Source organism: Hemicordylus capensis, chromosome 4, assembly GCF_027244095.1.
Source record: "Hemicordylus capensis ecotype Gifberg chromosome 4, rHemCap1.1.pri, whole genome shotgun sequence".
In the NCBI taxonomy this organism is placed as follows: Eukaryota; Metazoa; Chordata; class Lepidosauria; order Squamata; family Cordylidae; genus Hemicordylus; species Hemicordylus capensis.
Window position 1 is genome coordinate 109,699,770 of NC_069660.1, and position 72,089 is coordinate 109,771,858.

The following is a 72,089-nucleotide window of genomic DNA, read 5'->3' on the forward strand; positions in this document are numbered from 1 at the left end:
TACATATCTGTAACGGTCACCATAGAGACTATTTATTTATTCATTTATTGCTTTTAGTGACAGGTGGTATTTTAATACAAAAACTGAAGGGGCCAAATGGATATTTTCTGGCTTTCTGATGCCAATTTGGGACACTTCTGTGCATTTTAATGGTAAATAAATAAATAAACACTCGAAGGTCAAGCAAATGACTTTCTCTTTGCAATTAGGAAGTCAAAGAGCATCTAATGTGATAGAATATTCTACCCTCTCAAAGTGGCTCTTGATTGCAGAGCAATTTACACAGCTGGGCAGGCCCACAGGTGGCCAGAAGTGTGATAGGCAGGTGGTCGCCTATTAAGAAGAAAGTAACATGCAACTGATAGCAGATCTCACAGGGATGTGATTTCGCCAGCTATTAGCACTGGTGACCACGGATAGCAGGTGGCCATAAGTGCAGGTTTGGCTGCAATGCAGATCCCTCATTATTAAATATTAACTGCCTAATTATGGCAAACAACAGTTTGATAACTATCTTCTGGAAAAGGCAGAAACAGACAACTTTTAGATTTCATTACATACTGGGAGCTTCTTTTCCTTTCCCTTTTTCTTGATTGCAAAAACATGATCATAAGTGCACGAACATGACCAAGGATAGTAATAATAATGTGAATATAACTGGAAAAGCAAAGCAAAAGGAAAATCCCTTGAATATAATGAAAACATAACATACAACCACAGGAGACAAAGGGAAGTCAGGAGAACATCTTCTTCAAGGATATATGTCTTATGTTACAAAGTATAAACAATTCATTAAAGTTCAACCAAATTCCTCTTCTTTACCCCGCCGAAGCGGGGGCAGTTCAAATGCTTATAAGGAACACATATCAGTGATCCAAAGTTGCAGTTCAGGAGTAAATTTTTCCTTCTAGTTTTGTATTATAATCCTTTTGGTGACACCCCAAGTGTCCACAAATCTTGATATAATGCTAGATTCCATATACTGGGAATATACCCCAACAAAACATACAGACAATGATAACTGTAATGTCGTATTATCTTATGGATTTCAAACCAAAATGGTGCAATAACAGGACAGAACCAAACCATATGGGTAAGTGTACCTCATACAAATTACATCTCCAACATCTAGAAGTCTTCAGCCTTCAGTCTCTGAGGTGTCCAATAAACTGGGAATAACTGAAAGAGAGTTCTCCAGAAGAAATTCAACATTTTTTATGTATGCAACCACGACGGCCAGGATAGTATATGTGCAAAAATGGAAAGACACTAAACTGCACTCAAAAGAAGACTGGTTGATAAAAATTTTGGAATATGCCAAAATGGCAAAGCTAACAGCATTTATAAGAGACGAAAATTTGGAATGTTTTAAAGAAGATTGGGAACCATTTTTGCTTTACTTAAAGAATTCTTTTTCTAATATAGACTTTTCGGTAGGGTTTGAAATATAGTAATAACAGCAAGTAGGGCTGGATAAAATCGAGTAATGTTGTGGAGTATGTATGTTTTGAATAATTATAGCAATGGTTTATACGTATAGTTATTATGAACCACGCAGATAGGCAAGCAGGAAGTCAATATTCACTTATGTGTAGAAATTTGATAAATGAATGAAATTTGAATGTAAAAGCTATTGTAAAATCCAATAAAATTTAAAATGCAAAAGATTTAAAAACAGCTTCAGGATATATCAATTGATCTAGCGTAATGGTGTTGCAGGAGGCCCACTTAGCCCAATAAAAAGATTTTTAAGCAATCTTCAAACGGGGATTCTCTTACAATGTAAGCTTTCCATGCCGGATAGGATCAAAATCATGTCTAGAACCCAAGGTTCTCCATATATGTTTTGTGTCTTTAATCCCCGGTAATGACCCAGATCCGTGAATAAATGATGAATTGAGCACTTGCCAAGATTTGAATGGGGTCAAATAATAACTCTCAGCTGTGCCTAGGGTGTGACCGAAGCCCAGGAAGCATTGTTCCACCCTGAGGCTGAAGATAAAATAAAAGCCCAATGATAAGCCTGAAAATGTGGAAAACTAAATTCGCCTTCTTCAATAGGTAGTTTAAGTTTACGAAGGGCAAATCTGGGTGGGTGCAAATCTTGCCATAAGAAGTCATTGAGGCTATTCACATGATTGCAGAAAATCGGGCTAGCCTCCACTAGCCTGGTTTTCTGCAATCGTGTGAACCACCAGGCTCGGCTGTGAGCCTGGTGGTTCTAGAGCGGTTAACCCGCTCAAGTACCCCTCCCCTAAAACTGGGTTTGCGGAGCGAGTGCTCCGCAAACCCAGGTTTCTTTATGGTGAGTAGCCGCAGTGCAGCTCTGCACCATGTCTACTCACAAGGAGACCCCCGGAGGGGAGGCAAAAAGCTGCCTCCCAGCTCTGGGGGTCTCGCCAGCATGCCCTGCATGCTCATGCAGGGCATGCTGGAGCTTCCGGGGCCCAACTGGCCCCCGCTCCCCCCAGTCCCTACTGGCTCCATCATGAAGCCAGCAATCGTGTGGGCTGCCAATCCGGCTGCCCACAGCTCCCACTGTTATCATCTGCGGGGAGAACGGGCTTAGCCCGCTCTCCCCGCACAGCTCATCAAACCAGGTCTCACTGATCGTGAGACCTGGCTCATTGACTAATCCATATACTTGGCTAAAATATGATGAATACATAAGAACTGGAAGACCTCTTAAAGTATATGTGTGAGTCTCGGCATTAGATTCATCTTAACCACATTTCTGTTGCCTCAGATTCTCAGCGGAATAGTAGCCCACCAATCTAAGTCAAGTTTCATTTGGACCAAAAATGTGCAAAAAATTAAATTTACTAATTGAGTTTCCTAGAGATTAATATATCTAAATAGACAAAAGTCTCTGGATACCACCTACAATCCCAAGCCCTACACTCATCAGGAAAATCTGTAGAACCTAAAGGAATCAAATCCAATTTGCCCATATTTATGCAGTAACTGGATAAATTACCAAACATTTGAACCAAAGAAATAAGATCAGAAATTGAGGCCTCTGGTTTATCAATAAAACATAAAATGTCATCTACATAGAAAATCTACTGGTGCTTAATCCCACCTAGTGTAATACCTTTTATGTTATCCAAGTCGCTAATAGCACAAGCCATGGGTCCTAACAGCAAAATTTTAAAAAGAGGAGATAGAGGACAACCCTGATTTGTGCCCCATTCTAGCCTTATTGAGGGAGACAATAGCTCATTGGTAATAACTCATGAATAAGGAGCCCTGTACAGCATAGTAACTTGGGGGGGGGGGGGGCTTGGGGGAAATCCAATTTTAATCAAAACATGTTTCAAGAACCCCAGATGGACCATGTCAAATGGCTTCTACACATCTAAAGAAATTATAGCTGCCAGGTCTTGCTCCTCTGAGGATAGAGCAATACATCAAGCAACAATCTAATGTCCTCTGATCCTTGGAAGCCAGATATAAACCTTGTCTGAACTGAATAAATAACAGTAGGAAGCTGGCCTTACATGCCAGCATAGCTGTCAATATCTTAGCAAGGAGATAGGTAGTGCTTAATCTAAAATCTTTACTTGGCGTAAGAACAGTTATATAAGCTTCATTAGAAGAAGGAGGGAAGTACTTATTTTAAAAAGTGCCATTATAGAACTCCAGTAAAATTGGAGCCAGGAAACTAATATGTTTCTTGTAAAATTTCACAGAAACTCCATCCAGCCCCAGGGCTCTTCTGGATTTCATAGATTCAATTGTAGTCATTTATTTTCCTGTAGAGAAGGGGGTGCAGCTAAAAGATTGAGCTCATCTTGTGTTAAACATGAAGATGCACCTTCTGTAGGAAGCTTTGTATGTCTACATAAGTATTAGACACACTACTATATGTACAGCTTGGAATATAACTGGAGGGGAAACCCAGCTTATTTATAAATTCAGGTTCTGTGTAGAAATTGCCTTAAGTATCACAAATAGACGTTATCATGTTATGCTGTTTTATCTACTTCATTGCCTAGTGCAATTAAGCAAAAATTCAGTTTCTAAGGAGTATAACTTATTGTTCATATTTAGCTATAAATAAAGTTCTATATGTCAAGATAAGGGTGTAATGCATATAATGTTAATAAATCTTTAACTTGCCTCTCAAGAGATACCTGTATTGCCTTTTTTAATGTGCAGAGTAAGCAATGATCTGGCCCCACAAAAATGTGTTAAAAGTATTCAAGACCAGGGATGGTGATGTAATAGAGCCCTTGATGAAAGTCTAGATGACTTTGTGCTTCAACTGTAACAAAACGAAAGAGACTTGTGTCTCTTTCTTCTTACCTTTGGTAGAATAGTGGGTTTTAAAGTTCCTGCCTTCAGGGAATCTGTTGTACAACCACATGGATAAAACAGAAGTGCACCAGAATAAAACATTTTAAATGCAATGATCTGCAGAGGGAAGTATTTTAGCTAGCAAGGAATAATGGCTGACATGCTGAGCAATGCATGGCTCTGAACTGCAAGAGTGTTGCGCAAGAACACTCTTGCTTGAATACTTTAAATTGCACAGTTGCACTTGCACAATGATACTTCCTTTGGAATTCATGCAAGTATCATCGCACAAGTGCAATTGGACAATTTTAATCTCAAGAGTGTTCTGGTGCAACATCGCAGGCATTGCTTTAGATGTCCACATCAGCTCAGAACTGCCCACATTGAACTGTGCAGAATTTCAGTCAATAAAAATAGTATTGGCTCACGTTACAAAATAAGGAGGATCCTATATAGATTTAGCATGTTAATTCCAAAAGGGTTTCTCTTAATCCAGATTTGTTTGTTTGTTTCAGATTTATATACCACCCTTCCTAAAGTGGTTCAGGGCAATTTACATTAAAATCAAAAACACATAATAAACAGTTAAAAAAAACTAAAAAACCCCACATTTGAACCAGATTAAAATTAAAACTAGATATCATTAAAAGCCAGGCTAAAAATATGGGTCTTTAAGGCTCTCCTGCAGGTCTCCAAGGAAGATAATCCTCTCATATCCACAGGGAGCAACTGAGAAGGCCCAATCCCAGTTCACTACCAGATTAACCGGAGGCACCTGAAGACAGAATCCTCCTGATGATCTTAATGATCTCAGTTGCTGAACTACAACTCCCATTATCCCCAGCCAAAATACATTGTAGCTGGGGATTCTGAGAGTTGTAGTCCAACCACTTCCGGAGTAACACAGGTTGGGAACCCTGTTTTAATCAATCAAGACTGCCATTGCTTGAGTATCGAGTTTATTCCAAGTTGCACACCACACCTCAGGAAGCTGGAGTTGCAAAGGTGATCGCACGCAATACATAAGTGATTATCACTTCAAATCCCCTTTGAACACCCAATGGATCAAGTATATTGAATGGAAGCCTGCTGAGTCATAGAAGAAATTGGTAGCCATATCCATCAATTCTACAGCTGATCCTTTTGGTCACTTTGCCACTGTATAGCATGTGACTGGGACTTATACATTATTCAACTATTCATTTTATGGCAGCAATCAATGAATCACGTCTTACTCATAGGAACATAGGAAGCTGCCATACACTGAGTCAGACCATAGGTCCATCTAGCTCAGTACTGTCTACACAGACTGGCAGCGGCTTCTCCAAGCAGGAACCTCTGTCAGCCCTATCTTGGAGATGCCAGGGAGGGAACTTGGAACCTAGATACTCTTCCCAGAGCGGCTCCATCCCCTGAGGGGAATATCTTACAGTGCTCAGACATCAAGTCTCCCATTCATATGCAACCAGGGTGGACCCCACTTAGCTACGGGGAGAAGTCATTCTTGCTACCACAAAACCAGCTCTCCTCTCTACTCAAGATTATGGCGGGCGGGGGGCGGCGGGGGAAGTATCTCAGTCACGTCCTGGCACAGGTCCTGGGACCTCAGTCAGGTCCATGGCACATGGCACATGTTATAGACATAAGCTGCATGTAGACTAGATATGACAAGGAATTCTCTATATATGAAATAAATTACACGGACTACCCTCCTAAATCCACTAGAATGGAATACCCTTGGCTTGAGTAAAGTCCCACAGAGCTTTAGGTTCACCCAGATAACATAGCCCATCTATACTGTAACTATACCCCTCACAACATTATTTTCTACCTTATACTTTTTTTATCCTTACATGTTAATGGCATTTTAAATATTGTACTGACAAGACAAATCTAGTATCATATAGCACATTTGCATAATTCAAGAATGTAAGACAAAGACAGAACAAGCGTGTGTGGACAAGAGTACTAAATAAAGGCTAACAAGCCATCTGCTTCATGACACACACTTTCATAAATGTCATGAAACTTTATGCTTCCATAAAACAATGCAATAGGGAGAGGAACCTCTTCCATTATTTCACTGCAAAGGGCAAATGCGCTTTTTGCTTCTTGTCAGGGCTTGAATCCAGAGATGCCAAGAAAAATAAACACAGAAAGAAAAATACTGCAAAGCAGTCTGAGGCTGTGAAATGCCTGTGCAATGTGTGTTTATTGGGCCTCACAACACACAACAGTGTAGCATTCTTGCCTTCCATCTCTGAACTCTAAGATCCTCTGGGTGGATACCATGATAATTCCCCCCAAAGGTTGCTTTATATGTCCACAGGCATTTTTATCTTACCCTTTCAGATGGTTTCCAGTGTTAATTAATTAAGCCCACGGGATAATATTATATATTATTTTAATGTGCCTTTTGCAAATCAGAAAGTGGGTTTTCAATAAGCGGAAGTGCTGGGCATGAAAGCTACTTGTGCAATTCCTTCCTAGAAGGGTATGATATGAATAATCCCATGGCTTCAGCGTTATCAAAATTCAATTGACTACAGTAGGGGCTGATGAAATCCTGAAGCGTTTGACTTTGATCACTCCCAGTTCTGTGCTCTCAAGCACTGTTGGGAGGCAACAGTATTATAAAACAACTTTTGAAGAGATCCCAGGATTAGTTCACAGAATTGTGTAATGGCACTATCAGGCTGTAGCTCCCTACCCTTTTAAAAGCAGATCTTTTATGTAGCACTTTCCAATTTCACAGTAAATGATCAGATAAATAACACTGGGAAATATTTAAAATGGGATCGGAAAGAAAGAGAGAGAACGCATACAGACGCTCTAGCAGGGGGTGGGGCCATAGCTATGTGACAGAGCACATTTTGCATGTAATAAGTCCCAGATTCAATCCTTTGCATCTCAAGGTGATAGGGAAGAACCTTCTCTGTTTGTAGAAATGCTGCCAGTCCGTGCAGATGCTACTGAGCAAGACACACTGTGGTCTGACTCATATGACACATGCAAGGAGGCTTCACATGTTTTTTCCTAGAGCACTATAAAGCCCTTTCACATGACAAGATCAAAGGACAGCCTTAGCTGAACTCATGGTGACTGTAACTAAGCCCTAGATCTGTTTGCTGTTTAAGTGAAGCATAGCAATAGCAATAGCACTTAAATTTATATACCGCTCTATAGCCGGAGCTCTCTAAGCGGGGTTAACAATGATTTAGCATATTGCCCCCAACATTCTGGGTACTCATTTTACCGACCTCAGAAGGATGGAAGACTGAGTCAACCTTGAGCCCCTGGTCAGGATGGAACTTGCAACCTTCTGGTTACAGGGCGGCAGTTTTACCACTGTGCCACCAGGGGCTCATTGAAGCATGAAGCAATAACAGTGCTTCTGAGAAAGTGCATTCGGTTCTACTGAGGGTGTGTGTGTGTGTACGCAAAATTGAAATTAGGGGGATGGATTCAAGGACAGAATATGATTCCCAAGTGGCCTTCTGATCTGTGCCTCCCCCCACCCCGCCCCCATTTACAAGGTCAGAAGTTCAGATCACACGCCTGCTTATCTGGATAGTGCAGTCAATCAAAGCAATATGGCCCATACAACGTTAATACTACACAACACATCCTGATAAAGCAGAGCATACCCCTCTGCTTTAAAGGGCAATGAGTGCAATGCACAAGGCCTGACTTCTGTTTTGGGAACGCAGCACATCTGCATTAGGCACAACAAATAGCAACTTCCCGAGAATATCCACTTTTAAAAAAAAGTAATTCAGCTTCATAGTTATAGGGTTTGAAAGTGAGATTTGGAAATGTTCAGAGCTCTGACGAAGAAAAGAAAAGAGAGACTGCATGTGTGGCTATATCAGTGGTTGAGATGAAAAGTGCATTCTTTGTCTGATCTCTGGAATCCTAGTTCCTGCCCCAAATACTTGCTTGCACTTTTCCTACCCTATTTCCAGGTGGTGGGACATGAACTGTAGGGCTGATGTGGTGTAACGACTACATGCCCTGCAAGTCACAAAGTACATAGGAACATAGGAAGCTGCCCATATACTGAGTCAGACCATAGGTCCATCTCGCTCAGTATTGTCTACACAGACTGGCAGCGGCTTCTCCAAGGTTGCAGGCAGGCATCTCTCTCAGCCCTATCTTGGAGATGCCAGGGAAGGAACTTGGAGCCTAGATGCTCTTCCCAGAGCGGCATATCTTACAGTGCTCACATTTCGAGTCTCCCTTTCATATGCAACCAGGGCGGATCCTGCTTAGCTTAAGGGGACAAGTCATGCTTGCTACCACAAGACCAGCTCTCTTCCCAGTACCTGGTTTGAATCTCACCTCTGCCATGAACTTACTAGCAGGCCTTAAGCATGTTGTTCCCTTTCAGCACTCGCACCCATCCCGCAAAATATAAGGATAATAAGACAGTGTGTGGCTTCACATATCATGGCAAATGTTTGTATGAGCAGCTGCTGCCCTTGAAGCACATGTGAGTCCTATTTCTGGTGGCTTAAATAAGATGGTTTCCTTTTCCCTAAGGACTCGCAATCATAAAAGAAACATAAGGTAGAAACCACCAGCAGCCACTGGAGGGATCCTGTGCTGGGGTTGGGTAGAGCCAGTTGCTCTCCCCCTGCTAAATGTAAGAGAATCACCACTTTAAAAGGTGTCTCTTTGCTCAGTTAGCAGGTGTAAGGCAGTGAAAGGCACTGAACCCTTACAAAACTGATTTGATAATTATTATTAGCATGTGTATGAGATATATTATAATGAATCTGTCTAAGTGTTTTCAGGAAACTTCAACCATTCTTTTCACATTGTTCATCTTGTTGTTTGCTTACTGTAACACAGCAGCATACCACAGACAGCAACCACTTATTTACTTACTTAGATACTATAGAGTTTTTTAAAAAAATTATTTTACACAATATGTTTATAATACTTTGAGGCCACATGGCCAGTGTGGAGAGCCTAACCAGGCTCTCTGGGGAGCCATCCCTGGGCAGCCGGATCGGCTGCCCACACAATTACCAGCTCCATCACAAAAGCTCCAACATGGAGCCGGTGAGGAGGTGGGGATCGGAGGCCACCTGGCCCCCGGAAGTCCCAGGATGTCCTGTGCGAGTGTGCAGGGGCATCCTAGGGAGACCCCCAAAGCCAGGAGGCTTGTTGGAGCCCCCCACCCTGCCGTTCGAGGGTCATTTAAGGGGAGGGAGGAGGTATTAAATGAGGGGTGTTTTTGAAGGTTTACTGCTGGGAACCGCGCAGCTCCCATTGCAGCACACAACTGCACATAACTGGGCGGGCTTCCCTTAGCCCGGTTCCGCGGTGTCATGGGAATAGCCTCAGCGTTGTTTTGTATGTGCTCACAGAAGGAAAGGAGGAGCTACTTAGCAACTGTCATATGGGGAAGTATCTTTTGGGTGCTTTTAGTTTTTTCACCTTCATATCCTAGCTCCTAGGATTCAGTGCACTGAATCAGCAATAATGAGTCAAACTATTGGAACTCATTAACGAACTTCCTAATCAGCCTGTTAATTGAGGCTATCAGCTTCCCATTATACCAAGACAAATTAAGCAGGTTATAATGGTCCTCAAAAAACATCTGCTGAAGCCAGTCAAAATTAATGATAAATAAAATTGAGTTCACTTTGTGGTTGATTTCCCCCCCTTCCATCTGCACCTCTAAAAATGCTATCAAGAGAAGCCATTCATTATTTGTCAATGCCAAACAGCTTTCTTGTTGAGACCTCCTAAATATATCTTCAACATCCTTTTAATCAAAGGCAAACTGAAGTGCACTGTTCAACCACCACCACCAAGCACTGCCTCTGTGTGCTGCAATATGACAGCCTGTGTGGTTGACTGGATCGCATATTACACTTGGCCTGGGAAGAGATGGATTTGAATTTTTGCTCAGTGCTGATGCATGAGGCATGCTCTTTGGCCAGTCACTCTAGCCCTATTCACATGTTATGTTCACCACTTGTACAATCTGTGTGCAGTTCACTATAGGTACATTCGTGCACAGAGATTCAAGATATTCACATGTTGTGTTGAACACAGGTAAAGCAGTACACTTCTTGTCAGTGCCATGCATTCAAGGGAACTATCCTTAAATTCACTTTTAAAATGAATGCAGGCACAGTCTTTCACACAGAAACATGTACGTTTCCCTTGCTAACTGATATTTTGCAGACAGATCAACGGTTCGGAATAACCTGTGTCTTTCTTGCCTTGGAGACAGTAGAGAACACAGAGAGGTTGAGTTTTCCACCAGCTCATAGTTAACAGGCAGCCTTCTTTTCAGAGATCAACCATTTTAAGAGCAAAATCTCTCCATCTGACACACTGCGGAAATGTGAGCTCTCCTCTTCATTGTCTTGTCCCATGCAAGCCATAGCACTGATGTGAAAACTACAAGAACAAAATGTACTCTATCATCTGGGAAGATTTCCAGATTCATTCTGAAGCGAGAGATATGCTCAGCCCAGTTAGCACTGTCTGTCACTTTGCTACCAGCCTCACCAGATACAAACAGAGGACACATTGCTTGCTGGATCATGTGCAGGTAGCTAATAATGATCCCACCCATCCACCCCCCACAATCCATAGTCAACTCTCATCTGTCTTCCCAGTAAATGAGAGAGTTGCAGTGACACTGATAGACACATCATTGTGGAATGATGCCCCTCTTTAAAATAGTTGTTGAGTGGTTTTTGCCTGCATTATCTAATGGCAAATGGCCTTGAGAATTCAGCCACTCTGTTGAATGCATTTTTCCACTTTAGGGCTCTGTTTTAAGCATTTTGCTGCACTGCAGTTTCTACTGTATGCCTCTGGTAGCCACGGGTTCAGCAGCAGCCCCAGGAGTCAATGGCAGGAAAGCTTAGTGGATGAGCCATGCTGCCACTGCTATCCTAGGAGCTAAGGGAGAAAGCAGACAGTCACAGCTGTTTAAGCAGAGTTCCTGCATTGGGACTTCCCCCTGGGATTTTTTTGCTGCTCATGGTTAATGGAGTCCCTGGCACAATGAGGATTGCTGGCAATGTAATGTGCAGCTTACATTGGAATCCCAGGTTTTCAGTGTGTCGATGGATGTCACGAAAGAAAATCTACTCCATTGCTTTTCATCAAGATTCTCATTTGGACTGTGTTCATTCATTGCAAATTATGTTCATGTTGTAAAAAAATTCACTAAATTAACTCACAGTCATACATTTCCTTAAACCTAGCATTATCCGATGGACTTAAAGAGGATGTGAAGTGGCCCTATGAAGCTACAGAATGGCTGCTGAGCGAATGGGTTGGCGGCTCATCTTATTCTCAATCCTGGATTGACGGTCTCATTCATCTGTAGGCTGACGGGCTGATTCTCAGTCCTGGGTTGGCGGCTTCATCTTATTCTTATTCCAGTCGTCTCATTCTTCTCATCCAATCCTGCTGAGAGAATGGCTGCTGAGAGAACCTGATTCAGCATTGGAGTGTGCTACACTTTCCCTCTCCACCATTTTTGCATTGAAAATCCCTCCCAACAGTTTTTGCTCTGAAGCAGTTTTTTAAATCTGTTGTAGGCTGAGCCTCCAAGGAGGCAGGAGCACAGTCCTCAGACAGCCCTGAGGCAGGGGCATAGCAAGGTTGGAGTGGGCCCAGAGACAAGATTTTAAAATGCCCCCCCTCACTGAAGCTCAGCTTATGAAGTAAAGAAATCCTAAATGAGGCTGAATTGTGGTAAAGTGGTAACAAAAAGCATAGTTCTCTATCTGTCTATCTATCTATCTCCTATGTGCCACAACAGAACATCATCCTAAATTATTTTTTAAAAGATTTTGTAAATTGTGGATGATGCAAGTCATTTAATGTTACTAGAGAAAGACATGCTGTTCTGGTAGCTCCAGGTCTTAACACACTCCCATCAATTTCAGAGGATGAATACAACTGAAGGAAGCCCGGGCGGGTGCACGGCTGGGGGAGTCAGTCATGTGACTTGCCTCTGCCCCCCCCAAGGCAGTGGGCCCCCAGACAACTGTCTCCCCTTGCCCTATTATAGTTACACTCCTGCCCTGAGGGCAAAGGAGTCAGAACCTCAAGTATGTCTAGGCAGGAACTCAAGAGCTGGATATGAATGGGATATTGGCTTGTTGGAGCAGATTGCTGGTTTTTAGGGCTGCTTCTCATTGGTTCCTTCCTAAGAAAAGTTCTGTTTCTTAAACGGGCCTTGCCTGACTTCTTAAGTGTTGGCTGGGAGGCTCTACAAGGACAAGCAAGTCCTCAGGAATCTCAAGTTCAGAGGACCAAGGCAGGGCTGTGTCCTTGGGTCCTGGTGGAGGTGCTAGTTGAGTTTCTCTGGTGCTTCAGGGGGGTGTGTGTGTAGGGGGTTGCAGCAGCACGGATTTCATCCCTTGAACTGTCTGCCTTGTCCCCCAATCAGGGAGTCCTGGCTCACGATAAATTTGCAGAAATAGCCACTTACATGAAGGGCAGTTTTCAGTTCAAAAATGGTGGAGAGGGAGTGTCAAGGTTCTACCCACACAGTACTCTCCTGCACCAAGGGAACTCTGTGTGGCTAATTTGGAGGTTAAATGGACTAGCTCCAGTTCAGTTCCTGCTTTAAGCCCATCTGTCAATGACTGGTCTAACATGGCCCTGATTCATCCATTTGTTCCCCTATACATTTCAATGAGAAAGAAGTTCCACTTCTCTTACCCTTAACTTCATTTTTCAAGTGAACTGAAAAAAATTGAAAGCATTTGAGCACTATCAAAGGAACCGCACCTTTGTTGTTGTTGTTGTTGTTGTTTACACAGACAGGTGTTACTGACTGGTTTGTTTTATCCAGACATTGAAACCTTCCCACGGACCTGGGATGGCTGAATTTTATTATCAGTATTGTTGCTGTTATTATTTTAGAGATCGTCACCGAATATAGGCTGTTCCCAATAAAGTTGCTTTTTGTTATTGGCTGGTGGTGATTTCTGTGGCCCCTATGGTGTTGAGGTGCTCTTCAAGTTGTTTTGGAATTGCACCTAGGGTGCCAATTACCACTGGGATTATTTGGGTCTTTTTCTGCCACAGCCTTTCCATTTCAATTTGTAGATCTTTGTATTTGGTGATTTTTTCTATTTCTTTTTCTTCTATTCTGCTATCCCCTGGTATTGCTATGTCGATTATTTTAACTTGTTTTTCTTTCTTCTCGACTACAGTTATATCTGCTGTATTGTATGGCAGATGTTTGTCTATTTGTAGTCGGAAGTCCCATAATATTTTTGCATCTTCATTTTCTACAATGTTTTCAATTTTATGGCCCCACCAATCTTTGCCTACAGGTAGCTTGTATTTTTTGCAGATGTTCCAGTGTATCATCCCTGTTACCCTGTTATGCCTTTGTTTGTAGTCAGTCTGTGCGATCTTTTTACAACAGCTGATTAGGTGGTCCACGGTTTCATCTGCTTCTTTACAAAGGTGGCACTTGCTGTTTGCTGTTGATTTTTTGACTTTTGCTCTTCTTGCATTTGTTCTTAGTGCCTTTTCTTGTGCAGCCAGTATTAAACCCTCAGTTTCTTTCTTCAAGTTGCCATTCTTAAGCCACTGCTAGGTCTTGGTGATGTTTGATTTCCCGGTTATATTGTGCAAATATTGACCATGCAGTGGCTTATTTTTCTATTTTTCTGCTCGGTTCTTGACTTGTTCTTTCTTGTACTGTAGGCCTGCTTTCTTTCATTGGTGTTGAATAGTTTCTCGTTACTGACCATTTTAAGTGCATCTTCTTCACTGTCCTTGATATATTCTTCAAGGCCTCTTTTCTCTTCCTCTACTGTTTGATGGACTTGCAGCATTCCTCTTCCACCTGAGCTGTGAGGGAGGTATAGCCTATCTACATCACTGCAGGGGTGCAGAGCATGATTGTTGGTCATTATTTCCCTGGTCTTACAATCTAGCGTCTCTAGCTCTGCCTGGGTCCAGTCTATTATTCCTGCACTGTGTCTGATAATAGGTATAGCCCAGATGTTTATGGCTTGTATGGTATTCTCAGCATTGAGTTTGGACTTTAGGGTTTTTCTAACTCTCCTGATATATTGACTTCCAATTTTTCTTTTGACTTCAGTGTGTGTGATGTTATCTGCCTGGAGAATGCCCAAGTATTTGTAATGTTCTTTCTTTTCCATGTTTTAGATAATACAGCGTGGTGTAGTGGTTAGAGTGCTGGACTAGGACCAGGGAGACCCGAGTTCAAATCCTCATTCAGCCATGAAACTAGCTGGGTGACTCTGGGCCAGTCACTTCTCTCTCAGCCTAACCTACTTCACAGGATTGTTGTGAAAGAGAAACTCAAGTATGTAGTACACCGCTCTGGGCTCCTTGGAGGAAGAGCGGGATATAAATGTAATAATAATAATAATAATTGTTATTATTTATTTATTTATTTATTTATTTATTGTTTACACAGTAGACAGGTGTTATTGACTGGTTTGTTTTATACAGACATCAAACCCTTCCCAAGGACCTGAAAATTTTATTATCAATGTTGTTGCTGTTATTATAGATATCGTCGCAGAATATAGGCTGTTCCCAGTAAAGTTGCTTTTTGTAATTGGCTGATAGTGATTTCTGTGGCCCCTATGGTGTTGAGGTGCTCTTCATGTTGTTTTGGAATTGCACCTAGGGCACCAATTACCATTGGAATTATTTTGGTCTTTTTCTGCCACAGGCTTTCAATTTCAATTTGTAGATCTTTGTATTTTGTGATTTTTTCTATTTCTTTTTCTTCTATTCTGCTATCTCCTGGTATTGCTATGTCGATTATTTTGACTTCTTTTTCTTTCCTCTCAACTACAGTTATATCTGGTGTATTGTGTGACAGATGTTTGTCTGTTTGTAGTCGGAAGTCCCATAATATTTTTTCATCTTCATTTTCTACAATGTTTTCAATTTTATGGTCCCACCAGTTTTTGGCTATGTTGACTTAAGAAGGACTGTGGGTCCACAGGAAGCCTTCAGGTTCCCGTTGGTGACAGTCTATTGCACAGGCAAATGTGTGGAGAAGGGGAGGGGGAGTGAGTTTTGTTCCTCTCCCCTCCCTCCAAAAATCCTTTCCACATGTATACATATGTTCCTGAAGGCTCTCTATCCCTTCTTAAGCAGCCCAATGTACTGCTGCACGGTAGGGATATACAGAACATTCTGAGTCGAAACGTTCTGAGCTTGGAACGGACTGTTTCGAGTGTTCCAAGCCTGGAACAGGACACCCCTAAAAAGGGGTCATGTTCTGAGCTTGGAGTACCCTTTCAGCCACCACAGCAGCATCTCTTCCCCACCAGCCTCCCGGAGAACACCCCGTAACAATTTTCATGATCTCCACACATGCACGGAGACCATTTGTATCACCATGATTGCATTCTGTTCCAATTGTGTCACCACAGTCACTTCAGCCAGCTTGGGCTGCTCTTCGGGAGGCTGGTGAGGGAGTTGGAGGAGTCCCAGCCACCAACGTCTTCACTGCCGCTGCCTCCACTTTCCCAGCTATCCCTTCCTTGTCAAAATTAAAGGTCAAATTTATCCTTTATTTAACCCTTCCCCCCGCATTACTATAGGGAATACCCTTAACTTGTAAAAGGGATTTTTCGCCAGATTCTCCTTTACAAGTATACCCCTGAACCGGCCCACTGATTGATTCTTAGAACTGGGGCTGGTCTAGTTCAAATTCAGACTAGTACCCCACACTTTGAGGGGCCAGTTCAGTTTGAACTTGGACTGCCCAAACTGGGCCGCTTCGATTCAAACCATGCCAGCTCTCACTTGCCCAGTGTCCAGCTCACTGCTTGGTCCTTACAGGTCATTTTAGGGATGGAGGTGAAGGGGAAGCAAAGCTTTGCTTTGCACAGCCAAGGTTTTTGGCTCAATGAAGTGAACCCCCACCAAAGTAGGGTGGAGGGGAGCCAAATCTAATATGGAACCTTTTGGATGCTCTGAAGAGATCCCAAAGTGAAGCAAAGTTGTTTCCCACAGACCTGCTGGAAAGGCTTCAGCAAAAGCCAAGAAAAGGTCTTGGGTCAGGTAGAGTTAAAACAACATGCTCTGCCTACATGCAACACCAAAACTTATCAGGAAAGCAGTGCTAGAATTAAAATCCTTGTGCAACTCAAACTAGTTTTCTTTTGCACAAGGCATAAAGCCGCAGAGCCCAGAGTTAGAGAAAAATGCTGGTGAAGTCACACCACATTGTATCCCCATTTAGGAGTGCTGGGAAAATGCAGTATTCACCAAAAAAAGAATACCATTGATAACAAATATATGTGTATTTGTCGATCATCTGGAAAGACCTTCAAAATACCAGAAGTGTCAGATCAGTCTCCAAATTCTGCTGCCCAGTGATAGACAGAGGAGTACTAGGACATCTGCATGCTTGCATTCAGAAGGTTCCAAGTTCCCTCTCTGGCATCTCCAGGATACGGCTGAGAAAGATTCCTGCCTGCAACCTTGGAGAAGACACTACCAGTCTATGTAGTCAGTACTGAGCTAGATAGACCAATGGTCTGATTCAGTATAAGGCAGCTTCCTATGTTTGTAACCGAAAGGGAATCCATGATATGTCTATCTATGCTACTTTGGACCTAATTAGAAGTTCAGAAACAATGAAATATCCAATTTTTCAACTCTGATTCATCCAGTGCCTGGGCTAGTCTCTAGAGGGTCATTTTCACAGTAAATTAATCTTTCTAATGTCAGCCTTAAATTATCAGTGGTGACATGCATGGCCATGGAGTTAGCAGCGGCAGCGGCAGCAGTTCCACAGCAGCAAGGTGTGGTGGTGACACTGATGATATTGAGTTTGACACCGTATAAAATTGGTTTAAAATTAAAATAACTCCGATGACAAGCAAAATGGGGGCGGGGGATAACTCATCAGAACATAAGACTGTCATTAAGTTTCAAGTTTGGTGGCTTATTTCTAGACAGCAGAGAAGAAGAGAGTCTAATGAATATTGCCAATATATATTTGTGGGGGACATTAAAACTGGGTGTTAGTTGATTCCCATGTAATTCAGTTCATTTTATGTTGAATTTTTAAAAATGGGAACACCTAAGGCAATGATTTTGCTTCCATACTCCACACACTTACTCCCAAAGAGAGCTACTTATCAAGCCAGCTGCTCTTCCCCCTGAGATCAATTCATTGGTGTGTGTTTTGTTCACACTGTGGGTGTCTGTGTGGCACATCACACTGTCTCTCTTAAAAAGAGACACACATTGCTGTTTTACTCTCTTCCACCCAAAACAAAAGTAGTGGTGCCTTTATGAGGAAAAAGCAGCAATGTGTTTTGTGTTCAGTGCTGAGGTGTGATCAAAATCACACCCCCAGACTCTGGCAGTGGGCAGTCTGATCCATGACTGCCCAAGCACACAGTGCATCACTGTGCAGTCTTGTGCAGGCATTCAGATTCCATGAATATTGGATATGTGTAGGGTGAAGAAGTTCTGCTCTCTGATTGGTGCACAGTCACCTTAAAGGAGGCTTACTTGCTTAGCTGTATGCTTGTGGATAAGGTCATTCAGGCTCATATAAACTCCCAAAGAGCAGCGGGTGGAGTTTCCTGTTCCGATCTATGTGCATTTAGTGTCCACACAATCAGAACACCAGAATAAAGGTGCACACAAAGCCATTAGATGCCCCACACATTATTGCTTACTTCACCTCAGATGGAAAGCACGGGAGTATGCTTTCTTCACAGCTATGTTTATCCACAGCTATTGTCACTATCATACACAGATTCATATCAATAGCACTATCCTGCTATGATAACAGCACTATCCTCCCTTTCAAATGCCACTGGGGAAAATAAAAGCAGAGAATACTTCCCACTTGGCACGAATAGCGTAAGCAATCACTTCTGCTCTGTGGACTAATCCAGCAAACATGTAAACTGATGACAAAAATTCCTGCTGGTTGTGAAAGGTTCAGTGATTTCTGCCATGTGGAAGAACTCACCTTGCCAGAGTGCTTGTCCTAGGCAGTCAGTCACAGAAACGCCCGCTAACCTGCTTATGGCAGTTGCCTCTTCAGATGACTGTGGTATGTGGAGGGGGGGCAGTGTGGAGGGGGCGTAAGGGGGGATCCTTGATGCATCAGGGACAGAATTTCTGCACCCACTTTGGCAGCTGTATGCAAGTACAGCTTTAAAAAAATATAATGTCTGTATAGAGCTACTGTGAAAGTGCAAAGATGATGCTGTTTCGTAACTGCTTGGACACTGTACAGCTTTGTCCCAAGTATTCAGAGAGGCATTATAACAGCATTATAGCATCTATTTGCAAGCAGGATTTAATAGACTGACAGGTCTTTTTGAAGATGGAGAGAGGGAGCATGTAACCAGGCACATTGATTCACCTGTGCAGCCATCTATTCAGAACTTAGTGCTGGTTATTCATGGCACATTAGCAAGCTTATCACCATAACAAGAGTTTTGCAAAAGTGCACCATAAAGACCGATCTTAATGGCCATATTCACAGCTATTGTGCCTTTAAAAGGGGCTGCTCTTCAAAGCTGTGACTAATAGATCAAATCCATATATACTGTCATTTTGACAGGCCCTTTCAGTGCACTCTTAAAACAGCAATTCCAGAGTTAAAGGATGGAATATACAAGATCATGTAGTTAGTCAGTGGATCCCTTGCTCAACAGGGATAGCTATATACAAGGCGAGAGACAATTAATACTTCATTCTTTAACAATTATCTTCCCCATAAGACTGCTAAATTCAGGGACTGCAAGGGCTGTATGCTCACAACTGCAGGAGAGATATGCTTAAGCTGCTTAAGTGACTAATATTGGTGAATACTAATCTGGAGCTACATTGTGACATTGGCCATTAAGGTCAGTGCTTCATTTCTTTCCAAAAGCATAGGAACTGAAGGAGAAAAGGACTGTATACTACTCTTATAATTGTTTTGCCTAAAACCATAAGGTGCTATACAAAATTTAAAAATGAAAAGAGGCCTTTCTAAAGGCTTGCAAATACCTTCTCTCTCTCAAGAAAAGTCTTGATGAATTTTATTGGTGAGATCTTTATTTAAAGTATAGTACAGAGACTGTCACCTTAAATGGTGTAGTGGGAAAATGCTTGACTAACAAGCAGAAGGTTGCCGGTTTGAATCCCTACTCCTACTATATCGAGCAGCAGTGATATAGGAAGATGCTGAAAGGCATCATCTCATACTGCGTGGGAGATGGCAATGGTAAACCCCTCCTGTATTCTACCAAAGACAACCACAGGGCTCTGTGGGCGCCAGGAGTCGAAATCGACTTCGCACACTTTACCATTACTAGAGAGACTTATTATTGGTGATACTGTTAAGAACTACAGTATCTATAGGAGTAAGAATATTTTTCTCAGCTTCAGTCATTTTATAATAGTATTTTATTTGATGGAATAGTGATTAGTGTTGGTATTTATTCACAAGATGTGTTGTTAATATCATTGTATAGATATGTGAATCATATTAGCCATTAAGGGACATTCAATATCGTTTGAAGAGTATTATTATAAGCATTATTCAATAAAGGAGTATGAAGAAATTTACCTGTTAAAATTTACCTCATAAAATGAGTAGATCATGATGATAGTACTAATTTAATATGTAGGTGGATGCATGTATATTTTATAGAATTATTGTATCATAGGAGAAGACCTGTGATCTCCTATGAAAAAGATTTATTCCACAACACTGAAGTTCTGAAGAAGATCTTATCGACATTTTTGGAATAATATATGAACTTTTATGAATACTGGAAAAAGATATCCGGAACAACGTTATTACCGGGTTGCTGTTTACACATTTGGTTCTTTCATTTCATGGACTATACTGTTCTCTTGTTCAATTCTTTGTTGTTGGATGTATTTTGTGTTTTGCCAGCCAAATTGGCTTACATGATTTAATTATATATATTACCATGTTTAGATGATTAATTTTCAATATATTTATATATCTGTATGTTATTTTTCTATCTGTCATATTATTGGCTCTGTCAGTTTGCTTTGGAGCTCCTCACAATCCGTATTGGATTTCACTACCTGAAAGAGTTTGGTATCATCTCCAAATCTGATCACCTCCGTGGCGACCCCTACTTCTAGATCATTTATGAATAAATTAAAAAGCACTGGTCCCAGTACAGATCCCTGGGGACCCCACTTCTTACTTCACTCCATTGTGAAAATTCTCCATTTATACCTACCCTCTGTTTCCTGTTCTTCAACCAGTTAGCAATCCACACATGTTCTTGTCCTGTTACCCCATGACTGCTAAGTTTCCTCAGGTGTCTTTGATGAGGAACTTTGTCAAAAGCTTTTTGTAAGTCCAGATATAGTATGTCAACTGGATCACCTTGATCCACACACTTGTTGGCACTCTCAAAGAACTCCAAAAGGTTTGTGAGACTCATTGTCTAATGGTCCAACTGCCTCCCTGGCAGGTTTCCTGCTTCTGATGTATTTAAAAAAGTTTCTGTTATTCTCCTTGATACTTTTAACTAAATGTTCCTCAAACTCTCTTTTTGCCTCCCTTATTGTCACCTTGCATTTCTTTTGCCAGAGTTTATGTTCCTTTCTGTTCTCTTTATTTGGACAGGCCTTCCAACTTAGTACTGTCTACACTGACTGGCACAGACAATCTTCAGGATTTCTAAAGGGTAATTTTCAGTCCTATCTGGAAATGTCATGGGTTGAACTTGGGATCTTCTGACAGCAAAGCAGATACTCTTTCAGTGAGCTATGGTCCTTCCCTTACAGCTCAAGTTCTACATAAGACACATTGGGGGGAAAGGAAGGGGAAAAAAGGGAAAGAAAATTTATTGGGAAATCCAGGATGAGCAGATGTGTCATAGGAAGGCTTGAATACAAAAACAGGGAAACAGATATTGATGTCAGGTAGAAAAGCACTGGTAGGGAGCTGCCATGAATGCAGGCAGGGAATATAACCGGGCTGCTAACTGGGCAAAGAGGTATATTTTTAACGTGGTAATTATCTTTGTTTAGCAAGGGGAGAATAACTGGCCCTATCCACCCTCAGCACAGTACCTCTAGTGACTGTTGCTGATGTCTATCTTACAGTTCTTTTTAGATTGTGAGTCCATTGGGGACGGGGATCCATCTTATTTATTTATTTATTTATTTATTTATTTATTTATTTATTTCTCTATGTAAAGTGCTTTGGAAGCTTTTGTTGAAAAGCGGCATATAAATTGTTGTTGTTATTCTTGGTTTTACAAGGAAGTTGGGACTTGTGAAGCAAAATGCCAAAAGAGAAGCAATAGAGAAAGAAGAGAAGACAGTTATTGAGAAGAACAGACAGCAATATTAGTAAGAACAAATAAAAGTCACCTTCAGATGTAATTCGCAACTGCGGGTCCAATGCGCCCCCTCTCCCTGCTCTCCTATCTGCCTTCGGACATAGTGGAGAATGTCCTTTCTGCAGTCAGCAAGACTGCAGTAATGCAGGGAGCTGGCTGTGAGGGCTTCCTTCTTTCACACATTGGCACAGCCAATAGCAACAGTGAGAAGACTGATTGGTTTGGACATAATGCTGGCACTGCCAAACCAGAGGTGGAGGCCATGAAACTTAGAGATAAACAAAGGTGACAAATAGTTTGGGGAGGGAAACCGCGGGTCCATTTTTGCTGTAGCTGTGGTTGTCTGCAATCAGACATATGGTTAGTGAAACCGTAGGTGAAAGGACCTCTGGTTTCATGTTATGTGTGAATGTGGCCATAGTATTGTTGAAAAGGACTGAATAGGAGTAGGAAAAACTAGAAGATTCCTTTCAGCAGAGTTAAGTTTTGGAAAATGGACATTTAGTGACAGACAGAAGAAAATGCAGAGATATTGAGGTGACAGAAGAAAGATCAGATAAAAAATAACAATGATAAATAATACTGATACCTGAGGAACCCCTACAGAAAGGGGGAAAGATGAAACAGAACTGTGAAAGAAATCTGTGAGAAAAATATGATTTAAAACATGAGACAAAACAGTTTATAGAAAGCCAAGAGAACTAAGAAAATAAAAGAGACGTTAGTGACCAAAAGCATCAAAGGCTAATGAAATAGCTGAATAAAGAAGTAAGGAAAAAGTTTAGATTTTATTACAAGGAGATGACTGAAAATAAAAGTTGTTCTTGGTTGAATGAAGAAAACAAAAAGTAGATGAAAAGGGACCAAAAAGAGAATTTGTATAAAGGACAGCAAGACACCAAGAGAGAACAATAGCTTATATACTGCGCAAGGAGGCAGAAGCAGCTTGAGCACTACCCATTCCCTGCGTGCATGATTTCCCATGGGCAGAACGATGCACAACTCCATGAAGAGAACCCTTACCACCAAGAGCTGCTGCCCAGTGGCACAGTTTTATTGCAGTTGTTTTCACACACATGGCGGTGTGGGCAGTGCTCAAGCCGCCTGTGTTCAATAATTTTGTTATTTGAAGGCTATTTAGGCTGTGCATGGCTTCAATGACTGGAATTGGATCCGATCTGATTATGATCAAGTAAAATATTGATTTATCAGAGGCTTTACCTGCCAGCAGTGCAATGGGCCCTTTTTCCTGCTGCTTTGATAGGGGGATCAACTCTGTGGGCAGTCATTTTTTCCCCCCTGTAAAGCACCAGGAAAGGGATTAAGTTCATGATTTTGCTTCCTTCCTTGGAACATTATGGTCTGGCTGCCAGGGAGAAATGTGAAGTTTAAACTCTGCTGCAGCTGTCTATTGAGGAAGTAGGTTTTTCAACTAAAAAGAAGGGTCAGCTGCGCTGCTGGAAATTAAGGCCTCCATCCCCACCAGTCCAATCCAATCCAATCCAATTCAATAAAGTATGAGGACCTTTGTAGCAGATCCGATTGGACCAGGCCCTATTGGACAATTCCACACACACACCCATCACATTTGATCCAGTGAAAAAATGCATGTTATGGCCCATATCAAATTGGGTCCAATTACTGGCCTGATTCAGTGCACAGACCTATTAGTTAGTGATGGTTTCTATTATGTAACTGTAATAGGGAACAAAAAGAGAAATTATTTAATGCCAGATAAAAAGGATTAATGGTGGCTGTTTACTACTTGTACATTATCCGACACTTCAGTATCTCAAAATGTAGCTATAGTGCAGAAGTTGCAATATGCAAGTGTACTAAAACATAATTGACTAGTTAACGGATTACTGTATTTTCGCACCAAGAACCCACAGATAGTACTGCTTCTTACAAATTGAAGGGAGGGGGGCAGGAACTTTAAAGGGTGTGGGCTGTCTTCCTAAGCATAAGTATTTATCTCCCCACCACCTACATTACTTCCCATTCTCCCTCTCCCCCCCCCAACATTTCTCCCACCACCTCCACCTCCACTGCTCCCTCTCCCCCAACCAAGGAAACAAACATTTATCTCCCTGCCACCTCCGTTGCTCTGGGCTTGTTTGCTTGTTTACAAGGAGGCAACGTAGCTTCTGCACACACACACACACACACACACACACACACACACACACACACAGCCCGCCCAACTCTGCCCTGCACTCCCCTGCCCTGGAAACTGCTGGGGCTGCTGCTGCTTGCACCTGCTTTGCAAAGATCCCTGTGGATAGCAGCTGGGTGCAGGCTTTCAAATTGTCTTTTTATAAGGATCCTTCTGAAGTGTGGGCTCTAGTCAGGTGCAAGCGACTATGCGCGAAAATATGGTAATTGCTTAAAAGGAATGGAGAATCAACAAGGATTCTCTAAATAGCTGTTTGACTAGTATTTAATACTGTTCTGTCAGGGCATGAATGGCTGAAATTTAGATTGTGAAGCACAAGATTTGGCTATCAATGCTCAGAAACACTAGAGAAACTTAGAGAAACATATAAAGAAAATTCCAAAAGCTAGGCTTAACACTCAGTAGCGACCATCATCCTATAATTACAAAACAAACGATGCAACAAAATAAATGAGGTTGGTAATTTGTTACAGTTTTTATTGCTTTGTAAGTAGGAGAGCGATTGTAAATTGGGCACTGTATTAAAGATGACAGCAACACATTGGATCCTCAAACTAAGAAATCACTTTTACTTACTTGTTTTTGCTACTCAGCATATAAAGATGACAAAAGCATAAAGGCAAACCATTAAAAGCTCAGATGTTATACAAAATTACACAGTGCCTGAGAATATACTGAGAAGCCCCATATGTGTGCGGACACATTGTGTCTCACTAGCATTGCTTGGCAGCCTCGTGTACAGCTTTTGTCTCTTCACTGTGGAGAAGGGGCATGGCTCCAGGCCTACAGTCAGAGATGCTGTAAAGCATCCCAACTTTGGCCACATTCACATGTAACAAGCATCCACTGGTCCAATGGACCCATGGTTCTGTCCCCCGCACCCACTCCTGCTGTCCCATTCGAATTTGTATATTCAGAAGAGCAGTCTCTCTGCAGTCAGTGAGACGGAACAGAGACAGGGGATCTGGCTGTGTAGACTTCCTTCTTTAGTTAAGGACAGCCCACAGAGCCAATCACACCAAAGTTGAGGAAGGAGCTCTTCCCCTCAACTCTGGTTCCAGGGAAATCAGGCTGTGGTTCTGAATTCAGACATACTGCAGGCTGCCTAGAACCTTGGGTTGTGGTGACGAAACTCACTACAACCCAAGGGTTCAGACTGGAGTTCCATTTCTGGACCCTCAGATGTAACATCCATGGAACCGCAGGCTTATTCAACTGTGGTTTGTGTTACATGTGAATGCGGCCACTGTATAAACATTGGAGCAGAACTAATGAGTCTGGAGAATCTAGAACTGTGTACTCAAGTGCTATGAAAATGCTGCAGACAGGAAAAGCCAGCTTTGAGATGGAAATGTAACAAGAATACTTTTGGAAATGTGGGAACCATTTACTTACCTTGGGTGTCTGCAAAATGTGTAGTTATTTTTTAATTAGACTATGGAGTTTGCATTTGGTCAGAAACTGAGGTGGAAAAGCAAACAATACAGAGGGAACAGATGTGGGGTGGGGAGAAGCAAAACAGTCCTGAAAAGGTATATAAATAAATATCACCGTTAATATAGCATATTTGAGGTACTCAATGTGCTTCACATAGATTGTTTTGGTAAACTATAGAACAATTGTTTATGGTAGACCAATGTTCTTTGAAGGGAAGAGGCTGAGAGATAGGGCATGCCTAAAACCACCTACCTAAATCATAGCCAGAGTGACTCACCTATGATGTCCGGTGAGGCAATGAACTCAGTTAGTGGGTACACCCAGGGGCAGCAAGTGCACATTCCCCACACCACTCCCTGCCTCAGTTCTACTGCCCTCTGTGTTTTCTCCCCTCATCACTGACCCCAACCCATGCTCTCTCCACCCATCTCATGATCACATCAGACCAGGCACTGCCTTCATCCCCTGACCATTTTACAGCACCCAATGCAGTGCAGAGCATGCCTCCAGCAGCAGTGGCTGGCTTCTCCATTGCTGCTACATTGCTAAGCCAGCACTGTCTCCCTCCTTCCCTCTCCAGATGTGCCTTTTCTCCAGCAACGAACTTGTTCACTTCATCTCTGGACATGTCTGTGTGCCCCATCAGTTGAGGTGTCAAGAGAGAAGAAGGTAGTGCCTGTGCCAGTGAGGCAGGGGTAGGAGAGAAAGTGTGTGGGGTGTCAGGCATGGAGCGGGTATGATCACGAGTGGGTCTGGGGTGCCTTCTCTATGCTTACAGTTCTAACAACTGCACAAAACCATAATTATGGTGGCATCCACATTCAGACATAATGCTATTGCCAAAAAAAACCTCAGGTTGTGGCAGCAAAACTCACTACAAACCGAAGGTTCAAATTGGAGTTGGTGGGGCAAACCACAGGTCACAGCAAAAGTAACCTGCCCAGGATCATACCCGTTTCATGCCTGCAGCACATCTTGCTGGCCACCTCTCCAAGCACTTGCCCAGCCCCTGTCTCTGATCCAATAAAGCAGTTGCCCGGCAACAAGGATGATGGAACATCCCATCCTAAGTTTCAAAGTCTGTCAGATGGGAAAGTCACATGGGGGCATGCCCTCTTCCCTCTCTGTCCCTTGCCCCCCCCCCCAAATGTCAGGAGACAAAAGAGATGGGATTGCAAGATGGGCACTATGTGCTTAGCTCTCCAAAAATGAAACATTTGAGATGTATGTTCACAAGCATATGCAGTCACAGCAGCAGCATGAACAGGGCAATCCCATTAGATCACTGGGATGGGAACATATGGCAGCACAGCTACACCAGGGGTCAGGTTTAAAGGGCAGCCCCAACCAGGAATTCTTGAATGGCTGTGCTCTATTTTTGCACAATGATGTGGGGGTACACGTGCAATCCGTAGGCTTGCTCATGAGAAGAGCTGGGCAGCAGGATCAGCATTGTCTCTAGTGAAAGGAGTGATTCAGCATGTTCGATGATGGTGGAAGCTGTTTCTGAGTGGACTGCTCACTCACGAGAATGTAAAGTCATGGGGATACCACTTCCCAACTCATGAGAAGAACCATCTGTGGGAATGGGGGTGTCAGGCAGAATCACTAATAATGTGTGATGACATCCCTTCTCCCATGGACCGCTCTCTCACAAGAGTGTCAGGCCATGGAGACATATATCCAGGCTCAACAGCAGATGCCACCCACCCTGATTGCTCTACATAAGCAAGCCACAGGGATGGGTACCCTGGCAACAGCTCTGCCTGTCTTAATGACTGCCACAAAGAAGCAGTCAAAGCATGCCCTCTGCCAGCCCATCGGCATTTGAACAAGTCCATCTTTATTTTTGCCCCAAATGGTGACCCCAGTCTCCTGGGGTTGAAAAAAACTGGAGCTCCCCTCTCCCATGATTCCCATAGTGGAATGTCTGCATATGCCGCAACACTGGTCTGTACCTGGGAAACTGGGATGAGAGTAAAGATCTGTCCCCGGTCCCAGTGTTTACCCACTCTGCCCACCTGGCTATGCCCAGACACACAGAGCATCAAAATCTCCTTTGGATGCATGAAAGGCTTCCCTGGAGAGGAGGGGGGGTCACTGAGCAAAAGTTCTATCATTAACTGGAGAAAATGGTGCCCAATGCAAGCCCCCCCCTTTTTTTGATAGCTCAACTCATGAGCACACAGTCCAATGGAAGACTCCCACATATCTTATTTTGACTTTGGTGGTGGCAATATACAAATATGTTAAATATAAATAAATAAATATACATATCTCCTCTTAGGAAGTCATCATGTTAGGGGTGTGCAATTCGGGTTTTCGGGTGATTCGGCTCGGACCCGAACTGAATCACCCCTGTTCTGTTTTGTGCCCGAATATGGGTCACCAGAATCACCCTTGATTCTGTTCGGATTCGGATTTAATCCGAATTTGAATCCGAATCTGAATTGATTTGGGGGGTAAAAAGGGGCCCAGGGGCATAATTTTGGGGTGGGGAGGTAGTGCCCAATGGGTAGAGTCTACCACCCCAATTTCAGGGGGATTGGGCAAAGTCCTGATTTTTGGTGAATTTTTGAAGTTTTAGTGACTTTGGGGCAGTTCAGTGGCATAGCATGGGATCTGGGCAAAAGGAGTGGGGTGGGTGGTAGTGGCTAATGGGTGCAGGCTACCACCCCAATTTCAGGGGGATTGGGCAAAGGGCTGATTTTTGGTAAATTTCTGAAATTTTCATGTCTTTGGGGCAGATTGGGGCAGAAAGTGGGGCCTGGGGCAGAATAGTGGGGTGGGTTGGTAGTGCCTAATGGGTGGAGGCTACCACCCCAATTTCAGGGGGTTTGGACAAAGGGGTGATTTTTTGAGAATTTTTGAAGTTTTAATGACTTTGGGGCAGTTTGGGGGCAGAAAGTGGATCTGCCCCCAAAGAGTGGGGTGGGGTGGTAGTGCCTAATGGGTGGAGGCTAGCACCCCAATTTCAGGGGGATTGGGCAGAGGGCTGATTCTTTGGGAATATTTGAAGTTTGGGTGTCTTTGGGGCAGATTGGGGGCAGAAAGTGGATCTGCCCCAAAGGAGTGGGGTGGGCTGGTAGATAGTGCCTAAAGTGAAAGTGGGGTCATGAGAGTTGATGAGATTTTTTTCCAATTAGACAACTCTCATGACCCCACTTTCACTTTTTCACACTCTCTATTACTATGAATAATATGAGGAAGTAATCAATTTAGCACACTTCACCTTATGAAGACAAACCTCATAAAAATAAATTCACCATAATTCACCCCTCTGCCCAATCACTCTTAAATTGGGGATGGGTGGTAGCCTCCACCCATTAGGCACTATCTACCAGCCCAGCCCACTCCTTTGGGGCAGATCCACTTTCTGCCCCCAATCTGCCCCAAAGACACCCAAACTTCAAATATTCCCCAAAAATCAGCCCTCTGCCCAATCCCCCTGAAATTGGGGTGCTAGCCTCCACCCATTAGGCACTACCACCCCACCCCACTCTTTTGGGGCAGATCCACTTTCTGCCCCCAAACTGCCCCAAAGTCACTAAAACTTCAAAAATTCTCAAAAAATCACCCCTTTGTCCAAACCCCCTGAAATTGGGGTGGTAGCCTCCACCCATTAGGCACTACCACCCCACCCCACTATTCTGCCCCAGGCCCCACTTTCTGCCCCAATCTGCCCCAAAGACATGAAAATTTCAGAAATTTACCAAAAATCATCCCTTTGCCCAATCACCCTGAAACTGGGGTGGTAGCCTGCACCCATTAGCCACTACCACCCCACCCCACTCCTTTTGCCCAGATCCCATGTTATGCCCCCAAACTGCCCCAAAGTCACTAAAACTTCAAAAAATCGCCAAAAATCAACCATGAACCGAATCACCCGAATTTTTCATGTCTGATATTCGGGTGATTCGGCTCGTGCCCGAAAAATATCGGGGGACATCGGGGGTGATTCGGTTCGGCCCCAAATCACCCGAAATTGTTCGTTTCAGGCACAGATCGTTCTGTGCCCGAAATTTTTTGCACATCCCTACATCATGTTCCCTTCCCTTTCCTGAGTAACATAAAAATAGTTCCCCTCAGCACCCACACAAACACATACACCCCGCCATAAATTGTGCTTGTACGAGACTGTTTTGTTTCAGGGCTCTTAGGAGGGCAGCAGTGCGATTGCTGTCAGAAGACGGGCTTGCATGGCATGGCATTTAAAGGGATTTAAATGTGCTTTCCTTGCCTAGGGCAGGTGAGCCATTCTGAAATGGCACCGTCACTTGAAGACTGTGGCCAATGGCTGTTGCCCTGGATGCATCCTGATACCTTGTCCAAAGTCTGGCAAAACGAGTGCTATGGAGCTTGCTGTGATGCGGATGCGGCAGACTGGGAAGAGGGTGGGGCTTCCCTGCTTTGAATACGGAGATTACTGGGCTGTGGTTGGATTAACATCTGCAATGTGATTCGCAGTTCAAAAAATGAACCACAGGTTTGGCATGTTTCCAGTTTCATGTTACATGCGGATGCAGCCAGTTTGTTTCAGACTGAAACTTTAATGAAATGAAAATTAGTTTGTGTGACTCTATGAAACCTCTGCATGTAATTGCTTTGCAATGCAAGATTGTCCAAACTTATCTGAGTCTACGCCAATAGCTCCCCACAACACTCTCTTCCTCCCTCCCTCTCTCTCTCTCTCTCTCTCTCTCTCACACACACGCACAAAGTTAGAAAACTCAGGAGAGGAGATTGCGTTATCTGCCCCAGCTACAGTGGAAATGCACAGACAAGGGAACACTGCTAATTAATAACGTCTGGAAACATGGAGTTTGAGTTTTAAATAAAGTAGTTCATTTAGGAAATCCATCAGGGAGATAGATAAGACCTATCATGCCTCATTGCTAGCTACATACAGTAAGAGGGAATGGAGAAGAAGGAAGTCTCTCTCTCTCTCTCTCTCTCTCTCAGATGAGAAAATGAAACCTGAGACTATCAGTCTAACAAAGATTCCCTTGCTCACTATCTCTACCCCTAATGCCTGTTAATGAAACTGTTCAAGGGTGCTGGCTAAACACTCCAATCGGGCTTTGGCGCTGACATGGGGAATCAGCATGACTATAGGAAACAGTTCATTACAGTATCAATTTGTGCAAAGTTTTGGTCTGGAAATGAGCAGAAGACAGAAATACAACACAATCAGATGTATTTCAGGATTACTGGGGTATGGGAAAAGAAAAAGATTGATTAGGGAAGGTGAGGAGGCAATAAAATCTTAATTAACAGTATTAACTACTACTAGAGTATCATATACAGGCATTTTAGCTTGAGGTCTGAATTGGCAATTAAATCAGCTTAAAACTTTACTTAAGAAAGGGCCAAGATGTAGACTTAAAGAGGAGAGGGAAGAAAGCAAGGAGATTTAAAAGGGGTAGGAAGTTAGTATTACCAGTCCTGACCTGTTGGTGTATTGGCTGTACTTGCAGGATGGAGTATGCAAGTAGACTTCCTCACAGGGGCAAAGCAGAAAAGGTCAAAGAGAAAAGGGCACGTGGTATAGAGTTACCACCAGTATGCTAGGAAACCAGGATAGTGTTTGGTGCCAGGATAGGTCCAAGGTCCTTCTCCAAGTTCTCTATGTTGTTTCCCATTTTCTGTATTTTCTCCTCCTTTTCTGTTTTTCCTCCTCCTGATCATGTGCTTAGGTCAAGAGTACAAATAGGTAAAATCATGCCCTGGGGCAATACAAAGGTCAGGCACCCTGACTGCAGGGGCTGAAACTCACTTGTGACAAAGAAGTTCATCTTTGTATGAACCAATCAAGAGGGTGTGCTCTTTAAGAAACAAAAGATGGAATGGCTGGTTGAGAGGTGTATGTAGAGTACTGGATGTGAGAACTCCAAAGCTTTCTCTAAGAATGGGACATCTCTTCCTGGGAGAGATCTAGGTTTTCTTTTATGTTAACAATCCTACCTCTGGGTTATTGCAAGCTCATTAATGTTGTGATAGGAAACTGGGGGTGTGCTGTGTTTATCTGGGTAGTTGTAGGAGTAATTAGTGAGGCTAATTCCTTTGTGAAGGAAGTTAGCTATTTTGCTTGTGAAGGTCTCTTTGACCCACATCTTCTTGCTAGCTTCCTGCCTTTTCTGCAAGAAAGGCCATGGGGGTCTCCCTTGAGTCATTTGTTATTCTGACCTTGGGCAGCGCTGCCCCATGTTTGCTTGTGCCAAGTGACCAAATTGAATAGTTTGCCAAAGATGGGCATGTGCAGAGTTCACGATACCATGAGCTCAGGTAGCCAAGATGGAGGTTGCAAGCCTGCAACTCCAAATCACATAGAGGGGTGCTGTTTGCAGCCCCAAGACAAGCTGTTTCTGTAACATGCCCCTAGTGGTCAATAGGGTTGCTGGTGCTAAAAGTCAATGTCATGCAGGAGCTACATCTCCAACACACACTCCCCACTGGCCAGGTCCACTGGCCAGGTCTATGCATCAACACTGATGCATAGATCTGCATATGTTAATGTTTCCATCCACAATCCAGTAACAAAAACGTCTCCATTAGCCCTTTCGAATGCAATGGAAGTTTCACTTTGCAGTATATATACCTTTCAATACAAGATGAGTTAAAAATTTGCTTCAAAAAGATAAGTTACACATGGACATGCATTTACCTGTAGTAATGCTTCATGCATCATACCAGAACTGCTTACTTCAAAACCTTATTTATTTATTATTTCTCTGTGTTATCATTTCTGTATTATTATTTCTCTGAGCCATTTTTGGAAGGGCGGTATAGAAATCAAATAAATAAATAAATACAATGCATCACTGCTGAAAAATGCTTTCTCCCCCCCCCCCACTTCTCAGTGCAGCCTTGCTGTAACTTCCAAAAATATATCCCTGAGGATTGGGGGGACCCTCAGGGACATATGCTTTGGTGGAGCACAAGGGGCTACAGAACAAAGAGGGAACAGCAAAAATTGTTCCTCCCCACTTGCTCAAGCCAAAGAGTTCTGTTCATACTTCCTGGACCAGGGCAGATATACAGTGGATTTTGTCCACTGGGTACAGTTGGGGAAGTTGTTGTTTTTTGAATTTTTAATTGGCAAGCAATATTTTCTTTATCTGCATGCAGTCTTTTCAACCAAGTACAATGTGGTTGATGAATAACAAGTACCACTTCTCCACTTTCTATAGTTAGCATGCTTGAGATTTTTAAAGGAAGATGTAGAAGAACCTACTGCCAAAAATCTTGTTGGATCCCCAAGTCTTGTGCTACTGACAGTGGGAAGTCTATTAACTGGCAATTCTGTGATAGTAGAGGGTCGTTTAGAGGAAAGGATTACATGAGCTCCATTACTCCTCTTATGGAGAGCTCTTCTGTGTCATGCGGAAGCTGATTTTATGCACTCATGTGGAACAACAAATTATTTCCCCAAATGCATAGTGACATCTTGGCCTAAGAGGGGGTGCGGGTGGGGGAGAAGCAGTAAATAAGTAAATAGATTTTGTTACAGAAACAGAATCTAAGCAGAGAACAATTTAGGGTTAAGGGAATGGATATCACAGCTCAGATAACAAAGAGTACATAGAACAAGAATAAGGCCACAAATAAGGGCATGAGAAACTGGGCATGAAACAGATGCTAGAAACGTTGACAATTAAATGAGCCTGAACAGAAATAACAGCAGAGCTACAGCTATCTCCCAGAAATAGAGGCTTTGGTCAGGGACCTCTTAGACATTCCTGTTTATTGAGCTTTTGTTCTTCCTAAAGGAATTTCCTTCAGGCAGAGAAGGAGCTCACTCAGTACGACATGGCAAAATTACTCTCACTCTTTCTGAATCCTTCCTCCCAAGGAAAAAGAGAGAGATACTGTTTATGAATTATTGAACTTTCCATTTTCCATTCACATGATAGCAGCAAGGCAGTGAGTGGAGAGGAAGCACCATAATGTATTGAATTTTTCTATGCTTTATTAAAATGATATATCAAGAGTGGGCAAATCTAAAACCCACAGAAATGAAACATTTGCTTCTTGGAGAGGCCAGGCAGAGAATATATTGTACTTGGTTAAAGTGCTTTGTGTAGTTTTCATATGGTTAACCCATCATTTTTTTTGAAAAATACCTTCTTGTCGTTTTTGTAAGGACATGGAAACATTGTTATGGAGACTGACATCCTAAGACTTCAGTTTTAAAATGTCTTAAGCACACTGCAGTAGTTACTTAGCTAACTGTTCCATGTCTGTTTTTGGAAACCTCTCCAACACATTGGTATAAGATTAAAAAGGGACCTTAACTACCCACTGTTTCTCAGTTAATTAAATATGGAAGTAATAGATGGATTTTATTCTATGCCAAAATACAGCAGAGTCACAGCTTCTGGTGTTCAGCAGAACCAATCAAATCAATGACAAATATTTTTAGAAGAAATATCATGCAGTGGGGAAATAATGACTTTGTATTGTTAGTTGTCACTGGTCCAGCATTCTGGTCCATTCCAAAATAACATGACAATGTCACTCAAAATATGTTTTGGTTCACAAAAGAAAAATGCAATTTCTGGACTAAGGTGCATGGGAAGGAAGGTACATTGTGTGGATTAGTACCAAAGATGGGCCAAAACTTCTAAAAAGTATTTTAGGTACGAAATACCTGAGCAAATGTATTTTAGAGAGAAAATACAAAATACTTGGTAAGTGACCAATAAAAATAAAAAATAAAAAATAAAAAAAATTGTATTTTAAAATACATCTTAAAATACAAAATATAATGCCTGAAAATAGGAAACAATTTTGAGATGTTTGTTATTTATCCGAACTTGTTTCCATTTCTTTTAAGCAATACAAGTGTTTCAAAGAATAAATCAATCAAGTTGTGCCTTCTGGGGCTGTGGATCCTACCAGAAAATGAAAATAACTGTTCAACGGGACCACTTGATGTTAAGACTTGTATTATATCTTATAAAATAGCCATTGGACAATGGGATACCCATCTAACATACTAATGTGCTTGGATTTGACTTGTAAAAACTGGAGTATTTCCAGATTTTCTTAACACACAATCAGATCAATAATTCCAAAACAACATAATACCCTGTTCCTTTTTGCTATGTTTGTCCATTCTCACCACCCTCCATGGGTGTCTGCAGCCTTTTGGGGGGGGGCACAAAATATACACAAAGTATGTCAATAGAAATCAGAACACAACAGGATGTATCCAATGTTAATCCTGCTTAGGTAGACCAATTGAAATAGTTGGAAGTTAGTCATGACAAAGGCTGCAATCCTATAGCTGTAGCATAGTCAAATGAGCAGCAAGTTGTATTTATGGTGAAGCAATCATATGGTCAAATCATACAGGGAGGAGAACAATTCCTTTTACCACAATTAATTCGCTCACCCCCATTCCCGTCTCTCTCTATGCTATTCTTCAAGCACTGAGTTAAATGGGGGGTGGCAGGTTTTAGAGGAGTGACTCAGGATTCCCCTTACCCCAAGCTGTAACTCAGTAAGAAAGCTAAAGAAAGCATCTAGTTTAAATACAAATAAAAATATTTATTTTTGTATCCTCCTACAAATCAGAAAACAAAGAAGATTCTAACTGCCGCATAAGCCAATGTGATGTAGTGATTAGGTTGTTCAATGGATGAGGACTGGGAGATCCAGGCTAAAGCCCTCACTCAGTCAGATCACACTGGGTGATCTGGGCAACTCAGTATTTCTCAGCCTAGCCTACCTCAAACGATTGATGTGAGGGTAAAATGCAGGGGCGGGGAATAAGTTTGGGATACTGTTGATGGGGTCATCTGCTCCTGTGAGGCTGGTGGTCTCTCTCTCTCGCTCTCTCTCTCTCTCTCCCTCCTCCTCCCTTCCAATGTGACAAACGTTACAGACTCTTGTGAGGAAGAAGATGGCTTTTAAAACTTTAGAAGCTTTTAATCCAGTCTAAGCAAGCATGGCCACTTGATTTCAGGTATTCCTTGTGTCCCACTGTAATACTGAGGCTGTTCTCACAACCAGCCTAACTAAGGCTAGGGCAGCCCAGCCTGAGTTAGACTGTGAAGTGTTGGGATCCTTGCAGATTCCGACACTCCCGTGCAGTCTGACCCTCCTATTAAGCCTGGCTGCTGGGTATTGTGTGTCTCCTTGGACTGCATGCAGCCTGAGGAGACATATAGATGGGGGAATCCCCCAAGGCACCACACATAATCCATTGTGGGATATGTGGCAGCCAGAACAATGAGTTCTGGTCTCATATCACTCATGGAGTGCTGCTAATCTGGGTGTGAGGGAGGGATGATGAAGACCTAGGGCTTGGTCATCTGGGGGGAAGCTGAGTTAAAAGCAGTCTTCCCCCCCCACCCCACCCCCACACACTCACTTCCTGATCTCAGCGATTGTGAGAATCGCTTCAATATGTCCCACCCCCACTCCAGCCAGGTAACCTGGAAAGCCAGCTAAGCACTCTGAATGCCCTCCAGCAATCTGAACACAAAGCTCTCAAAAGGTAAACTTCAGACAGAGAGTATACTGATGCTTTGCATCACAGAGAGGAAAGAAATGTAAATACTGTACACCTCCTAGAGATGTACATATCAGATGGTATAAAAATATGATAGATACATAAGTAAATAAACATTTGCTACCATTAGTCAGCCACAGTAAACAATAGGGGACACAGACAGGGAGATATTTGTAAATTACTCTGCAAAACAACCTGCCTAAGCCTTAGGCGAGTTGCAAATTTATAAAGAGACTGGACCAGGATAACTACCACCTCTTCAGGTCAGGTCAGGTTTCTAGTTGCAGCATTGCCACTAAAGACTTTAAAGTAAGTGAGCTGTAAGGTAAGGAGTTCTCTTGCATCCAAAATCTTGGGGGGAGCTGCTCCCTCTCGCCCCCCCCCCACCCGGACTCCCATGCCATCCTCACCCGTTATTCCCCATTTTACAGACAGAGGATTCTCTCTCTCTCTCTCTCTCTCTCTCTTTTCCCTTTGATTTTCAACTTGGCTGACTGACCATTCCGCAGCAGAGTAAAACTATTCAAACTTCAGGAGGAAGAGAGGGAAGAACAGAGCACACACATGAGTATGCTTGGAAGCAAATGGGCTGCCTGCTTAAAATAAAAAAGCAGTTCCTGAAGCAAGAAAGCAAAGCAATGATTGGCTGAGATGTATTTTGGTTTTGGAAATGTATTTTAAAAATACAAAATACTTGAGCAAATGTATTTTAGATACAAAATATGTATTTTAAATACTTGTATTTTTGATACTGCCCATCTCTGATTACTACTATTTCATTGGTGCAATTCAAATTATCAATGAGGAATAAGCAAGGCATAGATAGTACTTATATAACTGAGGTCATCCACTCAAGTACTAACTTCATAGGGAAATTCTCTGTTGGCCTCAAAAATAGGAACATGTCTAATACCAAAAAAAGGCATTACTGTAAAATCTCAATTTGTAATACTGCATGTTGAGTATACCTACCAGGGAGTAAGCTCCACTAACCTCATTGGGAATTACTTCCAAGTAAACATGCTTAGGATTATGTTGCTTGGAGTTAGGTTGCAAGGGAACAACATGGTTGGGAATAGATTCAATCATGACTACTTAGCTGCCTATTTTCCAGTAAATATTTTAAATTTCTGGGATGGGACAAGAAATCTCCCAATAGACACCCCCCCCACACAAAAAAGCTTGTTCTTTTAGACCATCTCATTGCTGTTCACAGAGCTAATCAGCTGCTGTGTCATAACTCTTTCAGATCCTAGTAAAAGTAATGCCATCACATACTACATGATTTGACTATGTGATAACATCACTGAAGGGAAACAAAGCTAACTCAGAATGAAAGACACCCCCCTCCCCCACACACAAACTAACTCAGAGGGCAGTGGTTCCTGGCTCACTTTGAATTATTTTTGTTCATCCCAAGTAACATGGTAAAGGTAAAGTGTACTGTCGAGTCGGTGTCAACTCCTGGTGACCACAGAGCCCTGTGGTTGTCTTTGGTAGAATACAGGAGGGGTTTACCATTGCTGCCTCCTGCACAGTATGAGATGATGCCTTTTCGCATCTTCCTATATTGCTGCTGCTCAATATACAGGTGAAACTTGGAAAATTAGAATATCGTGCAAAAGTCCATTAATTTCAGTAATGCAAATTAAAAGGTGAAACTGATATATGAGACAGACGCATTACATGCAAAGCGAGATAAGTCAAGCCTTAATTTGTTATAATTGTGATGATCATGGCGTACAGCTCATGAAAACCCCAAATCCACAATCTCAGAAAATTAGAATATTACATGGAACCAAGAAGACAAGGATTGAAGAATAGAACAATATCGGACCTCTGAAAAGTATAAGAATGCATTCATTACTTGGTTTGGGCCCCTCAATTAATGCCTCAATGCAGCATGGCATGGATGCTATCAGCCTGTGGCACTGATGAGGTATTATGGAAGACCAGGATGCTTCATTAGCGGCCTTCAGCAATTCTGCATTGTTTGGTCTCATGTCTCTCATCCTTCTCTTGGCAATGCCCCATAGATTCTCTATGGGGTCAGGCAGGGGCGTAGCAAGGTTGGAGTGGGCCCAGAGACAAGATTTTAAAATGGCCCCCCCCCAAAGTCCAGGGCCTCCGCACACCCCAGGCCCCCAAGGATTTAAGTCTGATATTCCAAAATAAGTATGCTGCCTGCAAATACATTTCACTGAACACACACACACACGTCACAATATATAGTGATATACATTGAGTACTATACATTTGTATTACTTTTAATGCCTAGAACACACTAGAAAGATGAATGATTAAAATGGGCCCCTCGCTGCAGATTAGCAAAGGAGACTTTCAACCATGCAGGGTGAACCTATGTTTGTTTTCTCAGAATTCTGAACAAATTCAGTCAAGTTTGATTGCAGGAGGTTTTTCACAGGAGGCTTTTAAAGCCCTTTAACACACCTCTCCTCTGGAATGGAGGTGCTGCATTCACATGTTGGCCAGATTGACCCTGAAGTCCCTGCAAGTTATTGGGGAGCAGTTCACACACAAGAAAAATAAAATAAAAGCACCACACATGCTTCACAGTTCTCACTCAGACCTTCTGGGTTGCAAAACAACTTGAACATAAGTGCATTTATAAATGAATGAATGAATAAATAAAATTAATAAAATACTGTTCCAGAAGTTTTTGCAATTTTCTGCCATGAAACAAGCCACTTATAGGACTTTTTAGATAGTTTTTTTTAAGCCAGCAAATTTTCCAAGCTGTTTCAAAATAAATATTCAGAGACTTCTCTGTCCCTCTCCCCCCCCCCCATATCCAAGCCCTATGGCAAGCAGATCCCTATATATGGGGGCGGGGGGGCGGGAAAGGTAACCACAAAAAGGAGTTCACACTCTACCTGGCAAATGCTGGTCTGGGTTGAGCAGGGCAGCAAGGGGTCTTCTGCTGCAGAGAACACTCTGGCTGCCTCCTCCTTCCTGGCTTGCTTGGGCCCTACTCGAGTTCAGGCTTCACTGCGACCTACACGGAGGCCTCCGTGGAAGCCCCGCCCACCCGCCGATCAGCTGAGAGGCGGGAGAAAAGGAGCTCTTTGCAGCTTGCCTGCGGCTTCGATTGCAGGCCAGCAGAACAAGCAGGAGAGATGGCGAAGAGGGCAAGTGGCTGAGAGGCTATGGGGCTGGGCAGGGGGAAATGGGGAGTCACATGAGGTGCCTCTGGGGTGCCCCTCCAGGCAGTGGGGCACCCAGACAACTGTCTCCCCTTGCCCGATCATTGTTACGCGCCTGGGGTCAGGTCAGGCGAGTTTGCTGGCCAATCAAGCACAGTACACTGTATACTTTTCAGAGGTCCGATATTGTTCTATTCTTCAATCCTTGTCTTCTTGGTTCCATGTAATATTCTAATTTTCTGAGATTGTGGATTTGGGGTTTTCATGAGCTGTACGCCATGATCATCACAATGATAACAAATTAAGGCTTGACTTCTCTCGCTTTGCATGTAATGCGTCTGTCTCATATATCAGTTTCACCTTTTAATTTGCATTACTGAAATTAATGGACTTTTGCACGATATTCTAATTTTTCGAGTTTCACCTGTAAGTGTTTCCTATAGTCTGGGAAACATACCATCCAGAATTCAAACTGGCAACCTCTGACTTGCTAGTCAAGTCATTTCCCCGCTGTGCCAATTGGTGGCCTAAGCAACATGGACATAATGCCAAATTATTTTGGTTGTGTGGTATTGGGGACCAGGGATATTTTAAAAACAACAAATTGTGCTAAATGCACTCTGAACAGCGGCAACAACCCAACTGCAAAGACACTCACAATGGAGGGCTGCTACCATTAATGACAGGGACAGAGGAGGGGTCAGCTGAATGTGTGTCACGTGCTGTTTCCCTGAAAACATTCAGCCACAATTAAGCCTGCCTCCCCCAAAAGAAAATACAAAAGGGGGCACATTTTCCTGGGAAGAAAATGTTTCACCTCACCCATACACACTTTTATAGGTTCATATAGGATTCTTTCCTCGTGAAGTCAGAGATTACTGTGACACTCTCTCCAATATTTTTTCAGGGTTGGTGTCCAGATTTGGCATTTTATGGCAGCTGCAGAAGACCCAGGTCCTCAAAAGGGCCCTCTGTTAATACCTGATACGACGTCTGTGCCCATAGCCATCTCATCCCATCTATCCCATCAATATAGGTAAGCCTACCATGAACCCAGATCAAAGGCGATTAGCATAATTTGAACTGAATAAAAGGAGAAGGGCAGGGAACATTTCAAGTTTAATAACAGGAAAGCAAGCAAGAAGAAGAAGAAGAAGAGAGAGGGGGGGAAATCATTTAAATTGTCAATCTCTGTCATACTTATTATTCAGCGTTTTGAGTTATGACAAACAAATTTTGCATGTTTTTTTCTCATGATGCTCTGAAAAACTAAAACCAAGGCTCAGGTTCTTTGACTCTGAACTAAGCTTTTTTGTACTTGCAAAATGCTGCTGGTGCGAGGTCCCAATTCTCAGATATCTGAGCACAGCTTTTGAAAGTATGACCTCATGTAACCCATGACATTTTTTACATAACACTGGCCTACATCCAGACTATCGTTGCACTAGTATAATGCTGTTGTACTAGAGCACAACTAGTTCTTGCGCTAGCAGAAAATGTTGGCAATTGCATTACACATTAGATTATACAATGCTTTCCACAACACATTGCACAACATTGTATGTGTTCCAGAGATCTTCCACTACTGGTTGCACAACATCATGGATCACTGCAACTTTGTGCAGCTCTTTAAACAGCTTCTCTCATGTTGCTAGTGCAACACTAATCTGGATGCCAGCCACTGTTTTGAAGAAGTAACCAAATTTCAAGTACCCAGTCTTCCTTTTAGTGATATGTGAAGGATCAAACATTTCATGGTGTATGATAGGACATTTTCACAAATATTCAAAGCATAACATTTAAAAAAAACCCTAAAAGCTCACAGTTATTTGGATCCAATTTCAGTTTGTTATCCCTCATCCAGCCATTTACCAACTTCAGGCAGACATTTAGGGAAGTTATGCCATTTCCTAATAAAGTTGATCGGGAGAAATAGATTTGGATGTCATTAGCATATTGATAACACCTTGGACCAAATCTCCTGATTTTCTCTCCCAGAGCTTTGATGTAGATATTAAAGAGCATTGGAGATGTTAAAGAGCATGGAGATTTGTGGAACTCCATAAATTCACTCCCACTTTGCAGAGCAACAGTCTCCAAATGATACTATCTGTAATCTGCCAGAGAGGTAGGAATGGAACCACGGTAAAACAGTGCCAGCCTATCCCAACTCCCTCAGGTGACCCAGAAGGATACCATGGTTGATGGTATCAAAAGCCCGCTCTCCCCACAGATGAGCAAGGAGCTGTTCTTGGGTGGCCGGATTGGCCACCCACATGATTACTGGCTCCATCATAGTTTTTCATCATGAAAATTGCCTGGCCCCCGGAAGTCCCTAGATGCCCCACACAACTGCATGGGGCATCGTGGAGAGGCCCCCGAGGCTGGGAGGCTTGTTGGAGCCTCCCAGTTGGGGGTCTCCATGTGAGTCACCGTGGCGCAGAGCAGCGCCGCAGTGTCTCACAATAAGAAGAATGCTCTGATCAGAAGAGAGCTCGCTTTGCTAACCTCATTTAAAGGGAGGGGTATTTCATAAGGTTTGCTGCCGGGAGCCATGCGGCTCTCGCAGCACAGGACTACTCAGTACCGGGCTGGCCTCCCTTAGTCCGGTTCTGCACAGTCATGAGAATAGCCTCTGAAAGTGATCCAATCTAATCCTATAAGAGAAGTTGCTGGACACCTACCTAGTAGACTCTGAATTAAATGTGGAATCCAGTTTGGCCTGAATACGAGATATTTCATCCACAAAAAAGTCATTTAAAACATCACAGCAGGTGATCAAAGTTTCCAAATTCAAGTTCAAGGGGGAGGGGCATGGAATTGTCCTTTCACAACCTTAGACAATTCCACTGAATGTGAACTTGTAGAAACAATGCGGGCAGAAAAAACCCGCATGCGATCATACGTTGGTCCAGAGATCACATGGGACAGGTAGTTGTCATGGCTGCTATGAACTCCTGAGCCGTTCCAGACAACCCGGTCCCAAAGTGAACATTGAAGTCCCCCACTATCAACAGTCTGGGTGACTCCAGTGCCAACTCCGCAACCAAGTCCATAAGCTCAGTTAGGGGCGCTGTTGGGCAGCAGGGTGATTAGTACACCAAGAGAAGTCCCAGTCTATTCTTGGTCCCTAGGCTTAGGTACACATATTGAATATAGGCCAACTGCCTGACAGGAATCCAGGTAAGCGAGACGGTATTCTTGTAGACCACAGCCATACCACCTCTCCGCCCACGGCTTCTCACTTGCTCCACCACAGAATATCCCACCAGGAGAAACTGGGACCAGACTGGACCACTAGCTGGTCTAATAATGCTTAATTATTCAAATTAAACATTCATTTAATCCCCCACATTCTATATTTTATTCTTTTAATCAACATGTAAACAGTCAACAAGGATCTATTCTTGCTTGTTAACTGCTTAACTTTTTTCTGAGTGTGTAGCATCATTATAAGTGAATTGATAAGTAATGAAAGCATTAGCTGTTGTATAAAGATTATAGCTCTGAAGCCTGGTAACACAATTAAATTTGATGTTTGTTTCTCTGTCTCACTGTGAATAATGATAAGGCTGCCTTTGTGAATATCGAAGCAGTATATTGATAACATTCTTCTAAATAAATAAACATGTTGTTAACAGCTCTGATAGCTGATACTATTCATTAATAAAGTATGCAATTAACAACTTCAATTTACATTTAACTTAATGAGCACTAACTTTTATACTAAAGCATAGCTAAGAATGGGTTTTTCACACAAGTGACCTAGTGAAAGAATTTTTATATTGACATGAATTAAGTAGGAAACAAATTGGAAGAAGACTGTGGTAAAGATGATTATTTTTTAGTGGTGGCATATCTTTATGGGGTAAGTACTGGAAGGACTACTTCCCCTTGCACTGTGTGCATACACCAAAATGGCACTCGGGCTCTGTTTCTCTTAAAGGGCTTCTCCTGTTCCCAAAGCTGGGGAAAGTGCAGCACGGAGGTCAACACAGTGGGAAATGGCTCTCACATTGCAGCTTTTTTGCCAAAATGGCCCCAGCTGGAAAAATCATTAGGATTACTGCTCAGGGTAACACTTATTACCAGCATAGAGGCTCTCCAGCATAGAGGTTCTACAGCAAAGGCAAATATGTAACAGCAATACAAAGATGGATTTTAGCAAAAAAAAGAAATATTATGGAAGTCAATTATTGGTCAACAAAAGACAGTGTCCTTGGGAATTTAGTAAGCCCAGATTCGGATATAATGGGGAACTGGAGGCAGAGCAGCCATAGGTCCCCAAACCTGGTCTGAATGTGGGAAACCACAGTTTGGACCCTAAGTCAGAGGGTTCACTCATCAAACTCCAGTTTAAACCCTCGGTTTGAAGTGAGGTTCACTGCTCAGTCCTCTGGTTCAGGGGCGTAACTACTATTAGGCAAGGGGAGGCAGCTGCCTGGGGACCCCCATGCCTCGAGGGGCCTCCCAGAGGCAAGTCCCATGAGGCAAGTCACATGACTATATATTGTGACGTGTGTGTGTATCAGCGAGGGGCCCATTTAAAATTTTGTCTCTGGGCCCACTCCAGCCTTGTTACGCCCCTGCTCTGGTTTGTGGCTGCCTCCATTATATCCAAATTCAGTAATGGAGGCAGCCTTCCCTGGGGCCAGAGTGGGGGGAAGGAAACTCCTCCCTCTCTCCATCCTGATTGGCTGATGTGGCTGTCCATCAAACAAAGGAGAAGGTTCAGCAGCCAGTTCTCCCTCCTCTCTGCAGTCTCACAGTCTGCAGAGAGGAGGCCAGTGCTTACATCCAAATTCAGACAGGTAAGCGTGTAGTGGGGGGAGTAGAACTAGGAGTAGAACATTGGACCAACGGCTCTGTGTTATGACTGAATGTGGCCTGTTACAAAATTTAAATGTTACAATAAGGAGTTCTACAGTCATGGAACACAGAATACAAAGTATCTTCTATAGCACTCTATGACCAACTGTCTCTCCGCATGATCTTTCACGCATGCTGCTATCCAGGGTTAAACTGTACCTTAAAGCAAGCGTGTAATTGAGACCCCTGCTAATTGAGCAAAGAGGAACCATTTAAAAGTGGTGATTCTCTTTATTTAGCAGGGGGAGAGCAACTGGCATCCCTCCAGTGGCTGTTGCTGGTGTCTATCTTATGTTCCTTTTTTAGATGGTGAGCCCTTTGGGGACAGGGAGCCATTTTCGTTCTCTAGTTATAGCTATGAAAACTTCTTTGGGAACTTTGTTGAAAAGCGGTATATAAATATTCATTGTATTCATTATATGATTGGCACGTTTGTTTGCTTTTTATTGGGGGGAAATTGTAGTCACAGTGGAGGCCCCATTCATGGTGTGAGAAGGCAACTTTAACCCTTTGCCTTATTGTGGTTCTGATCCAGATTAGTGCCCACAGCTAATATTTCCCTGGAGAAAAACCCCTCTCAGGGGCCCTACTTTGGACTGGGACCATGCTGGGAGGCAAAAGGTTAAAGGCCCTCTTCTCCACACTATGGTTCTGACTGAGATCAGGAGACCCAGACACAGTTATTTAGCAAAAAGCAACCCCCCCAAAACCCCTATACAAAGCAGCACCAATTATAAACACTATACAAACAAGCACTTGTCTTAATGTGCATTTTGACTTCTAAGGGCCACTCAACAACAGCTGAAAATTTCTTGCATCTTTCTGACCACATCCTTCTGGTCACAACCTTCTGTACTGCAGGTTATTTGCAAGGGTCCCTGAGGTCTGCTCCTGCAGGACTATACCCTAAGTTGTGACATCTATTCTCAATAAATAGCTGTCATCGTAGTTCTTCCCTGGGGGGTTAAAAAAAATATTCAATGGAATTGGTCCTTCTGGACTGAAGAGATAGAATAGTAAGGCACTAGGACAGTGGAGGCAACTGAATTATTCATAGCACATCATTTATTCAACATATTTTAAAGTTTATGATATTCAATAATGTATTCGACATGTTTTCTTCATATTCTGATCAGTTCTAGTAACAGTATTGATGCCTCTCTATGTTAGCTGTGGATAAGGTGCTAATTCTGAAATTGTCATCAAGAGTTCATTGGTTAATATAACAAAACTGATTGTTTCTGCTTCTCTTTTTCTCACACAATAATGAGTCAGCATCAAGCACTGTAATGAGCTGATTTTTAATGAAAAATTAGTGATGCTTCTGAATATAGCAAGCATTGAACAACATGTTTTTTCTGTGATTCAGTTCCAGACTTAATAGCCAACAGCCGCCTCTTTTAATCAAGCAACATTCCAGTTTCCATAAGTTTTAGATGACGTTCAACTTGTATGGCTAAGCTGCAAGTTGTCAGCAACCATTCTGGTGTGGAAAGGGACTTGCAAGGAGGTAAAATGTTTTGCCCAAGACTCCCAGCAGGAGCCTTTCATGCTAGTTGGCTGCTTATCCTTCATGCTGGTTTGTTGCTGATGCAGCCCTGATTGGTTGCAGCTTCTGAGCCATATGTTTTTAAAAAAAAAAACCTGAACCAAATAAAGCCAAATGAAGGTAATTCAGAATGAGGACAGTGATATCTGAATAAGCACTGCTGGCATTCTGAACTCATCTTGTGTTCTTCCAGTGATGTATTCACAAAGCCGAATCCAACTGGCTGTGTGGCAATCTCACTGGGCAATATCCAGACTAGTTAGTTATGAGACTAGTTAGTCATGATGACAAGTTAGTCTTGTCTAACCCAAGTCAAATTAATTTCAATGGGGCTTGGTCCCAAACTTCTTATGGATGTTGCCAACTGATACTAGGATAAAGTGCTTTTGCCTCAAACAAAAATGACACCAAAGCAATAGGCAACAAGGTCTACAAAGATGCCCACAACTGAGTGCTACTATGATCATCTGAATACCTAGTAGGGGAAGAGGGGCAGAGAATGCAGCTTGACTGAGTAGATGTTGTTAATCATGCACCTTCTTTCAGCAGCACTGTCCAACTATGAAAATTTTTGATTTAAAAAGCCCAGCAAATGCAAAAAAGGTAGGACATGTGAAATTCATTTGTGAAATTCATCTCTCTCTCTCTCTCTCTCTCTCTCTCTCTCTCTCTCTCTCACACACACACACACACACACACACACACACACACACACGAGTTTCAGCTCAAACTTACATTCAAGACAGTAATATAAAATACAACTCCCTCCCATTTTAAAAACAAAAGCACTTTTGTTTTTAATAGCTTTTAAAAACAAATAGTTGTTTTTAACATTTAATTTATTCCGACGGAAATACTTATTTGATTATCATATAGTAAGGCAGGTGCTTTAAACATCTATTGTCAGGCTATTCTATATCAATCTAATGAGAAAGTAATGTCACTATTGTCATGATGAAACAAAGGATGGCTTCACAGGTGGTGAGTGCGTGCTCCCAGTGCAAGGTTCCCCTCCCAGCATGTCATCCTAAACCACCAATGTCAGGATCCCCAATTGCACACTCATCCAGGAACCCAACCTCTGTAACCAACTTCAAATCTAGGCTACAGACTTTGGGATCCTGGAGGGAAGTGCAGCTGGGAAACCAAACATTGGAGGGTTTGGACAACATGCTGGAACTTGTGGCTCATGCTGGCAGCACACATTCACTGTGAACCAGAGGTTGGTAGCATCTTTCTTTCTTGTAGTGGAAAGCATTGCGTTTGTTATGTTTTTAACTTACTGTCTGTGGTGTTTGATTTGGGACAGTGAATTCACACATGCAAGTCAACACCACACATACAAGTCAAAACTTGAAGCTGTTGTCTTGAAATGATGAGCACGTCTCATCATTGTATTCAACATGTTGGGTGTCAACAAGTGTGTGGATCAGGGTGACCAGCAGATATAGTATACCTGGACTTCCAAATAGCTTTTGACAAAGTTCCCCATCAAAGACTCCTGAGGAAACTTAGTGGTCATGGGATAAGGGGACAAGTACATGTGTAGATTGCTAACTGGTTGAAAGTCAGGAAACAAAGGGTAGGTATAAATGGGGGTTTTTCACAATGGAGGGAAGTAAGAAGTGGGGTCCCCCAGGGATCTGTACTGGGACTGGTGCTTTTTAATTTATTCATAAATGATCTAGAAGCAGGGATAAGCAGTGAGGTGGCCAAATCTGCAGATTATACCAAACTCTTTCGGGTAGTAAAATCCAAAACTGATTGTGAAGAGCTCCAAAAGGATCTCTCCAAACTGGGGGAGTGGGCGACAAAGTGGCAAATGCGGTTCAGTGTTGGCAAGTGTAAAGTGATGCACATTGGGATGAAAAACCCCAACTTCAAGTATACGCTGATGGGATCTGAACTGTCGGTGACTGACCAGGAGAGGGATCTTGGAGTGGTGGTGGACAGCTCGTTGAAAGTGTCGACTCAATGTGCAGTAGCTGTGAAAAAGGCCAATTCCATGCTAGGGATCATTAGGAAGGGGATTGAAAATAAAACTGCTAATATTATAATGCCCTTATACAAAACTATGGTGTAGCCACACTTGGAGTACTGCATACAATTCTGGCCACCACATCTAAAAAAGGACATTGTAGAACTGGAAAAGGTGCAGAAGAGGGCAACCAAGATAATCAGGGGCCTAGAGCACCTTATAAGAAAGGAGGCAAGGCTACAACACCTGGGGCTTTTTAGTTTAGAAAAAAGACGACTGCGGGGAGACATGATAGAGGTATATAAAATCATGCATGGTGTGGAAAAAGTGGATAGAGAGAAATTCTTCTCCCTCTCCCATAACACTAGAACCAGGGGTCATCCCATGAAATTGATTGCCAGGAAATCTAAGACCAACAAATGGAAGTACTTTTTCATGCAACGCATAATCAGCTTGTGGAATTATCTGCCACAAGATGTGGTGACAGCCAACAACCTGGATAACTTCATGGAGGAGAGGTCTATCAACGGTTACTAGTCGGAGGGCTATAGGCCACCTCCATTGTTCATGGCCAGGCTTTCTGAGCCAAAGAGTCCCTGTGTCAAAGTGCTGACAACTCTGTTGAGTTTTGTCTATCCTGTTTCATTAGTGCTGTATATTTATATAGCTATATATGGTACTCAGGATGCTTCTGAGTACCAGTTGCAGGGGAGTAACAGCAGGAGAGAGGGCATGCCCTCAACTCCTGCCAGAAGGCTTCCAGCGGCATCTGGTAGGCCACTGTGTGAAACAGGATTTATTTATTTATTTATTTGATTGATTGATTGATTGATTGATTGATTGATATACCGCCCTTCCAAAATGGCACAGGGCGGTTCACAGCATGATAAAAATAATTAAAACAAATTAACAATTATAAACTATTAAAACACAATAAAACAGTTAAAAGCCCTGAAAATCAGGGCAACAATTTAAAACAATTTAAAAGAGTTAGTCATTTAAAACCCTGGAAGGCCAGGCCAAATTGGTAGGTTTTAAGGGCTCTCCTGAATGATCTCAAATTATCTGAATTTCTGCCAGGAGTGCATTCCACAGCCCAGGAGCAGCTCAAGAGAAGGCCCGCCTCTGCGTCACCACCAGACGAACCGGTGGCAACTGGAGACGGACCTCCTCAGATGATCTTAAGGTGCGGTGGGGATTATGTAAAAGAATGCTGGACTAGATGGGCCTTGGGCCTGATCCAGCAGGGCTGTTGTTGTGTTCTTAAGTTGATATGATTTAATCCTTCTAATTACATGGTTTCATATACATGATCACTAGTATGGAGATGCATCCAAGTTCCACCACTGACATTTGTTAAATGATTGGGTACTCATGGCATACTGCACAAATTTGTAATTGAGGAAAGGTGAAGCTTGTTAAGGGGTAACGAATGAGTATTAGCTTGATAAATCAAACTGATTCACACCCAAGGGCAAATGTTTAGGATTGACCTGGAAATTTATTCTTCCTGCCACCAGCACCCACACTGAAAGTTAGTAGAGAAGGAAGCTTGCACCATGTTATGTAGCAGGTGATTGATGCTGAATTCACTACAAGATAATTAGATGCTAATGTCACCATTGTGCCAGGATGAAATGAATGTCACTTCATAACACTTCAGTGTAATACTAATTTCAGAGTGACTATAATGTCACCTTGAAGCTTGTTTGAGGCATTATGATTGTGATTATGATTATCCAATTGCATTGTTACCTTATATGTGTAGGTGTTCCATTTTGGGGTAGAAAGAGAATCAGATAACTGTTTACACACAGACTAGACAAATCCATCATTTCAGATATAATTCTATAACAATATTCACAACAATACAGCAACAATAAACAAGTAAAACACTGTGCATTTTCAATTCTTACGCTACATTCAGAAACAAACTAACTCAGTAGAATTATGACATGTTTTTGGAGCTCTTCTTTGTTCCCTCAGGAACAATAATAAAGTCACTGAATTCAATGGAAGAATGCTTCCACTTAACATTAACACAATTTAAAAGTGCTTAACTTTGGCTGGAATGTTGTAATACCAATATTATTCTCACTGAGCAAGAAACTATTGGCAGAGGCATTCTTACCCCCGGACCATGGGCCCCTGGCCTCCAAGGTCTGGGGGGTTCCAAGGATCTGGGGGGGCCTTCAGGGGGGCCTCGGGTCACCACCCTGCAGCCTGGCCTATCACACCGAACTGCCAAAATTTTAGCCGCCAATGTGTGTGCCTGGGAGGCAGGGGGAAGCCTGCTCAACTCACCCTCCACATTCCACCCCCTGGCGGCCCCTCTAGCACCTCACCTCACTCCACCCACCACCTCCACAGGGCGGGGGAAGGCTCATGCTCCACCCCACCTCCGGCCACGCACATTGGTGGTTAAAATTAAGGTAAACTTTGGCATTTTGGCACAGCGAGGCAGAGGTGGAGCGGGTGTGGGGTGGTGGCAGAAGGCCCCCCCAATTCAGGGGGCCTCACGGGGGGGGCTCATGGTGGAGGAAGTCCAGGCACCGAAATTACCTAGGTGCACCACTTCCAATTGGAGTTGGGACAGGAAACGACTGGGTGGTGCCCAAAATAACAGCATGCTGGTTTATTTTCTGGGTCCACTGAAGAACATACATACCACTACATGTCCCTATTTTACCATTCTCCTGAATGGGAAAATAGGGACATGTTGGCAGGTATGTACATGATACGAAAAGTTAACGCCTCTCAAACGTCTTGGAAAAACTTCTAAAGGCATTTTATTTGGGCAGTCCTGTGTGAATTATTACATCTTGTCTGAATGACAAGAAGGACATTAAAAACATATGTATGAGAAGAACCGGAGTATTATTCACACTGGCTTTCAAGGGCGTACACTCTGTGACAGAATGCAGTGAACTTCATATAGTGCAGTTTAGACCATCAGCAGTAGTTGTATACATTCTCAGCAGCACAAATGAGAAACTGAACCAAACAAGCCCACTTAGTTCCTTTTTCATTTGTTACAGAGCAAATGACAGACAGCTCCAAATGAATTAAATGGCCATATGCCATTCGGAACTCCTATCCGTTTTCATAATGTGGCTTACCTGTGATACAGTAGCAATGGCAAGCAAAAAAAAAACACAATTTAAACCTGAAAAAGAGTGGCAGACGGCCTCTCAGCCGTCACAGACTGCTGTTCACCATTTTGTTTTCTCACAATCCCTGGGGATTGTGTCAGGAATATTGTGGAGGAAATGGTAGCTGCCAAAAAGGACCATCATAATTTTGAAGGATCCACCATTCCACCCCTGCCCCAGAGCGATGCAGTGTCTGGGGCATTGTGGGGAAACAAAATGGTGACCAAGAGAAGCTCCTTTTCAACTCCGATGATTTTTAAAAAGAAAAACCACTGTTACTGCACAAGGTCCAGATTATGAAAAGAAATTATTAATGAAAATGTTTTACATGAAAACTAAGTTGTAGTTTGCTTCACTCATAACTCACTGCTTCATGAAAGCTACACGGTTTCAGTAATGATGGCTTTTATACCATAATGTATTTAGAGAACAAAACAAAAATTAGCTTCGGGGGCTGATTCAGTGTATATTTTGCAGATGAAAATCTCACTTAGTTCTATGGAAATTGCTTCCACTTCAGTGTGCTTAAGACTTCAGCCTTAAAAGAAAAATTCTAATACATAAAAATTCACATCACATTTTATGAATTGTCACTTATTAAATGGAGTGGGGAAACACTATTCTGGTACTTGTAGCAAGTTCACACAAACACTTTCCTTTTTCTTTGCTTCTTCTAGATCTACCTGTTACTACAGTGCAGATTAGAGGAGGCAAACTTGTGTTTTGCATCTGATATCAGAATTCTGTCAGCACAGATGGTTACCAGTTCCAGATATTGCTTCTCATATACTGGTGAGACTGCTAGTGTGACATTTCTCATGATTTTAAAGGATATAATTAAATACATCACATTTAAGCTACAAACATATGTGCCTGATTTACTATGAACTGTAATAGCTAAACAAAGCCTCCATGTTCAGAGGCAGTTTATCTTTGAGAACCATATGCTGGAAATGAACAACCAGGAAGGCCTGCTGCTTTCACATTCTGCTTATGCACTTCACAGACAGGTAGTTGACAACTGTAGGAAACAACATGATATACTGAATCAACATTTGTCATGGTCCAGTAGAGCAGCTGATATGTCCTTTTGTACCATAGCCATAATGATAATTGTGGTTTTTTTAAAAGTGTAAATGTGAACTTCACCTCCTTAATTCTCTAGTCTTTTCTCCTTTTTCTTGGTATCCAGAATTCTAAAAATAAAATAAAAATGAATTGTTGCTGATGAAAGAAATGAGAGTTTGTTCCCATACCCCAGCCCCAAGGAATACTCAGACACGTATAATTTGGGTATACAGGCCACAACTTTATTAAATCTGAATGAATTAGCAAACTGTGTGGGGTCACAATCCACCCCGCAACAGTGCGGGCCTAACAGAGGCCAGGTTCTGACATCACTGTCCTCCCCCATGCCTAAAATGGGTGACACACCTTGACTCAGGACAGAAGCAGGTTAAACCTGCTTCATCCCCTTCATATTCAACCATCTAGGGATCAGGACAACTTCTAGGGTTTTGCACTCCCCAAGCCCTGAAGCTTTTGAGGTTTGAGAAGCCCAGAATCAGGTTTCATGGTGAATCAAGATCCCTGAGCCACAAAGCCTCTAGGGACCGATTGAACAATCCACCCATTTTAATTGGCCAAGAGTGCTCACTGATTTTCAACCCTACTAAACCACCACCCAGCCCGCACTGTTCCTGCCACAAAGAGAGGTCAGCCTAGCATGGCCTTTCTGCCCCACAGACCTCCAAAACTGAAACAAGCCCCCTCCGAAGGTTAGCCATATACAAATCACAGCCCCCCATGGACAAATGGACACTGTCAGGGCGAAAACGATGGGGCAATGAATGCACAATACCCAGTTGCGTGATAAGTGTGCCACCATGTGCAATAGCATGTTTTCCCATGACTGCAGTAACTTTCCTCCTGGCCCATTCCAAGCCCTTCAGATTTAGAACCCTCTCCAAACCCGACACTGAAGTCAATCAGCCCAGACTATAACAACCTCTGGAATCCAACAGTGGATGGTGGCAAAGTTGGAGATGGCTTGCTGAATGAGGGAGAGCCCAGTCTCCTATCCAAATCATTCTCACCTAAATTACTAATCAAAATTTTGGGAGTGGAATGACTTGCTAAATAATCCCATAACCCCAGAAGCAACTGGCTCCACAGCATCCCTGAATTCCCAGCCAGTGTAATCTGGCAAACTTCCTCAAACCAAGTTGGGTACCAATCAGGGAGGTGCTGGCATGCTTGAAAGCCCAAAAGACCAGGGAGTGGCCGCAGATTAACACGCTCACTGGAGCCACTGCTCCACCAGCACCTGCCAAGAAAACAACAATGGTGAACAATGGTAAACACCCAGCAACAGGCTGGTAACATAACAGTTAGGGATGAGCCCGAAGTGCTTTGGCGCCTCTTTGGAGAGGCACCGTAATGCTTCAGGTCTCTGTGGCCAAAACATTTTGACGCGGGGCACGGGGTTCTCTTAAGAGGAGGCAGGCAGGTCCTACGTGCCCATCCTCCAGCCTCCCACTGTGCTATTGCTACAGAAAGATTACCATGAAAGCGGCAACTTGTGTCGCTTGCCCCTCTCAAATGCGCCTGTGCAGTTGAGAGACATTGTCGCAAGCTCATGATGTCATGGGCTTGCGATGATCTCTCTCAACTGCACAGTTAACCCTCACAGTTAGAAAGAAATGCTGGGCCGAAAGGACAGGCCGAGCATTTCTCTGGCCACTGCTGCCATGGGCAGGGGGGTGTAGAAGGACTGCTGGACTCACCCCACCTCCCCACCCCAGCAGCCACCTCTTGGCTGTGTGGCAGTTGAAATAAAACAAACAAACAGAGGTTCAGAGTGGAAGGTGGCACCTAAAAAGTAGGTTTCAGAGGGCCTCATGCTGGGGTGGGGCTTCACAGAGATGAAGACTGAAGATGAAGACTGAGGAGCTGGTCACCCAGGAGGCTTTATGGGGCACCCCCCATCTTCCCCTTTGCTTTCTTAGGCAACATAGTTCTACACTTGACAGGATCACCCCCAAAATTCCACCAGCCCCCCAAGGAACTGTCAATATTCAACTATCCAGAGGGGCCCCAAAGAACCTAGCCAAATACACCCAGGTCTACAGATGTAGAGAACAGAGCAACGCAAAAAGTAAATGAAAAAAGAGCGGCAAGTAGTGCTGTTAGGAGGCCCCCTCTTATGCCCAGGAATGCCTCGCCGGGCCCTTCAAGTGGCCACCCCACTCCCCGAACAAGCCCAATCCCGGGACTGCCCAAGGCCTACCAGCCCTCTGGACCCCCCACTAAAGCCTCCAGGCAGGGCCCAACCACCTGCTGCCCAGTCCCAGGAAGCCCCTGGATGCTCCCCCAGTGCACCAGGTGCCCCCCCCCAATCAAACTGCACTCTGCTGTTCATCACTGCCAGGCTATCCAGGCCTCCACAACTCTGCATATGAAGAGGCCCTCAAGCCCAGCTTCACTCTCCCAGCACTCCTGTCATAGGAGCTGAAATGAACCTCCCTGCCGGGGCCACACTCAGGCTACGGCTGCCACCACTCAGATGGCTGCCAAAGGCCCATGAGGCCACATGGAGGGAGCTGCCCAAGCAACAAGGAAATCCCACCCCTATCACAAGCCCAGTCAATTAGGGTAGGCATTGAGGCCATCTGGTAAGGGGGTGGGACAAAGAACCCTCCTCACAGCACATGGCCTAGGGAGGGGCGTTCATTATACATTATATATCACCAGTTCTGGATTCCCCAAACACAAGGCAGAATCTTTCACACATAATCAAGGCCACACATAATCAAGGCCAATCACTTCTCAGATCTGGGCACTTGCTTTTCTTATCTCTCCCTTACCCAGACATTGGCCTTGTCGGATGCAGGTTTGGCAATATCTGCAAGGAACCCAACAGCCCAGACAGCCCAAATGGAAATACTGCCAGACTTTTCAGGAAAACAGGGTAATCCAACCTCTGAACAGGTTATTGGAGAAGGATTTCAACTTTTCTCCTCTGCTGGCCTGTCATCCTCAAGTCAGCCCACAATAAATGAGACTCTTGCTGCAACCAAAATGGCAGAATCAAATAAAGCACCTGCAATCTCATCTGACTCGGTATCTATTTCAAAAGCTGGTGGTCACAGTATGGATATAACACCCTCAAAGGGTACTAGCAAAACCTTTAAAGATTGAGTAATAGACTCTGCAACATCCAATTGACGATGTGGAATGTGGCTGGTTGGCATACCAAGGAAAATGATCCCTTCAGTATGGAGTATTTGAGTAAATTTGACATTCTCCTCCTCCAAGAGACCTGGGCCATTGGAGAGATTGAATTAGATGGCTTTGTCTCTTTTTCATCTTATGCTACAGCTGGACATGGAAGAGGGAGACCCGGTGGCGGGGTGTGTGTGTGTATATCTATCAGTATTACTACAAAACTTCAAACTAAATGCATCAAGTTAGACATTTCATCCCACTCCTTTATGGCATGTCTTATACAATTAAGATCTTACTCATTGCTAGTTGTTAATGTATATGCTCCCCCTAAGACACACACACACAAAGAAATCAGCTTGTTTTGGGCCAACTTGAGGAGTGCCTAGGACAGCTTCTCCTTTCTTTTCCAGATGCCCTAGTAATTTTGTGTGGTGATCTTAATGCCCGTATTGGTCCGGACAATACATCCAAACATCCTGGATGTATGTATCAGGAGATAGAAGATACCCCTTTAAAGCAGCATATCTCCAGGGATCTGATTTGTAATTATGCGGGCTCATGCCTGATGCATTCTGTTAGAAGTTTGGATACGCTTATACTAAACGGGTCATCGGAAAGTGATTTTCCAGGAGAGTTCACCTATTGGGGGGTGGAGGGGAGCTAGTACGATCAATAATTTTGTAATCTCCAGAATTTTGCTTGATTATATCCTACTTCTGGAAGTCAACTTTAGAGTAGAAAATGACCATATGCCCCTGACCCTATATTTGAGATCCCCAGACTGCAATATTTTTACTTTGGAGGAAACAACTCCTGTTTATGCCAACACTGTTTCTTGCTCTCATGTCAGATGGACCAGTGAGATTGCTAAAGGGCTGAGCGAACTTCTTGAGTCGGAGGAACTGCTGTACCTTAGATCTAATATCCTAATGGCCGGTTCGATAAATAAAATTTTGGACAATTATCAAACATTGATCCAATGATTGCAGAGCCCCCTCACTATTGAGAGGTGACCAGGTCCTCTGTCCTACAACAGATCCAGGCCATGGTTTGACCATGAGTGTGTACTAGCTAAGAAAGAGCTGGTTAAAGAACATAGTCTCTTCAGAGCAGGAGCCCCATCATCATCCTCTCAATCAATGATGTCCCAGGAAAAAAGGTATAAAGATCTGATTCACCATAAGAAAAAAAATGAGCAAAGAAAGAGTCTTGGCAGGTGCTGATACAGGCTTCTAGGATAAAAAAAAATCCTCTAGATTTTGGTCACTAGTCAGAGGGAGAATAAGCCCCAGAACAATCCAAGACCATTACTTGATTCCACCTGGTATTTGGGAATCCCATTTCCGTGCCCATTTCATGACCACCTCAGATTATCTTTATACTACAGATGATAGGAGGGATTCTTCCATCCCAGAATGGCCCCCAAGATCTGGGAAGGTGCCTGGTGCTGATTTTGTCCTCATTGAATTCATATGGCTTGGTGGGCCCCAATTTTAGCAGCACTCTTCACATCAATCAGTCAGACTGCGTGTAACCCTCATGACTGGGGTCTAGCTATAATTATCCCAATCTCCAAGAAAGGCAGTAAAACTGATCCAGCTAATTATAGACCAATTAGCCTCTTCTCCATAACTGGTAAACTTTATGCCAGACACTTATACTGGACGAGAACGTGTACTGGCAGATGAGCAAGCTGGCTTCAGAGCTGGACGATCCACCTTAGACCAGGGTCTGGTCCTGATGCATCTAATACACAAGTATAAGAACAAGCTGAAGGGTGCACTGTATGCTACCTTTGTTTATTTCAAGGTAGCCTTCGATCATATATCTCGTGATAGATTATGGGGAAAATTATCAAATTTGTCAATCGACCAAAGGTTATTTCTGCTATTAAAAAATCTTTATAGGGGCTCTCACCTAAGAGTGTGCTGCAATCCACAGGGACACCTAAAAGGGGGGAGGGGTCCGGCAGGGCTGTATATTAGCCCCACTGCTGTTTAACTTCTATATTAATGATATGGTGGTATTTCACCCAATCGAAACTGAGCAGTAGACATCTAGCTATCCTTCCCTCTGCAGATAATGCCATGCTTCTGTCACCATCTCTGGTGGGGATGAGGAAAATGCTGAGAGTTTTGGCTGAATACTGTCATGAAAACTTGCTCTCCATCAATTACCAGAAGACTAAGGTCATAATGTTTGCCAAGAAAACCTATTATGCATAAATGGCAAATTAATGGGGTTGATGTAACACAGACATTGCAATATAAATATTTGGGGGTCATCTTCCAGGTGACAGATAGTCGGAAAGAGCAAACTAAGGCCTTTGTAACAAACGCCCTGTGGTCTACTACTGCGATTTAGAGATTCTTTTTTTCGGCAGGGGGCAGATATGTTCCAGCTGCCATTAAGGTCTTTCAAACTAAGGTAATCTCGCAGCTTCTTTATGGCTCACAGATTTGCATATGTTGTGACTTTTGTCCACTTGAAAGGATCCAGTCCAAATTTCTCAAGGCTCTTTTTTCAACCCCCTGTTGTGTGTCAGATGTCAATCTGAGAGTGTAAGCTAGTTTGTTAAACTTGGAGTCCTCTGCCTGGATTTATATTTTCAACTCCTAGCTGAAAATGATTTCCCCCCTTCTGGCTTAGCTACCTTAATCTTTAAGGATGAACAACCCCCTGATTAATCACTGAAAAATTAAAAGTATATGGACTGTCAAAATAATTTCTACTCCCCCTGGGCTATGATAATGCCAGAGTGATCCTTAAGCAGCATATTATCGATATGGGACACCAGATGGATTTAGGTCGGGCATCAAGTTACATCAAGTTTGGAGAAGTTAAGCCCTTGCAAAAACCAGCCAACTATCAGTATAATCTGATATATCCAACCCACAGAACAGCCCTGACACTAGCCCATATGGATGTGTTGCCCTGTGGCATTTAGAGGGTAGATTTAGGAGGGTTCCTTTTTTTTGAGAGATTGTGTCCATGTGGGAATGGTGATGTTAAAACAGTAGGTCATGTGCTCCTGTATTGCTCATTTTATCGTGATCTGTGTCTTAGACTTATTGCCCCTCTTTTTTTAGATATCCAAATAACTCTGATGAGTTTTATATAAACTTATTTCTTTCTGATATGTATACTGATGTTTCGCATCTGGTGGCCAAATTATATACCGCATACAGTTTGCCAGAAATGGTTAATACTGGCTCTTGATTCGTTTTGTTTTTATCTTGTTATCTTATTCCATTTTACATTTTATGTAATAGTTCTTAATTGTATATTTCATGTGTATGTTTCTATATATGCATGCACTGGTATCAATGTTCACTTTTGGGGACTCTTGTATCTGGATTTGATCTGTGTGCTGATCTTTGATCGTAATAAACTGAATTGAATTGTCTCCCCCCTGTTTCTAGCAATGCTTTTCTGTTGGCTCCCAAGAGACCTCTCATTTTTGTTTGAGTGTCCAGGCTTGGAGGTCTCACTCTAGATATGCTCAGGAGCTTCACAGCATCGTGAGCTCTCCATTTATGGCACATGGGGACAGGTCACTTAGTGACAGTGGGTCAGTCACCCCTAGATTTGGCTCCCAACAGGAAAATTGGAAAGGGGAACAGATGCACACCCTCCCTATGCTGGGATACCCTAAGCAGACCCAAGAAGTTAACTCAAAGCAAGTTAATTCTCTGTCAAGGCCACTCTGAACTGCCTCCCCCTCCTCTCCTTTTGCAAAGGATGGCAGCCAGCGAGTGTACCAATTAGCTCAACAGGCAGAACATAGATAAGGCTTGCAGAGGTACATCTTCCCCTTCACAAAAGAGGTTGAGTCAATGATAAGGACCTAAGAGATGCACCAGTTAAAAGAACTGATTGGATTACTGGACCTTCCATCCATGCAGATTTCTTCTCACGTCTATGCACTGTGTTTTCATGACAAAAGCCTTGGCATACCTCGTCTATGCACTGTGTTTTCATGACAAAAGCCTTGGCATACCTCGGCAATTCCCACATTGTTACATTCAGGAAGCCACCTAATGGTGCAGTGGCGAAGTATCCTGCCTAGAGAGCAGGAGGCTGTTGCTTTGAATCCCTGGTGGTGTGTTTCCCAGAATATGGGAAACTCCTGTATCAGGCTGCAGTGATATAGGAAGGTGGTGAAAGCCATCATCTCATACTGGGCGGGAGATGGCAATAGTAAAACCCTCCTGTATTCTTCCAGAAAACCACATGGCTCTGTGGTTGCCAGGAGTCGACACCGACTCGACAGCACAACCTTTCCTTTTTCCTACACACAGGAAAAGAGATCAATAACAATGGAATCCTTGTCAGTTCCACCCAACATACCTGTCTGACAGAAAGGGTTACTTAGAATGTGCCCCAAGGATATATTTTTGGGTATAAGAAGTCCTAGTTACATGCTCCAGTGAGCTCCTTGAGATCTCTGTGCTCTTTGTGCACCAGCTACCTTGAAATTACCAGCTGCTTTTGGGGTGATTTACTGTCCACAGACCACCACACAAGGCTGTGCTCAGTACTTTATTCCACTTTCCAGATTGGATTTCTTGCCCAGCCTGATCTGCCCAGTCTTTCTAGCTATCATAGGAAGCTGGTTCCATGGAGGAAGCACCCTCATGGATTCATTCATTCATTCATTCAATTCTATACCACCCTTCCCAAAAATGGCTCAGGGTGATTCTCCTTTACCAACTAATCTTTCCAACCTTCTTGCATCCACCTTAGCCCAAGCTGTCCCTGAGGAATGAGGTACTTCAGTTGCTCCAGGAGTCCAGAGGTATCTTTGTCTGGATCAGGTGATATGAGTGTTTGCCCCTCACTGGGCCCAAACTCCCAAATTCCCCTTTCTTAATTCCAACCATCTTGCTCTTTCTCTTGCCCTCCTGGGAACTTAAACAATTAGGACTTTAAGCTAAAATGCCTCATTGTTGTTAAACATGTTTTTGTCATATTGCTTTAACCACACATTTCTTTCCACTCTACCCCTCTCTACAATAAATATCTTTTTAAAATTTTGAAACTTAAATCTTGTCTCAGTCTAGTCATTTCTTGAGTCCAGAAATTAATTAAATTAAATCTGACGTGAAACTGTCCTTTCTGAGCAAATTTCCCTATGTAACCCCAAACATAGATTTAGAGGTGTTCGACAATCACCCTGACACAGTTTCATTAATACCCCACCCCCACCCCGGTGCCTCAGTATAGAGGGGAGAGAGTTTAGGTCACCCTTGGCCTCCTACATACTGTGTTCTACACACCTTGCTCCTCACAGGAGCCAAGCTGGCAACCCTAGGCAGGTTCTTCCAGTTGTCATCCTTAGCATTTTTCCAAATATCCCTGTACATCTTGTATATGTAGGCTCTTGTGGGATAATCTATTCTGATGCAAGAGCTCACATGTCTTAGGTGAGCTCCTATCAGTCCTCCCACTCTCGTTGCCCAACTGGCCGGACCTATGGCTGCTGCCAGGCATTACAGGCATTGTCCACTCTTTGCTGTCTTGTTGTGCACTGAGACTGGAGGGAAGTCAGTGGCTGACATAGTGCACAACATTCTGTACACCTGCAGTACAGTTTGTGCAGTTGTGCAGGAGCACTCGCGCTAATCATAAAAACTGCACACACATGGTTGTGCAATTGACAGCCATTGGAAAAAAAGGTAAAGGTGAAGTGTGCCGTCGAGTCGGTGTCAACTCCTGGAGACCACTGAACCCTGTGGTTGTTTTTGGAAGAAAACAGGAGGGGTTTACCATTGCCTCCTCCCGCACAGTATGAGAAGATGGCTTTCAGCATCTTCCTATATTGCTGCTGCCCAACATAGGTGTTTCCCATAGTCTGGGAAACATTCCAGTGGAGATTCGAACTGGAAACCTCTGGCTTGATAATCAAGTCATTTCCCCCATCGGAAATAATGGCCTTCTGTTATGCAACCACATTTGTACAGTTCTTGTGATTAGCACAACAGCACTTGTGTGCAACTATACAAACATTACTTTGCAAGGTGCATGTAACATAGCACAGTATATCAGCTGCTACTGAGCTACCAGAAGTTGGTGCAGATCTTTCTGTTTGGAGGACACAAAGTGGTGGCTCCACTGGCAGCCATGCAGGGCTTGGTAAGGGCTGTGTTTCTCTCCTCCCTTCTGAATGGAAGCGCTGTTTTGTAAAGCACCCTTGGATTTACTGTCTCTGGAAATTGTGGCAGAGAGGAGGAAGAGGCAAGCAGGTTGCCCCACCCCCTTGCATCTGATGTCAGGTGCAGGGGGCATGGCTTGGTATGTTTATACACTCACATACATTTAGCAGAATTACACCTAGACCTCCTAACTGATTCTATTAATTCACCGTTAAGCCACAGAAATCCACTAAATGAAGCAACATTTCCTGGTAAAGCATTAATCCATCATGCCTTAATCTTGTTCCTTTCATGGAATATGGCATTCAAAATCTGGTCCCTTTTGCTGCTCCAAAACAAACAAACAAACAAAAAAACACCTTTTAATCTCAGCTGGACTCTCATCTAGTAACCTATACTCTTTCTCTCTGGCAGAGAAATCAAAGCAAACACTCAAAACATAAGGCTGGGTGGGGAGTAAATGAGACAGGAAAAGATCAGTTTAGTAAACATGTGTAAAATGTATTCCAAAATATAGTTAAATCCTCCGTAAGCCTTAGTTTCAAGAGACAGTTCATAGGCAAATTATGCTTTGTGAAAGTAGATACAACTTAGTCCCCCCAGTTTCGGCATGGTCCCTGGGGCGGTGGGGGGTGGCAGTGGAAATGGATTCTGTCATTGTGGCTGAGATTGGAAGAGAGGTCAAGCCTCTGCTGAATTGACCTGATTCTTTGGCAGTGGGAATTGGTGCAGCAGCTGTAGAGTTCTTCCCTGTGCATGCACATTCTTTCTTGGGATCCCAGCTTTAAAACGTATTTAGTTACTGAGCCCTTTCAAGGGCAGACAAATCAAGATGTCAGTAAATAAATGTCCCTGTAGTCTGTGAGAAGAACCAGGCACATATGTTTGTAGCTTAAATGTTTTCTACTGGGAACTCTAGAGAAAACCTATTCTTGAGAATTGGACGATTTCATGCCTCATAAGTTTAATACTAACTGGCAGAAATCAAAAGGAATTAATTTTTTCTCACAACAGTGTCATAAGTTGAACTCCCCACTGCTGTGCCAAACACTAATTTTAAAAAAGATAAGGGAGTGGAGTATTAAGTACTTGGTACTTCAGTTGAACTTCAAGCAATGCTGCTGTTGTGTAGTGCAATGGTGGATTATGTGCCATGCAAAGAGGAAGTAATGAATTCCACGCTGCAAGGACAAAATCAAAAGCTTTGTGGAAACCACTGGGGCAAAAACAGCTGAAAAATCATTAAAATTACTATTGCTACTGCTACTACTGCTACTACTACTACTACTACCACTACTACATCTATATAGGATTTTATATAGAGGGTTTATAGGCAGTGCTCATGGCTTTTTATATACAATTAATTAATTAATTAAACACATTTTCTACTGGTCCATATGCAAGTTCCTGGATGGTACACAAATAATTATTATCTCTCAGTAATTATTACAACAGTCCTGTAAAGTAGGCAAGAGTTATGATTTCCATATTGCAGATGGGGGCAGGACATTGTGAGAGATAGCTATCTCTCAAGAGATAGGACATCAAGTGAGTCCATGGCTGAAGTGCAGCTTCAACGGGGGACTTCTCAGGTCACATTCTTGGCTGCTAAACAATTATCCCAGCTCTTATCAAGCAGTTAAATGTCTGATCCTAAAGAAAGCTGAGTCTCATCCAAAAAAGGATGTACACGTGATCCACAGAAATCTATAGAACTGTTTGTGTAATTTAAACATAAAGGATTTGATAACTTTTTCTTATTCTTAGTAATAATAATAATAATAATAATAATAATAATAATAATAATTTAATTTAATAATTTGATTTGATTTGATTTAAGTTGTTGTTGTTATTACACTGATTATAAGGAAAGACAGAACAAAGTTGCTGCAATGTCCCACTGGAACATTTGCAAGAATTACGAATTACCAGCAAGCAAGAATTGGTGGAATAATCCGATTGAGAAGTTCATAGAAAATGAAGAGGCAAAAATCCTTTGGGATTTTTGAATACAGACTGATAGGCATTTAGCGCACAATAGCCTGATCTGACAGTCATCGAGAAGAATCGAGTTCTGATAATTGATATTGCAATCCCAGGGGCTAGACGAGTCGACGAAAAACAATTGGAGAAAATAACCAAATACAAGGAACTTCAGATTGAAATCGAGCGGCTCTGGAAAAAGAAAACAATAGTGGAGCCAACAGTTGTTGGTGACCTTGGTGCAGTACCAAAAGAACTTGAACACCATCTCGACACCCTGGGCATCAATAAAATTACAACACGTCAACTACAGAAGGCCACACTACTTAGGACAGCATGAATATTACAATGATTTTTAATTCTTCTTTAGTTATCCTAGACCCTTGGAAAGGCCCTGATAATTAAAGAAGCAAATCCAGTCAATAACATCTGGTAGACTGTGTGTTAATAGCATAATAATAGTAGCAGCAGCAACAACAACAACAACAACAGCTGACGTAAAGTGTAATGTTGTGCATGCTGAATGTTTTCCACATGTACTGGGGGTGAGATTATCTTTTCATCTTGAAAATATGTCCCTGAGAGCTGTGGGACCCTCAGGGATATTTCTAGGAGGCATAGAGACATGCAGAAGGAAGAGGGGATCTGTGAAAATCACCCTTCTTATGTGGTGGAAAATGCTATTACACACATACAACATTAATCTGTATGTCAACTATTAATACTACTAATACGTGATTCTAGGTTACATTTTTTAAAATAAGCTGTGTTAATTGATAGGAGCAAAGGTGAATACTTCTCTAAAAATGTGTTTGAACAGAAGACCCAGTAGTCAGTCTTCAACTTGAACTTAAAAAAAAAAAAAAAAGTATTCAACATTATGATAAGTTTTCATTCCAAAAAGAACCCGGTCAGTCATGTCTTACCCTTCATAAGTGTTATCAGTTCCACACTGTTTCCCGACCTCTTGGGAAAGTGTGCTGTGCATTTTATGAAAAGAGGAAGAACTCTGCTATGATGAGTCTATGAAGAATTCACCTGTTATTTTTCCGATCTGCACAGCCACAGGACACCTACGCTAAGCAGAAAGTTTCTTGGACAGGTTATGGATACGGAAATGGCAAAGCAGCAGGCAGGGCATACTATTGTTCAGATTTACCAAAGTTTCTAATGGAGAATCTCCTCCTCTCACAGAATTGGGGAACTATCTGTTACCATAAACTGTGTCTAATGGCATGAAGTATCCAGACTTAGTGCCTCATTAAGGACTACGACTGAAGCATGGTGCCTTCCGCCTGACTATGAATTGTCTGTGTCAGTGTGTTTCATCTCTGAATCTCTAACTTCTGTTTTTTATGAAGAGAAACCTTTGTTGGCAAATGGTGGCTCCTCTGCAGTGCTGGTGAAGTCTAGTGCCCAGTCATGTTAGAGAGACAGACATAGGCAGCACAGAAGGTGGCAGCTGTCAATTGGTTCAGTCAGCTCAGGTTTACTACACTGGTTCATCTGGTGATGGGACAATCTTACTCCACTGACATGTCTATTGATAAAACCTGGTGCTTGGGTCTGCCCACCTGGCTGCTCATGCCGTCCCTATAGTTTTTATTTCTGTCTGTAGTTAGGTTAGATAGTAAATAAGCTGTGTGATTCTGTGCCTTTCTAAACTGCCTATGAAATGGGGGACCCTTTTTCCTATCTTTCTATAATTTATTTATTTATCTTATTTATTTAACATATTTTTATACCGCCCATAACCTACATCTATGGGCGGTTTACAAAATAAAAACAGAAAGTAAAACATTACTTAAAACAAAACAAAAAAGTTTAAAACATTACAACAATTCATGAAAACAATATTTTTAAACAGCATTAAAACCATTAAAACAATATTAATTAAAAGCCCTGGTGAACAGATGCATCTTTAAATACTTTTTAAATGCTGGGCAGGCTCTTATTTCACTAGGGAGTGGATTTCAAAGCCTCAGGGCAGCAACGGAGAAGGCCCATCGCTGAGTGGCCACCAGATGAGCCAGTGGCAAATGCAAACGGACCCTTCCAGATGATCTCAGTGGGCGGTGGGGTTTATGATGAAGAAGATGTTCTCTTAAATACCCAGGGCCCAAGCTGCTTAGGGGTTTATAGGTTATAACCAACACCTTGTATTTTGCCCAGAAACATATCAGCAGCCAGAGTAGCTCTTTCAATACACCAATTATATGGTCTCTCCAAGATGACGCAGAGACCAGCTTGGCGGCCGCACTCTGGACCAACTGTAGTTTCTGGATTACATACAAGGGAAGCCCCACATAGAGCACACTGCAGTAATCCAGTCTGGAGGTTACCAGCAGATGTACCACTGTTTTGAGGTCTTCGTCTCAAGAAACGGACGCAGCTGGCGTATCAGCCGAAGCTGACAGAACACACTTCTGGCCACCGCCTCAGCCTGGGAGACCAGGGAGAGACTTGGATCCAGAAGCATCCCCAGACTGTGTACCTGTTCCTTCTGGGGAAATGTGACCCCATCCAGAACAGGCAGATCAAAATCATCTCTCGAGTTCTAACCCCGCACAATGAGTACCTCCGTCTTATCTGGATTCAGTCTCAGTTTGTTATCCCTCATCCAGCCCATCACCGACTCCAGGCAGGCATTTAGGGAGGTTATGCCTTCTCCTGATGATGGTGACATGGAGAAATAGATTTGGGTATTATTTGCACCAAATCTCCTGATGATCTCTCCCAGTGGTTTCATGTAGATGTTAAACAACATCGGAGACAATACAGAGCCCTGAGGCACACCATACAAGAGTTCAGATTTTGAAGAACAGTAGTCTCCAAGGGACATCATCTGGAACCTGCCCGAGAGGTAGAAGTGAAATCACCACAAAGCAGTGCCTCCAACTCCCAACCCCCTCAGACGCTCCAGAAAGATACTATGGTTGATAGTATCAAATGCCGCCGATAGGTCCAAAAGGACCAACAGAGTCACACTTCCTCTATCCATTTCCAATTGGAGATCATCCATCAGGCCCAGCAAGGCAGGCTCCATCCCATAGCCAGCCTGAAAGCCAGTTTGAAATGTGTCAAGATAATCAGTTTCCTCCAAGACTGTCTGGAGCTGGGAGGCCACCACCCTCTCAATTACCCTGCCCACCCACGGAAGTTTGGAGACAGGCCTGTAGTTGCTCAACTCTGAGGGATCAAAGGTAGCCTTCTTCAGAAGCAGTCTAATAATTGCCTCCTTGAGACAAGGAGGCATCCTACCTTCCATCAGAGATGCATTTATGATCTCTACCAGGCCTTCTACAACAACTCTGCTGCCAGATAATATAAGCCATGTCGGGCAAGGGTCAAGAGAACGTGGTAGGCCGCACTGTTCCAATCAGCTTGTTCACATCCTCATGAGTCACAAACTGGAACTGATCCAACCTAATCACACAAGAGGAGTTGCTGGACACCTCCACATCAGACACTGAAGTAATTGTGGAGACGGAGTCTAAGTCAGCCCAAATATGAGAGATTTCCCCCACAAAGAATTTGTTAAACACATCACAGCGGGTAATCGATGGTTCCAGATTCTGATTCAAGGGAGGAGGGGGCACATACTAGCCCTCTTACAACCCTGAACAACTCTGCATGTACTTGCGGATGCAATACGGGCAGAAATGAATTGCTTCTTTGCTGCACGTATCTTTGCTGCACGTATCGCCTGAGCATAGGTCTTCGAATGAGCTCTATGTTGCAATCTGTTGGATTCAAGCCAAGTCTTTCTTCTCTAGCGCTCCAGATGTCTACCTTGCCACTTCAGCCCCTGTAGTTCTTCCATATACCAAGGGACCAGTTTTGAAGCTGGTCGGAGAGGACAATTAGGAGCTATCATATCTACTTTCCCAGTGAGTTTGCTGTTCCAATTCTCCACCAGGGCATCAACAGGATCACTGGCACAGCCAACACTAAATCCCTCCAAGGCTTCTTGAAATCCTTTTGGATCCAATAACCTTCTTGAGCAGACCATCCTAATAGGTCCCTCGCCCCTGCAAAGGTGGGGTGTGTCTGTGAGTCCAACTTTAACCAGATGATGGCCTGTCCATGACAATGGAGAAATCACAGGATTCCCCACCCACAGAACACTATCCTGATCAGAGTGAAAGACCAAATTAAGCGTGTGACCAGTATTGTGTGTCGGCCCCAAGACCACTTGAGATAGGCCCATAGTCATCATGGACTCCTTAGCTGCCCCAGACAAAGCGAACATTGAAGTCCCCCAGCACCACAAGCCCGGGGGACTCCAACACCAAGTCCAAGACCAAGTCCGTCAGCTCATTTAGGGACTCTGTTGAGCAGTGGGGCAATTGGTACACCAACAGACATTCCAGTCTATCCTTGGTCCCCAGACTTAAGTACACACATTCGATATGGTCCGACACTCTAACAGGGATCCTGGTAAGGGAAAGGTTATTCTTATAGACCACAGCTACTCCACCTTCCCGCCCACGGTCCCTTGCCCGCTCCTCAACAGAGTAGCCTGGAGGAAGAAGCGGGGACCACACTGGGACCCCAGCCTCCTCCAGCCAGGTCTCTGTAATACATACCAGGTTGGCACCTTCATCCAGAATCAAATCATGGATGGTTTCTGATTTGTTCTGGACCAACCTGGCATTACAAAGGAGCAAGGTGAGGTTCTCAGGGTCGTTGGCACTGCTCCCCAAGGTATAAGAGCTGGCAGCACAGCCGGAAGGGAAAACAGCTATTAGATTTCCAAATTCCCTTCCCCTGTAACAGCCCGCTGATCTGCCAACATCCCTTCCTCTGTTCCCCACCATCACCAGAATGGCCATCGCACAGTCAGTGGACATGACCCAAGTCTCCTCATCTCCAGGTAAGCCCAGACACATTCTAAAACTATCTCACCCAGGACTAATTAAAACAGAAGCCCCACTATTAAATTCCCCCCAACATACCTGGGCCAGGACACCTGGTCCTCACCCTCACTGTCCCCCGAAGTGGCTCCCCCAAAGGGGCAACCCCCTTTGGTGTCGCCCCACCAGTGGTGGGCCCGCCGCCACTGGCAGAAGCCTATATCTCCCTGAGCAGGCAGCTCTTGGCAGATGGAATGCAAGAAACTGCCAAGTCTCCCTCCTCTCTTGGCCCCAATCCTGCAAGGCCTCACCTCAGCACAGCAGCCAGTCCTGGGGAGCAGATAACAAACAGGGGGCATCAGGAGAAGCAAACAGGCAGGCACCCAGTCTCTCACCCTGGGGTCTGCCTAAGGGCAGATGGTGGTCTTCCCCTTCTCTTTCCTGTATAACTTGGCAGATCTGATTTTTTAGAGGGGTAGTAAAAAATCTGTGGTAATAGGCTCAAAAATCTGTAGTAACTAGTTGGCCTGGGCACAGAACATATGTGCCTTTAGTTGTCCCCCCTCCCTGGTTCTTGGCTCTCTCCCTGTTCTCAGCTCCCCCGGCCATGGCCGCTTTCTCACCCCACCGACTGCTTTCTCTCCCCCCCCCTGCACCACCACTGCTTTCTCTCGGGTACATCTTACTGAATTAGATAGATAGATAGATAGATAGATAGATAGATAGATAGATAGATAGATAGATAGATAGGATAGAAAACACCAACTTTACAGGCATCAGAGCAGCAACTGGATCTCTCACAGAAAATCAAGGGCAGCAAAAGTCAAAGAGAATAATGAACATGAATGAAATAATAATGAATGTGATTATAATAAATGTATAATGAAACAAATTCAGTTTTAAAGAAATCAACAACAGGAATAATTAAAAAAAAATATATTGTACATTTCTAAAAGCTGTATACTGAACAATGGGATATTGTGGCTATCAGCAACCATTTACCCTAGAATGGGATCCTTCACACAGCAATCTGTACTATTCTTTACACAGGGGAAACTACACATGAACAAGAATGAATAAGCACTACAGAATGTATTGCAGAAGAACAGCTCCAACGCTCAGGAATTCACTGTGGATTCCAAGCCATTTTCTTAGTTCAATAATCAGATGCTGCCTTAACTTCTGAATCCTTCCACAAAGAAAAAAGGCACTCCTAGCATTCTGATGCCCAGGAGATGCTTAAATTCATAGCCATATTCCCAGATGTGTTCAGTAACCCTTGTAAGTTCAAACCTTGCACAACTCTTCACAGCTCTGTCATATTTGTGCATGCATCGTTTGATATTTAAACAATCAAAGTAGCCATTTGCACATGAGAATCCACCGGGTATTGCACTAATTTGAAGTCTTTGCTCTAAATCAAAAGAGCAAAGCACTTTAGAAGGGTCAGCACTGAAATAAGAAGAGAGACATTCAAAAAGGCTAACCATGAAGTAATTGCCACAGGTTTGTGATGCATTTTGCTGTACAATAGCATATCAGTACATGAATGAAGTATTTGTTTTGCCACATATTTCAATGAGTCCTATGCAAAGTCCAAGTTTTTAAAAAACATAATAAAAATTCTGGTTTTATAGAAAGAAATATTTCATATTTTTATGAGATCTACCCTCAGTTCTTTAAAATATTTATTTTTTCCTCTGTAATTGAAATGCTTCTTGGCTCTTTTGTATGTTGGGTAGGAGATGATATTTAAAAGTCTTGTTGGGATTTTATTTTCTTTATTCTCACTCTGAATGTGCCTGATGCTTATTTTCTTTTTACTTAAAGATGTCATAAAAGGGCAAATACAAACATCCAGCGTTTTCATAGGAAATGCCATTGATCACATGACTTACCCTTCGCTCTCATAAATCATTACTGGACTAGATTTTGAAAATAAGCTTGAAACCACTTCCTAGGCTTTCAAAGTAAGAAAACATTTAAGAAATATAGCCAGCAGACAGCCAAAGATGGAACTTGTTGTCCCCAAAATAACTGATAATATTTCATTATTGATTTTCTCCACTTTCTCAGAATTAATGTTAGATTGCTAAATGAGTTATAACTTTTTCTCATTTTTGAAAAATGAATTTCTTTCCATTTTTATGGTCAAAACATATTGACAGCTTTCAGCAAGGCAATATATCTGATACATGAAAAGGAAATTTACTCTTATTCACCTGATCTCTCTGTGCCTTATATCACAAGAGTAAGTTTCATTACCCTGCAACTACCTCTTCTCCAACATTGGCAGTTTCATCAGGTTTTTCTATATTAACATATATAATGTGAAAATAGGAAAATCATGTTGCATCTCTTGCATCTTTTTTAAAAAAAAATATTCTCTAAAGGTTTGATAAGACAACAGTAGTTAATAAGACAACAGTTCAGTGATCCTCAACACCAACCTTGACCAGAAGAGGCCATCATATTCAGTGGTTTCATATAGAGATGTTGCCAATGGCAAGATCTCTTTTATGAGATGCACTTTTAATAAGACAGGAAGTTTGTAGACAATTATCTGGATTCTGCCCTTATTCTCCTTTCCCAAACTAATTGAGGAACAAGCATATAACACTTCATCTGAAAAGCAACTTGGTATGAGAAAAATGCTGTTGGTGCTGGCTCCAGGTTTCAGGGAGCCCTCAGCAAACTGCCTACCTGCCAAAGATTCATAGATGTGGCTTAGCTTGGTAGCAATAGGAAGTGACAATTGAGTACCTCTCTTAGCTAAGAGAGTTGTTCCACCAACTCTCACAAATGGAGCGTTGCTCTCCATCACAAATGCTGTGGTCACAGAGGTTGGCAGTGGTCCCTTCTGAAGGCCATGCCCCCCTCCCCAGTTGCCCTGCAGTGCCAACATCAGTCCTGAATGCAGTACATTGTGATTGCCTAATACCAGACATGATAGTATGAAGAAATTTTGCCAAGTGCAAAATATTTGACATGTCCATAGTGTATTTCACATCTTCTGATTGTCACCTGTTTGTTGTTTTCTCAGTCATCCTCACACCAGCCCTGTATTGCTGTGATTTCTGCATTGCAGGTGGAGGGCTGAGGCGGAGTCAATAGTCTCAGTTAACCTAAGGTTGTCTAAGTGAGTTCATAGGAAAGAGTTTAACTGGGTGGAATTTCTGGTAAGTCAATAGTGTGGGATGTCTTAAATAAAAATGGCTCTTCAGAATAATGCTTTAAATACATAATAGTCATTTAAATAAATCATTAATACAAACTGGCAGAGGACTTTCAACATAATTTAAAAATACTGGCTGCTGTAAGATTGGCAGAAAAATATCAAAAAGTGAATTATCCAAAAGCAAAACTTTGAGAACTTTCAAGGGAAGCCATGAGTTTCTCATTTTTTAGTGGCTGAGATGATGTGCACTAGTAGGGCTGTTGCAGACTCCTATGGCTCCCATTCACAATCATGAGAGTAGTGGCAATAGCACTAATTGTGCTACCGCTCATTCTATGCAGCATGAGTGCTACCATAGGAGTCTGCAACAGCCCCAACATGGTGTGCAGTGGCACTGCAGTGGCACTGTACCATGTCAGCCATTAAAAAAAAAAAATAGCCCTAGTCCTAGTTTTGCTATTCTTCAATAAAAGAGCATCGGCGCCGACTGAAGCCTTTGATAGGTGAAACATTTATATAAAGTATGAGAAGAGAATCCAGCCACCTAATGGCGCAGCAGGGAAATGACTTGATTAGCAAGCCAGAAGTTGCTGATTCAAATCCCCACTGGTATGTATGGGAAACACCTATATCGGGCAGCAGAGATATAGGAAGATGCTGAAAGGCATCATCTCATACTGCACAGGAAATGGCAATGGTAAACCTCTCCTGTATTCTACCAAAGAAAACCACATGGCTCTGTGGTCTCTAGGAGTCGACACCAACTTAACGGCACACTTTAGTTTTATGAGAAGAGATCAAAAGGCTCTAGTTTGACCATCCTTTCATAGTCTTTTGTAAATTGTCCTTTTGCCAAGCAGCAGAAGGTTCAAACTGATATCAATATGAATAAGCATACTCCCTCACTTCAGAGGTGCTCTTACACCTGGTCTTCTGGGCCAAAGTCCAGGACCGCCACACACCCTGGGGCCAGCCAATTCCTCTTTAGTCTGTCACGAGTGATGTGGTCGCCCTGCCACGCCACTGGCCAGCAGCCACAGAATATGTTAAGCTGCACCAGGAGGCCAAGCGTGACTGTGACCTGCAACAGGTGACAAAGCGTGACCTCTGCTTTAGCGACAGAGGGGAGAGCGGGAAAAGAAATATGTGGGATGAGAACATGTTAAGCTGCATGTTGACATCTTTCTGCTAATGCATAT

General features: G+C 42.9%; 1 long non-coding RNA gene across 1 annotated transcript; it reads left to right on the forward strand.

Moving 5' to 3' along the window:
* Positions 1 to 43,675: 43,675 nt before the first annotated feature.
* LOC128322274 (uncharacterized) lies at positions 43,676 to 51,281 on the forward strand. Its single transcript, XR_008305641.1, has 3 exons — positions 43,676 to 43,754; positions 45,911 to 45,964; positions 51,169 to 51,281. It is a non-coding gene; the product is annotated as an uncharacterized LOC128322274 (long non-coding RNA).
* The last annotated feature ends 20,808 nt before the right edge of the window (positions 51,282 to 72,089 follow it).